At 42.4% G+C, this 72,089-nt stretch overlaps 1 protein-coding gene across 2 annotated transcripts; it reads right to left on the bottom strand.

Moving 5' to 3' along the window:
* Window positions 1-55,042: 55,042 nt before the first annotated feature.
* Window positions 55,043-69,642, bottom strand: CD83 (CD83 molecule). 2 transcript variants are annotated; one of them, XM_038129481.1, is made up of 5 exons: window positions 69,136-69,642; window positions 68,877-69,031; window positions 58,971-59,187; window positions 58,754-58,857; window positions 55,043-57,013 (listed from the first exon to the last, which is right to left on the bottom strand). In XM_038129481.1, the coding sequence occupies exons 1-5, from the start codon at window positions 69,176-69,178 to the stop codon at window positions 56,855-56,857; spliced, it is 678 nt and encodes a 225-aa protein (XP_037985409.1). In that variant the 5' UTR covers window positions 69,179-69,642; the 3' UTR covers window positions 55,043-56,854. The 2 variants fall into 2 exon arrangements, with proteins under 2 accessions (XP_037985409.1, XP_037985410.1); XM_038129482.1 differs by having other exon boundaries at window positions 68,877-69,007; window positions 69,136-69,627.
* Between the last annotated feature and the right edge of the window lie 2,447 nt (window positions 69,643-72,089).

Here is a 72,089-nt window from a genome sequence, read left to right as displayed (position 1 = left end):
GTGCTGGAGGCACCAGCCAAGCAGTGGGAGAAGAGAAGGAGAGGAGGGGTTGGAGAGGGTGAACGGGCTTCCCTGTGTGCTTAGGTGTTGTGTTGGGTCATCCCAATGAAGCCTGTGACATTAATGATTTATCACTGGAGAATCATTTGTGTCATTGAGCCTACCCACCAATGAAGTCGCTGTTGTGAAGTCAGTGTTACCACAGTGATGAAGAAAGTCCTTTTCCCACAGAGCTGACATCAGGAGATGAGAGGTGGCCACAGGCTCACCAACGGGTAGGAATCATCTATGGGAGAAGCAGCTGCCAAGGAATGCACTGTAACATGACTATGGTAGCCAGGAGGTGAAGGCACAGATCAAAAGAAAATGGAGAAATCCCTGTGAGGAAAGGGAAGGCTCAGGAGGGAAGGATGAATTATTTACATTAACAACAACCAAGTTGTATTCTAAGGGGCACTTTTATTTTGAGTAAGTAGTTTTCCAGTATATGACTCTGGCATGACTTCCTAGCCTTATTTTTCTAAATTGAATTTTAAAAAATCTATTCTCGATTTGCTTTCAGCAGCTTGGAGAGAATTCATATCTAGATGCAAACCTCATGGCTTAGTCCAGTCCTTTCTGCCTCTCTCTCCACTTATTTAGTTTCCAGTTTAGAGCTTTCAGATGTGGGTAAGGGATAAAGCAAAGTTGTTTTGTTAACCTAGGCCCATTGCAGCTGCCTTCTGGAAGAATAGTCTTCAAACACATATTTGAACATACTTGTGTGCCAGTACTGCTTTGGTTTAGAAACTTACAGAAATAGGTTATCAAATATGAATACATTAATGAATATAAGCTGTATTTCTCCACATACCTCTAGACCAGTCTCTTTGTACTGAGCAGAGATACAGTTTTTAGTTGCCTTGAGTTTTAACCCAGTGACATCAGAGAAGCAGAAAAGCAACAGTGATGGGCCCCAAGGTGTGTTTACTTAAAGTCTTTGGAGCTGCTACAAATCCATGCCTACTACTGTCTCCTGTAATTCAGAGGAGCTATGTGGAAAGGGAAAGCAAAAAATGCTGATCTCAGCAAATTTAATACAAATTTGGGCAAAGGATCAAAGATTCTGTTTTTATGGAAACCAGTTCATCAATCCTTATCTTTCACGCAGCAGATATTTTTCTCCTTTCTTCTTCTTCTTCTTTTTCTTTTTTGGTAATTCTTGTTTAAAACATGAAATTAAAAAAAAAAACCAAAAAACCCTTTATCACTAGCCAGAGACCGATTTCCACCAGCACATGCAGGTTTCTTTGCCTTGGTCTTTTCTAACAACCAGTAAATATCCAAACACATCGTTGTGCCAGATAAAAGAAGAAAGTAATAATGCTGTATAAAATCAGCCTGGGCAGCTAGCTAAGGAGTTAGCTTTAGTTTCTTTCAGAATTAAAGGAATCAAATCCAGTTCTGTACTGGTATTTACTGTCAAGTGGCCTACTTCAGATTTTAATGATCTCTTGAGACCCTGGCCTGACCCAAAATGTTGTTACAACTTGGCCCACCCCAGTATAATAAACTAAAATCCTGTCACATGGTGCCACTCATTCAGTAATTAGATATGTCCTAAGAACAGTATTAAGTACTGTGCCTAAAAACAGGCTGAGCAAATGCCAGTTTACAAGGGATTCATGGTCAAGGTGCTGAGTGAATTGCTGGCTGTAAAGGCATGCCTCAAACAAAAAGAAATTAAAAGAAACCTTGCTAAGCTCCCTTAGGGAAAATTGTAGCAGCCTCCCCCCTGCATAATCAACAGCTGCAGAAGCAAAAGTGTTGCTCATCTGTTTTCCTGCCAAGTGGAAAATATATACTATATGCATCATGGAGATGGAGAAGGGTTATAACAACATTATAGATAGAAAACATTTATAAATGGCTAGTTGGATGCTAGTTTTCAGGCAAAGAACCAGAGAAGTAAGAAATTGTTGCAGAAAATGCCAAAATATGCTTTATAAATGGAGGAGTAATGAATACACTTTCTTGTGTCTATACATTATGAATGCAGAATTAATTTATATTGCATTTCAGCAATGTTATCCTCTACTTCACACTTAATTATATTAGATAAATACCTGGAGTGAGGAACACATTGCTGACACTTGCAGCAAAGAAAGTCTTTTGTCATAAAAATAAGGGCTCCATTTTTGCAAGGTGGAGATAGCTTTAAGTATTTTCATAGTTAACCCAATTTCTACTGCTATTTCTAAGTAGGCTATTAACACCCTATGGTCCCGGAGGCTTTTCTACTTGAAGACCTTACACATCACCTCACATCAGTGAGATCAACAATTTGCTGCACCATTCTTACCCTGGGCAGCTAAGCCAGGTTCAGAATACTGAAATGCATCCTCATTTCAGTAGGTTTCTTGGTCTGCCAAGGTGGAGTGCCATCCCAGGTAATGTGAAACCTCCAATAACATCATCAATGGTGCAGCTCTTAAGTGAGAAATTGAGCAGATGCTTCCACAGGGCCCCTTGCAAGCCATCGTGTCCTCTGACAGTACAGACTTAACTGCATTTGCAGTATCATTAACCCCACTAATCGTCTAACAAAAAAAAGCCCCCATCCAAAGTGCCCTCATACAGCTCAAAAAGGACTGGTTCTAAATATATTTATTGAATCTTTACAACCGAGTGGATCAGGAACAAATCCTTTCATGCATCTTTATGCCTTATAAAGATGCACAAGGATCACGCATATGCAATTTATTATTTCTTTTTATGTCACCTCTTGGAGCAAGGGAGGTGGGTCCAGGCATGGTATTCCCTTGTGTTTGGTGTTATTGACATCCAAGAGGACTTGAGGTAGGCTCACAAGTGGGAGGGAAGGAAGCAATTGGAGGAGAAGGGCATTTTTTAGAAATTTCACCGTGTGCTGTCCCCCAGCTCGGTGAGTGACGTGATGCAGAGCAGAACTGTCACACCTTTCCATCATTCTGCCACTCTGCTTGAGGAGGGAGGAAAGAAGAAGCGTCTGCAAGGCTTGAGCCAGGAGGCCTGGTTGTGCATCTTTTGTCAAGGTGTGGTACACACAGCTGCTCCCAAACCCTGTTGGCATGCCTGGCCACACCACTGTTGTGAAAAACTTGGAAACTGCAGAGACTGTTTCTTTCACTGTCCTGGAAAATGGAGCCCATAGCAAGAGGCTGCTGTTTTCCAAAGTGACCCTATTAGGAGCAATTGCCAAAAATAGAAGATAAAATTAGCATGTGATAAGGTTCATGTGAATCTCACATGACTATTTGGGGATACAACAAAAGAGCTGACTTGATGCATTAATATTTTTTTTTCCATTAGTAGCAGCTAGATTATGGTTTGAATAAAAAATAAAATCATCCTGTGCAAGGCTTAAGTGTGCACTAAATAGAAACCAGCTTTCAAACCTGACATGGAAATAATTTTGTTGTTTTCTTGAGCTTGTTTTGCATCTCTGTCATTCCGGCATTGGTGGGAAGGGTTTGATCCCACAGACATGGGCTTAGACACCTGTTTTTCTGGGGTCTCTTGGTGACAATTTTCAGTGAAGAGTCTCACTAAAGAGCTCAGAAAGTGATACAGAGGTGAGCAGCTTGTTGCCTCTGGCAGGATTCTCTGCTGTAGAAATGCTTAGAGCTCAGTTTTGATGTGATTTGATATACAACATGCCACTTGATTTGGAACTGCTATCTTTTATATTTTTCTATGAACACTCTTTGAATTAATATCCATCAGATTAGTGACTGCCCAGGATAGTACTTAATCCACTTTTAATTTGAATGAGAGGATTAAAAATCTCTAAGTAAATTTTACACTACTGCCCTCTGGGTTTGGTCCCTTTCCCAAAGACATAATTTAGAGTGTTATCAGCAGCTAAATAGGTCACTGGTAGGACAGCTCTTGTCCATTGGATGACACTGAGTTGGCACATAGAGGTGCCAGGTTTTAAGTGACTAAAAAGAGGGCAGACACTGATGGAGAATGAATGAATGCATTGAAATCACCCCAACTCAATCTGCAGCTGCATCTCTTTGTAGCAGGCACCCTCAGGAGTTTGCTTGCAGCTTTATCCAGACATCCTGCTTGAGAAGTCAGCAAACTCAGTAGTCTCTTCATGGGGAAACAAGCTCAGATATCTTATTTTGGGATCACCAGAAGCCCAGCATGGCTGGAGGATAATCACACCAAGGGAACAGGTTTCCTGCCTTTCTCCATACTGCTTCTCTCTCCATTAGCTCCTTGAAAACAGCGATGTGTGTCTCCAAGTGTAACCACATGCCATCCTTCTCAGGGAGAAGTTGTTTGCACAGACACTATAGAAGTACTGGGTTATTGCTCGTGCTTGAATGCTCCAGATTTGGAAATAGATGCTTCACCATCAAGTGGGTCAGAGGTGTCCCCAGGTCATGGATCCAAATGATAAGGTGGATAGGAAAAGGAAACAGAGGCTTTCACAATACGTGATTTTAATGGATGTTTAGATTGGCTGTAAATCTGTAAGTGCCTGTTTGTTTAGAGTTACCAGGATATGAATCAAAGAAATAAAAATAGCAATGCATTAAGGCTTAGAGAACCACTTGGGAAGGAGCAAATTAATATTTCTAAATGTAAATATTTTGACCCAACCTATTAATCATGTTCTCATGCTACAGTGGGAGAGAATTGAGTTGGATGTGGAAACTTGTGTTCTGTTTTCTGCAGGAAGAGCACATTGTGCTTCATACACCAGCACCTTCTCTGACTGATTAAGCAGTGCTATTTTCTCCAAACTTTCCAGTATTATGCCACTGGGTTATTGGGTTTTTTTGTAACAACATAATTAAATCAAAACTTATTTTCCCCAGCTTTTCTGTTTGTCATGTGTGGCACAGCCAGCAAATTCCAAGTCTGGGCATTTCTTTTAATGCCTTTACTACTGTGAGAAATTGCTGGAGACCTTAAGAATACATCTTAATTAAATCAGTGAATTTCTTAATCCCTTTTTCTCTATTCCTTATCATTCCCATGGTCTTATGTAGCTCAGACTTTTGAACATGGATGATGATGTTTAGAATGTTTAATAGATGACTAGCAGATGTCAGGACATTACAGGCATAAGCAGCATGTTATATATTATTAAGACACATTGTCATTCAAAGATGTCAACATAGTCTTCTGTCAAGTTTTGAGATACTGTATCATGTTACAGCAGTTGATATCTTTCATTACAACATCCTCCTAAGACATTTGCAAATATAAACTTAATGCTAAATATGAAATGTATTTGCAATGATTTATCAAGTTGTTAGAACCAATAATAATTGGAACAATTATCTCTGCTAACAGATGTACAACGGATAACAGATATCAGCGACTTGGTTTGGCTACGTCTAGTTTTTCTCAAGAGTGCTGCTACGCCAGAGGAATCACCTAGAGTTTATGCAGGGATAGTCCCTAGCCATGGTATTCAAGCACTACAGTTCTGGGGAGAGTGCTTTTAGCAGTTCCGTGCCTGCCGCTGGTGCCCTAGGTAGAATTAAGGTCCAGTCTGAGGGTTGCTTTCTCCTGCTTCATCCTTCTTTTGTGAGTAATGATTTGTGATGTCTCCAGCTCCCTTTGGGTAGCACAAGCCTTGAAGCACATTCTTGTGTTTACTTTGTGCTGTTAATTAAAGAAAGTCTATAAAAGTAATGCATCAGTGTCTGCAGTGGATTCCTTATTTCTGTGGAGCAGTCCAGGCTGTGGGTGATGTCTCTGTGACCCATGCTGCTTTGGCAGTGCGTGATGGCAAGAGCTAGAAGTGTTTAGACCAAATCATTCTTATCAAATGCATTACAGCTTAGACTTAAAATCTGGGTTTGTAAAACAGGCATTACTGTAGTGTGGTGGACCCAGTTGCTGGAATTTCCTTTTTCCATTGGTCTGAATAAAGCACAAGCCCATGATACGGAACCTTTCCACTTCCTCCATTTCTGCCCTACAGAACAGCTATTGTGAGGAATGTAAAGAGTTTTCTTCCAAGGAAGTAGTCTAATGAGGTTTATAACACTTGTCGATTTACATTTTTATATGTCCCCAGAGATGCTGTAAAGAATACATTTTACAAATGCTAGAACAAATAATGGAATTGTGAAGAAAAAAAAAATTGCATGTCAGAGCTGCATACTTTGCCAACCTTTGAACCTTTGTCTTGAGGAGAAATTCTAGGAGAAAGGAAAAAAAAAATTCCTTTTCCTGGGCTCACTTCCAGCCATTTGGCTTTTTGACTACATATAAAACCAATGCTCTTTCTGAAAGTTTTGATTCTTACAGAATTTATAGTAAAGAAATAGCAGTAAAAAGGAGAGTAACAGTAGCTATATCTGACAATAAAGCATTACCAAATTTTTGCCCATTTAATGTCTTTAAGGTCTCTCTAATTTATTTATTTATTAAGTCTTTCTTGGGTGCTTGTCAATGTACAGAAAGAAGACAAATTTCTGCATTTACTGAATATCTTGATGGAGTATAAAAGATATTTTAATTTCCTTGCCTATATCTGACTGTTAGCTGACTGAGTAACAGTAGACACCTCTGCCTCCTTCTGCCTGTTTTTTACTCTTTATCAGAGATGTGCAAAAGTACTTATTTAACTTACTTTGTGCAACCTTAGCTTATCACCTAAGAGGTTAGTGAATTGTACAATAAAAGTACTGAGACTGAAAACTAGTAAGAGATTCCCATGGATAAATGATGAGATAGCTGGAGGTCAGGCCACATCAAATGAGAAGACAAGAAAAAACGAAGAAAGTTTTGAAATTGGGCTCCTACAGATCATTATCGACCAGTGCAGGTAGTAAAATATGTCACTTAGCTTCAGTCACTATATCAAATCACATTAATTTTACCACAGCTCTGAAATCTCCTTCCCAGATTGCCTTTCTCTTATACTGTCCCCTGAAGACTTCCCCTGACTTTGAGGTGACATGCTGATTTCCCATTGGAGTCATAATTCAAATGAAATCACGTCACGGTGACACCAGCACAATTAAATCATAAATAAAGGCCATGACATGTATTTCTAAAAGCTATTATGAAATATATATGGAGACATATAATCTGCATTAGATTGTTACTTAAAAGGGGTTTTTTAAAGCTCAATTTAAGTCAATGTAGATTGCACATATTTACTCCCATTCCTTTCTAATCTCAGGGTTTAGCAAACATGAGCCTGTGTTACATCCTCTATTATATAGATAGGAAGACTGAGATATTAAAGGTGACTTTCTCCTGGTCAGAAAGCTGGGGGCATGGGAATTTTTTGACTCTCAGGCTCCTTAACTCCTCTGTCCTTTCCATTGCGTTGATATGTTTCCATACTTCCATTTTTAGCTGTAGATTAGAAGTGATCCAGGCAATCCTTTATTAAATCTAGAATCCTACTACTTCTATTCCCACTAGGGCTGTTCTTCAGCTTTTACAAGCATCCTTACTGTCCACTGCCTTCCTAAAAGTAACTGGGCTAATTGAAGGTTTTACTGTATCTGAAGCAGATTCTATTATAATTAGACATGAAATTGAGTTTGTAGGAATGCAGTTACTGGCATTAATGGGCATTAATTCTGAGGGGCTAGAGGCAGCCAAACCACGCCCTGTTCCCAGCTCAGTGAAGAGCAGCATATGACAGAAAAAGAAGGGGAAAAGCACTTGCACAGTTCTTCCCTGGGGAATTAAGAGTCTGCAAGAGACATCAGCTGGTCCCAGATCCTCAGGAAATGGCTTGAGCACCACTTGTTGGCATGTAAATAGTGCAGAATAATCCTGTGCCAGATGCCATCTTTTCCCACTGCAACTCAAACAGGAACTGAGATGCATTAGTGCCATTTGAGGATGGATGCCTCTGAAGGAAAAGCCAGCATTTGCACCGCCACGCAGGCTAGAGGCACACAGCAAATGTGGCATCTTGTGATGGTGCGTATGACAACGACATGGAAGTGGAGCAGTAACTGATCTTTACATTGGAAAATTTGGCCCCCAGACTTACTGTTTTGAAGCTTGTTCTTTTTTTGGTAATCCATGTGACTACATTTTCAAGAGTATTTCATTTCCTAGGCAAACATTATTTCCTTTTTTCTCTATTTCTGAGCCGTGAACAGAAATCAACCAGATTGAAGTTACCATACAAATAAGAGAAAAAAATTACCCACGTGGTGATGACCTATTGATTCAGTTCCTAACTGGCAAAGGCCGAGAGGAATTGAGACTCTGTGTCTACAGGGTCTTAACAAGGGTGCAAGTGGGGATGTGGAGAACAGCATCTGAGACTGCACGGGCTCACATGAGCCTGGCACATGTTGTGTGTCAGCAACACTGACGGATGGCACAGGAATCCAGCGTGTTTTGGCTCCACTCCTGAAGGGTTTAGGCCCGCACTTCAGATGCACATAGGAAGAGTAATACAGCTTGGAGTATGCAAGCAACATTATGGAAGAGAGGCCTTTTCTCATCCAGAAACAGCCTTTGCTGCACAACATTTTGTGCCTCAGAATATCAAGCAGTGGCAGAGTTAAATGGAATCATACTAATAAGCATGGATAATCTCATCATCGCGGGCGGGCTGACAGCAAAGCAGCTACAAACACACACAGCTGAGTGAAATGTTCCTGCAATTAATTGGATTTGATTAAATTTCTCATTTAATGGCTGGAGGAAAAGAAACAGACCAAAGACAGTGAGCAACTTTCTTGCTAACCTGGAGCTTTGAGTAATGGCTGTGGAACACCAGGTTCCCCCGCTGCATCACATGGGGAAAGTGTTGCTGTGGACATAGGGGCACAAGAACCCAGTTTCTCACAACCTTTCTCTTTGTCCTGACCTTCTCCTTTTCTGAAAGAGAAGAAAATTTTGACTCCCAAATAGATGTTCTGATGCTGCTATATTTCCATTAAAAAAAAATTAACCATTTAATTTTTGTTCCCAGGAAGGGGGAATACTAATTTTAAGGCCTTGGAAGCTAAGGGGAAACAGAGCTCTCAATCTCCAGCAAGCTTTAGATTATGATCTGGGAACTTAGATGGAGGCACAGAGCTACTGATCCCATCTTTGTCCTTGCTTATATAGGGTTTGGCTCTACTCAGAAGCATTGAATCTTGATTAAAATCTCTTACAGCAAGATCCTCAAAAATCCAAAAGTAAAACAAGTAGTTGCATTTACCATCTTGCTAAAATTGTGCCTGACACATGGAGGCTTACATGGATAGAAATTGGGCCTGGTTTCAGCTTAATTTTTCACTGTATGATCAAATTATGTTACCTGTTGAAAACTTGATTGATTTTATACAAATTACTTGAGTCCTTTTTAGTGTGTCTTTGAATAAAGAACTAAAAAGGGTAAAGGAATTTTCCATGGAAACCCCACAGCATTTTACAAATATCCCAGCTGTGACATATAAAACAGCTTTTTCAAAACCCAGTGAAAGCCTTAGTGAGCTCTGGTTTGCATAATTTTCCATCATGGATAACACCAGTGACATAACAACAGTGGGAATTGACTACATCTGCTAGGTCACCTGGTTTAGGTAAGATTTGCACAGCATAGTGTTTAAGGTAAGCTTTCTGTCACAGGGGTCCTGCTGTCTGTCCAAGAAGCCTCTAGATGGCTACAGGGAGGCCAGGTCCCACGTGCACCTTCTGGTGTCTCAGGCATTATGAGGTCAGTACACTTACTTCCTAAAATATTGGAAAATTTGAACACACAAACTTAGTTTATGTTGGACTGATTTACAATACCTGAACAAATTAGAATTAAGACTGGATCAGTGGGCAGAGGCCACTTGTATGAGGCACAACAAGACTCAGTGCCAGGTCCTGTCCTAACATCACACCAACACCATGTAACACTACAGGACTGGGGAAGAGGTGCTGGAAAGCTGCCCAGTGAAAAAGGACCTGGTGGGGTGTTGGTCAACAGTGGCTTAACATGAGCCAGTGTGTGTCCAGGTGGCCAAGAAGGCCAATGGCATCCTGGCCAGTACGAGCAATAGTGTGGCCAGCAGGAGCAGGGCAGTGATTGTCCCGCTGTACTTGGCACTGGTGAGGCCACACCTCAAGTGCTGTGTTCAGTTTTGGGCTCCTCACTGCAACAAAGACATTGAGGGCCTGGAGGGTGTCCAAGAGCAGAGTTGGTGGGGGGTCTGGAGCACAAGTCTGATGAGGAGCAGCTGAGGAATCTGGGATGTTTAGCCTGGAGAAGCAAAGGACCTGAAGGGACCTTATCCATCTCTACAACAACCTGAAAGGAGGGTGTAGTGAGGTAAGGGTTGGTCTCTCCTCCCAAGCATCAGGAGACATGATGAGGAAACAGCCTCAAGTTGTGCTAGGGGAGGTTGAGATTGGATATTATGAAAAATTTCTTCAGAAAAAGGGTGGTCAAGCACTGGAACAGGCTGTGCAGGGAAGTGGTTCAGTCAGCATCACTGGAGGTATTTAAGAGACATGTGCATGTGGCATTTAGGGACATGGCAGTGCTGGATTAACAGTTGGAGTCAACAATCTGAAAGATTTTTTCCACCTAAAGAGGACCTAAATGGTCCTCTGAGTCAGAGAGAGAAGCAGCATCATAGCTCAGTCTCATGTGCACATATAAGCACATAGAGTCAAGTACATGTACACACATCTGCATATACATGCGTGAGCACACCCCACCACAGTTCCTTAACATCAATACAACTTTTTCTCTGATTTGTGTCACATGTACACGGATCATTTCTAAAACCATTGTAGGATAACAGAACTTGCAAATGACAAAAAAAAACCCCAAACAAAACCCATCTCTTCTTTCCCTCTTGGGTTCTTATGTGTGCCAATAAAGCAAGACCCAAACACCTACAAAGCTGGCTACCCTGTAACTTACAGTGGTGGTTGTTAAAACGCTGGTCTAAGTCAGCCCCCATAGCTGTACCTGAGTGAAACTCACAGGGGATTGAGCCGCCTGCTTTACCATTTGCCACGATAACTAATACTCCACTTGGGAAGGTTTCCAGGCCAAAAGGTGGTTTGCTCCTGCATTGGCTTAGTGGGGCACTGACAAGTACTCCAGGGATACCCTGGTTACTTCAGCTTCAATCCCCACCATCTCAGCAAGCTGCCCCCAGCTGAGGTTTCCAGAAGGACATGCTCATTCTGTAATCCTGCTAGGTCCCTGTATTATTATTTGTCTTTCCTCTCTGGCTGCTTTAATCATTGTCTCAGTGCTTTAAGGGTTCACCTTGTTACAACCACCCAGGATGGCAGGCAACATTCAGCCACATCCAGCTGCCTCTAGACCAAAATCTGGCAACATCTGCTGCCTGCCAGGTGCTGGCGCACTGGTGGGTCCTCCCCCTGAATTTGCAGTGAAAGAAATGCCTTCTCTGTCCCTCTTGGCAGTAGGTGGGGGCACTTCACCAGTATGGAGATAGATATTATTCTACCACTGAAATGCACCTAGACTGGAAAGAGCTATGCTGGCAAGGATGTGCCTTTTTTTCCCTATAACATTATGGGTAATGCCAGCCCATACAGGCAATATACTCTAAAAGCATAGTTTAGTGTTCGTCTGTTTGTTTAATTGCTGTGTAGCAGTTCCTAGTCCATTACAGAAGATACCATTATTCTTTCTTCACAGCCAGGGATTTACAATGCACGGATTTAGAGAGGAATCCAGGCCATGCTGAAATCCACAAATGAATTCCCAGGCCTGACCTTGGCGGGGCTGAGATTTCACCTAAAATGACTTGTGTTATGTATCATGCAGAAAGACTGTGGCATATTATGGGATTAAAGACTGGTTTGGGGAAAATAACCTGTTTAAATCATTTTTCTTTTTTAAAAAAATACATACTATGCAGAAATAAAAAGCTGTTTGGTCTCAATTTAGGTGGTGATTTGTCAACATATTTCTTCAAGAACAACTAACAATAAAGGGGCAGGGTTTTTTGTATTTTGCTATGAGATTGGTATTTTTTGTTTGAATAGGTTTTTCTGAAATCTATGACACATTGTTGCGAGAAACACCTGAACTCACTCTTGTTTTCCTGAGTGAATGTAAGGACAATTGAGTTGAAAAGGTCAGAACAAATATGTGTTACCTCAGCTTTTCAACATGTAATACCCAGCTTCAGTTGAGTATCCAAAGTGAAATAATTCAGACTTTCTGCACCACAAGAAATTATCAGCATTTCTGTGCTCCTAATTTGGAGGTGACAAAGTTCCCAATCATACTTTTTTCACCTTCTTCTCCCAAGAAAACATAATTTCTGTTTTTCAGACAGCTCTGGCAGTATGTGTCCCTATTTGGTGTTTGAAAGCTTTATCCTTGCTTTGGCACGGAAAGGATGCCCTCCCATGGCTACTGCGCCTATGGGGTTACTGGCTCTGGATTCATCCCTCAGCACCACACCTGACTGGTTCTCGCCCTTTGCAATGACGCACCCACCAAACAGGGTGACAGGGATGTGGGCTGGACTCCTTTGGGTCGCTGACAAGCACAGACAGGCTTAACTGGAAGTGAGGAAGGAAATGCAGCCGGCAGGCCATGTTTCTTGAGGAAGAGGTCTGACCATTTTTCCTTCAGGGATAAACCCAGGCTAACAACTTATTTCATATCAGTAATCTGGCATCTGAGGGGCTGTGAGAGCTCTGCTGCTGTGAGCCTGCATCAGATTCAGGCAGCTGACCTCGAGGTGAAAATCTCTCCATCCCATTATACACCCCCCAAGACACCCAGGCCCCATCTACTTTTTCTCTGCTCCCTGTCATTTATTTTCATCTCTTGTTTTAATCTCCTTAGCATATCATATGTGCCCATTAAAGGGATGCGTTCAGTGCAGTCTAGCAAGCACATTGATGGGGTTCCTTCCTCTCCACGTCCGGGTATCAGTGGTACTTTTTGGCCACTTGTCAAATATTTCCATAAATATTATCTTTCAGGGCTTCACATAATCCCATTAATAGGGCAGACATTAAATAGAAGTGGGGAAAAGGTGCTCAGAGGGAGTGGGGGAAGAGGAAATGGTTCTAGGAAATGGTTCGGTTCTTTCATTGCAAGGAAAAGGCGACTGGGGCAGAAGATGATTGCTGGATTTGTTTCCATACTAAGGCTGAGAAATAAATACACCAAGGTAAGGATGAGTGACTTTAGCCCTGTTAAAGCTGGGATGCAAATATTCTGCAGAAATGACTCAGAAATGTTATTTTGCAGATAAATGGGGGGGGGGGAAAGCCCTCAGGGTTATGCTACAAGAATGCAGAGCAGCCAAGAAGAATAAACCTTGTCATTATAAAAGGCTTTACTTATTAAGAAAAAATGACCTTCATTTTTGTAGGGCAGACCTTTGTTAAGTCTTTCTGGACTACTGTGGTCCCTAAGTGAGGGTTCTTTCCACATCTGGCTTTGCACAACATGGCCCTGCAGCATGCAAGGTGCTGCTGAGGCTATCAGTGGCAGAAGCCCATGGGGCTGGTTGCAAGGTTCAGCTAAAAGAGCCTTTTGTTTGTTTTTTTGTACCTGAAGGGATCAGTTTTATTCAAGGTGAGGAATGTCAGCACTTGATTCCACCTGAATCAATCTGTCCACAACTCATTAGCTTATATGTAAACTTTGGATTTTAAATAAACAGCAGTACACCCTGATTTTGTATCATAGAATGTATCTGAATATAGACATGTTTTTATTATGAACAAAACCTTCACAACATACTAAGGGCTGCTCTGGTTTTTGACACACATGCCTTCTATTTTTGGTAAGACACCAGATGTTTTATTCTCATGAAATAAGACGCATCTGGAACCACTGATTCTCCAGCTACCTACCTACTTAAATTCCTTATGCTAGGAATTAGCTTTGCAGCATCTTGCTGTTGTCTCCTGATGCTTTAAGAGGCAGTTCTATACTTTGATGCTTTATTCCAAATACTTTGTCCAGGTAGATGAATGCCAGTATATTCAACACTGTTGGCTGTTCTACTTGTTTGGTTGAGGAGAGGTGAATAAAACACAACCTCAGATAAAGAAAGTGGATGATTTAATATTTTTTGCTTGTGCTGTGCAATTTGTGGTGCTGGAAGTTGCTGATAGTACAAAATCTGTTCAATTCTTGGTTAAATATTAACATGGGGGGTGTCTGTAATTTCCATGGGACACTTGATACAACTTCTAAGTATTGTCTGAGGTCTTTTTGGCAACTTTTCTGCTCCACCAACTCTTGCATAAACATCTAACTGGAGAATTTACTTGCAGCGTATTTTATCCAGGTGTCTTCAGTGATGTAGGAAATTAGACAGCTCTTGTACTCTGATGCCTCTGTCTACCTGGGGATGCAAAGGGCTTTGACTTTTGGCCTGACTCTGCCCCACAGTGGCTCTGAATGCCTTTGCTACTTCCATGAGGTTTAAAGCAGCACTTCATATACCCCTGGCGTTCCACTGCTCATGGGTTATACCTAATGAGTACCTAATCTTAAGGTGACTTCCAAACTGCTCTTCTGCCATCTTTCTTCCCTATTTACAGTAGTTTCTGATTTGGGAAGAGTACTAACTGAGGAGGGGGGTAGGTGGGAATATTGGGGCGTGAGTTTGAGACGGGCAGGCACAAGAAAGATGGGGAGGGTTCTGTTACCAGAGGCCTGGTAGAAGCTGAACTTTGTGTCCTGGGGCACCAGAAACAAGAAGGCAGAGAAAAACACCTGAAAAGACAGGAAAAATATAAAATGCTAAAGGAAATTGATGCTGAAAAGGAGGGGAGGGCTGCAGTTGGGAGTTCTTCCAAATGACTGCAGTGCCAGTTGCATAACTGGTGTTTCTCTGAGACCACCAAGGACCCAGACACACTATGTGCATCCCATGCAGCCTGGAGCTGGTAGCCACACAACATGGAAACACTGCCACAGCTGCCAGAATTCAAATATTGCCCAGTTTGGCATTAATTTTTGTTGTGTGGGTAGATTTTTCTGTCTAGAAAATATGTTTTCTTAACTAAGCAAGTATTTTTTGGGTGTTGTCTGACCTGGTTCTTGATGCCAAAGATATCACAGGATGAATACACCTTTACATGTATCACAAATCAGGATAGAAGAAAGAAATCAAGGAAATACTGAATAGTCCTAATCCTGGTTGCTCTCCTGCATAATTTCCAAGTGGGAGGGCCAGGTTTGGCCCCGGCCTGAGTCTGTGACATCTAAATGAAAAATTTTATTATATAAATCTGAAAGATATTTTTCAGACTTTCTTAGTAATGAGGTGGTTTTTGCTGGCTGGGTTTTGGGGTTTTTTTGTTCTACTCCTTTTTTTTTAATGTGGCCCAGCATTGGAAATATTATAATTCTGAGCACAAAATCACACAAATCAAAGGTAGGATAATGATGAAAGCCACCCTTTCACCAAGCAAATGAGATAAAACAGTCAAAGGAGGAGCTTGTTAATACAGTCACAGGAATTTTGACTTGGATATCCCCTCAATCATCTGCACATAGCAAGTCTGAGTTTCATAACTCTGTCTGTGAAGACTAAACATTCTATTATGTGAAGAACCACAAAAGCCTTTTAACACAGGCTTAATTATGAAGCCCAGAAAAAATGGTTTAGCTCAAGAAAGAAAGTCATACACAGCACTTCAGTTGAAAGAGGTTGTTTCATAGGTGAGAAGAAGCATACACAAAAACTTTTTTATTATGTTAGGAAGAACATTAAAATAATGGATGCTGTTGTTTTTGTGTTGTGCTTTGTGATTAGTACTGGAGAAAGTACTTAGATAAGTTTAGGTCACTTGCAATAAAGAAAGCACTTATGCATATGATATAACTTTATACAGGTATTAAAAACATCTCTGGTCCCTAGAGAATCTACTGAATTGAATTCAGTATTTATGAGTAAATTGTATGAAAAGCTACTTCCATATACATTCAGCTTGAGTTCTCAAAACCAAATGTGAAATAGAAATATTTCCATGAGTCTTGCATTTAATTGCGTGATAGAGAAAAAAAAAGAACAGTTGTAAAGAGAATAAAAATAGTTTCCTGTAGCACAATTTTAGCTTTTGAGCCCAGATAAAGACCTCATAGGTAATAAATAGAACAGGACAGTACTTGCTACAACAAGAAGCAGAAAACCAACAAAAAAGGGTAAAAGGTGGGAGTTTTAAATGTTTGTCTTGGGAAGCTTTAGCTGATTATCCAGTTTGCTATCTGAAAAGTGTCTTAATACAGGCTTGTGTCCAACCTTCAATGCACCTTTGTGCATCTTGAAGGACTACTTGGAGTGCAGCAGTATGCTTTACAATAATAAAGGACCACTAAGCCTGGCACTTTAGAAACTCAGATTCCCCTTCCTCCCTCTTGAGCTGTTCTCCATCTTGAGTAAAAACCCTTTAAGTGTTATTTGTAATGAGAGTCAAGGCATTCCTACATTCACCTGGATTTCAATCTTTGCAGCTTCTACTTCAGTTTTCAAGGGAAAACATTAATGTATAAAGATGCCCTCTGACAGATTCAGGGCATGACTCTTCTACATCTCTTGAATCAAGCAGAATAGTACCTGTTATGGTGTTATTCTCAAGAATAGGAATGTCAATATCAGCACCAACCAGCCTGGAGGAAAGCAGAGACCTGGGAACATAGGAAGATATCTAAGCAAAAGCAAGTATATGGATTAAATGTTATTTACAAAGCAAAGAGCTCAGACAGCCCATGCTATAAAGCCACAATTTGGGGCAGTAGGTGCAAGCTTTCTTGATTGCCTCTAAATTTTTCTTCAGTTTTGGAAATGTGTCTGCATTCACATATCAATCTTTTAAATATCCTTGAAAAGGAGAAATTTTGAGTAAAATTTCAAACTTTTACTCAAAAAACAAAAACAGAACAAAACAAACTCCCACCAAAACTTAAGGTAAATAAAGAAGCAGGTTACCCTGTGTGTTTGTGTAGCACTGAGCGCAAGGGGTTCACAATTCAGAATGAGACAAGAGTAACACAAAGAACAGCCAGAAGAGAGTCAGTGATCAAACTTACACCTGCTTTGCCTGTATATTTATGAATTTGCTGCAAAATATACAGCCCAATTCTTCTCTTGTGCCTATATAGGCATGAGAAGTCTCCATAGTAAACAGAACAATACCAGAGGAAGCAAGGAAACAAACTGGTCTATTTATAATTGTTCTGTTACCAATATACTCCTTCAATGGCTTGCCAAGAGTAGACATAATTGTACATTTATACTCTCTGGGAGAGTGGTTCTGAATAATTTTGTCTCTTTTTAGAAGATGCTTTTATAAATTCTGTATTTGTAACTGGATTCTACACATCCTATTACATGGATACTTCAATATTAATTACTTTGACCTCTGTTTGACTACTGTGTAAAGGGAAAGGGGGCTTTTTCCAGGAACATAATCCTTTTAATTTTCTGGAGAAAATAATTTTTGTTTAATTTTATTTCTCTTTACCTACTGTAACATTTGTCTTGTTCCCAGGGTTCTTTTATAAGAGGAAATGATATTTCTGTGTGAGCTTTTTTTCCCTTAAAATCTTCTCTCAGACTTTCTACCAACAGACAGAATAGAAACTCTGGCATGCTGAAAAACAACAAAAAACTCAGGTTCCTGCAAATATCCTGCCAGTCTGTGGTCCGGTGCAGAACAGCACCACTGCCTGCCTTTTCCTTGGGGCAGGCAAGGGAAGGATGTTGCTTGGTGCTTCTTTCTGCAGAGGGAGGGTTTAACTGCTGCCAGTGTTTATGTGGAGCAGCACCCACGTTTAATTGTGACTGCAGATTTGGCAGAGGACGACAGTTCACACTGTGCCAGGAGACCCACTCTCTGCTTCTCCTGCAGCAGGTCAGAGGGGCAGCCACCTTGCTGTGATCCCAGGCCTTCCTGGCACTGCTATTCCCTTTCCCACCTTCCTTCTGCCTTGCCTAATTACAGTATGGGCTCTTCAGGGCAGTCTCTGCTACCATGTGCCCAGTGCAGTGGGGCTCTGATGTGGGTTAGGGCCCTGGGGCACTGAATGCAGTAGAAGTCATTAATAGGTCAAGAGAGAAAGTTTGAAGTACGTGGTGAGGATGGAGAATGCGCAAAACCCTGAAAATTCCCAAATGTTTATTAATCTGAGCTCAGAGCAAAGTGTTCTTTGAAATCTTTGAAAGATATTGGCTTAGTACTTTGATGTTTCTTCATTTTCCTGACTCAGGATCGTTGGGTTTGGCCAGTCTCTCTGCTTCCCTCTTCTCCTCCCTTCTCTCGTTATTCATTGACAAAAATCCTCTGGATGGTACAGGGGTTTGGCTGGCAGGGTAGAGTGTCATCTCCAGTAAAGGAACTGGGTTGTCCACTTCTCCACTGCCACCCTCTGGAGTCCACCACCCCAGAGGATTACAGTGGAGCAGACACTTTATTTTACAGTAAAGCAAACATATTGACAATGTCAGCAGTTCCCATATTGAATTCAACCATTTAAAAAAAAACAACAAAAAACCAAAACCAAAACAAAAAAAACCCCAAAAACAAAGCAAACCCCCCCCCCCAAAACATAGCAAACAAAACCCCCTGCAGCTAAAACCTTTACAAGGATGGCTTCAGAGGCTTCTCACACCTCACTGGAAGAGGGGACAGGGAAGGTGCTGCATTGCAATGAGTGTGTTACGTGCTGCAGAAGCAGGCACTCATCTGCTGGTACCCATGAGGGAACTAATGTTCCCTCATTTCCCCATCCCTCCAGCGCCAGCTAATCTGTGCCTGCCCGTCTAATTTCCTGGCAACTGTTCTAATGTACAGGCTAATAATGTTTGCAGCAATCCTGGGAGACGTCAGTGTGCAGGCTAACTATGAGGTTTTGGGTCCAAAGGAGGATTAATTAGGGGAAGTGTGGCATCTGGATAGGGGGAGCTTTTGAGAAGCCCTTCATCCAGGTGGTGTGAACAGTCCAGATAAGCACCCAAATATTTCTGTGAAGAACTGGGATGCCATCCCTAATTGAAGTTCAACCGCTACCAAGTCCCCTTGATGATTTCTCCTCCTTTCTCCCTCAGAGTATCTTTTTTGTTGTTGTTTCCAACTATAACTTAATGAAAACACATTTGAAAGTAAAATTAAGGATTTCTCAGGGACTCTGACCCTTAGGGGCAGCCATGGAGATACTGCAGAAGGAGCTGAGTACACAAGCTCCTGTTAATTAGAGCAGAGTGAATGATTCATAGGAAATAATTTATTCAATTAATTTAGCCTCTCTTTCTTTTGCAAATTATCTGTGAAAAGTTTGCAGTTTTATTGCATTCAGCTGCTAGACAGCAAATGATTTCTCTGCATGTAGTTGACCCCTATGTGGCTTGAAATGTAAGGTCTAGCTTTCAGTTTTTCAGTGGACGGGGGTACTGGAATTAGTGTTCTTCCTTGATTAAACAACTGACTTTTAGTATGTGCCTTGAAAAACTGATGTTCATTTTTACAAATGTAGAGGTGACCTTTATAACGAATGTTATTAACCGTGGCATAGAAACATCTCTCCCAGTGAACGCATTTAATAGAACAGTGATCTGGAAAGTCTGTCCAGCACTTACCCTCCAGTGTCCGACATGGTGTGTCTTTGTGAGCCTTCCCCTCTGGCAGGCTCGGGGAATTTTCACTCTTTCTCCTTCACCACTCCTGTGCAGAGTCCTTTGCTTAAGCTTCTCTCCACGTGGAGGCAACCTCTCTAGAATATCAATTATCTGATCAAAGCAGCCATGAAGCACATTTGTTAAAGTCAAAGTCATAAAATTCATTGCCAATAATCTGATGCCTCTTTGCTGACGTCCTTGTCAGCAAGGTGGGTATTTATTCACTGAAAGCATTCATGTTGCTTTCCATTTTCCACAATAAAGATTACATAATGCTTCACAAGCAGGAGAAAATCCTAAATAGCACCTGTAATAACCCTCCACCACCAAGAAAACAGCCCTGCTCCATAACCTTGCAGCATTTTCCTTTGCCTGACTTCCACACATAGGATAAACTAAATTGACACAGACCTCGGGTGTGGGCAACAGAATTTGCGGGTCTGTCTGTCCTGGTTCGGGGCAGGGCTGTTGTCTCCAACAGACTTCTGCTGCCCTGGGAAGAGGGACTTGCAGAGAGGCCGACCCATGGCAGGCAGGCTTTTCTCAAGATGCATCCAAGCATGGGGTTGTAACTCTGAGCTCAAGGTAATGTTAGTTTCAGTAACAGCTTTTCACACTCCATCAAAAAGCATTTTTAAAGAAGGACAATACTGCGTGGAAATTAATGCATGGGAGCATTCTTGTAACAGGTGCATAATATTTCAGTAATAGGCTTGTGGGATGTTTATTCACTAGCCAAATTCATTTATCAGGTATTGGATTCAAAGGATTTCCCAACAGGATATCTGCAGAGATTAGTGAACTAGGCAAATGTGCTTTGAACAAATACATCCTTTCATCAGGCAGTCATTTGGATAATTCCAGCATCAACATGCTCGCTGCTGGAATGGGTCTGCTGGTAATTGCATTAACTTTTTCCTGTGGTCATTTGTTATCTGTGCCTTTAGATCTTACAAGGGCAGAGTTTGGCCTGCACGCATGCAGTTTTGGCCAACCCAGTCTTGCCCAAAGTAACCTTTCTTGCCTGGAAAGACCTGCTGTATCAAAAAAACCCCTAAAAACCCAAACAACTTTGCCAGCGCAGGTTGACAATACTTTTTTTGGAAAAATAATTGAAGAAAAATGTCTTCCAAGGTGTAAGAACATTGTATTTCAAAGTATTTTATAATAAAGCACGCTTCATTTTCTTGGGTTTTAGTATATCTTTGATTTTGTTTTTGAAGCTGAAAGTAAAATTAAACTTGGTTTTACCAGGAGAAATTTCTCATCTGATTTTACTCTTGAAACTTCAAATAGATTGTCATTTTGATGGAGGACAGGAATCAATACTGAAATAAAAAGAATTACCATGGATTGAAAATTTCAGAAGTTCATCTTTAAGATGACAAGTCATTCAACAGTTATATTGGAACCCATGTTTTATTATCAGATTAATGAAGAAATAGCAAAAGTTTTGTTAGTCTTGTTCCAGCAACTAAGTGGCCCATTTCTTTTCTTATCTGCTGTATCCTATAGTATTTCTGGTTTTAAACACTGTAGTAACTAATTATGGAAAAACTAATCAGTTTGGCTTATTAAATGACCAATTACATTTCAATAAATTATTTTTTACTCTTTTTAGATGCCTGGTCTAATATAATGAGTCTCTATTTGAGACAGCTGAAGTAAAGAACCATAATTCTTCCATTGATTTTTGAAAATGTGGGTCACAATATATAATGTACCAAGCTTAAATCCTGTAATGATTTAAATGTGGTTATTCTGTAGAAGTAGAAACAAAACTGAGGATTTCAGGATTAGTATATGACTTTTCAATTCAATGTGTGCTTTTTTGTCATATTTTTTTGAGTCTTTTAAATAGCGGAGGGCTGAAATAATAGTCAATAAATTTATTTTTGAGTATACCAGTGCTTCCCTGCCTTATGAAACAAAATCTTATCAAGCCTTCAGCGTGAAGAGAACCAGGGCCATGGAGACAGCACAAAAGCAAGAAGGACTCTGAGAAACAGAAAAGGGGAACAAGCAGGTTGAAAGTGTTTGGAGATTTGGGAAGGTGGTCTAACATGCTTGTGGTTTTCTTTCTTTTTAAGTGTTTTTTTTTTCTAATTGTTTTTTTTGGGGGGATTTTTCTTTTGTTGTTGTTGTTATTTGTAAAGCAGAATATTTTGCTGTGAAAGAAAGCAATGGTACTCTCCCAGCAATCCCCTTCCCTTGTTTGCATCCTTTGGAGGTCACTGCTGCTCACGCACTCTGCTAAGCAGACTCTTTCTTGTGTTCATTTTAACAACACAAGAGCAGATGTCCCAGGCTGTGAACCTCGAGCTGAGTTCTACTGGCCCCAGGAATGGTGAGATATGATACACATCTGTTTTTTTGGGCTTGGCCTGCTCCAAGGATGTGTGTCAGTTGTGTTCTCCACATCTGACTTCAAGTGCACATTCCCCTGAAATCTCTGCTGGGAGCTCAGGGTTGTTCCCGACCGCAGGCATTGCATGTGCCCACCTCAGCACATTAGAAATGGCATGGGAGGGGGTGAGAGTCTTTCACACACAGTTTTGCCCTGGTGATTGCACAAAGAGGTAGGGCATCACCTCCTCATCTTCCCCTGCCATGATGCCACTGAAGGCATCAGCCAGACAGCAGTATGGGCCATAATGGGCCCATAGTAGTAGGGCCATGATTTCTTGGCTCATGCCACCATGATTTGTCCCAGTGTCCCCAGGCCGGGCTGTCCTGGGAGACCAGGACATTGTGTCCCACATGCCCAACGAGGGCAACTGGTAGGAGGCAGCAGGGGAGGATGCTGGTAGCTGTCACTCTCTCCATCGTGAGCAGGCTCCTCTGGATGTCTTTGGCATGGAAGCAAGTGCATGCAGGAGCCCTTCAGCAGTGAGGAAAGGAAAGCCAGAGTGCACTGCTGCTTTCTGTCATGGAGAGGTTAAAAGCAACTTGCCAACTGACAAGCAGCAGCTGCAAGAAAATTTCCCCATCACTACCACCACCCTTGCTTCTCTCTCTCTCTCTCTCTCTCTCTCTCTCTCTCTCTTTTTTTCTTTTTTTTTTTTTTTAATGACAGCAACATTTTAATCAACTTGGGCTGAGCATAAAAGTCTGAGTGGGAGGTGGGAGGAATATCTAGGGAGGGGAGGAGGAGCAGAAGAATGGCTGGCTGCTGGCATATGTCTGAGCTGAGGGACGCTCTCTGCCTAGGAGGATAGTTAACCTACACAAAATGTTCTGGCTTCTTGCCTGTATCAGCCACATCATGCTGCTCCAGCCTTTCGTGCCAGATCCCTGAGATGGTGACTGTCACTCTGACAGCGGGAGAAAGAAGGAGAAAATATAGAAGGGATGAGGGGGGGAAAAAAGCAAAACAAACCCACAAACCCACCAAACCTGACACCACAACCCAGTAATAAGCTTGCTGTCAAGGCCAGGTAGAGCAGCTGTATTTTTCAGAAATTTGCAGCAGTGGAAAAGTAGCAAGCCAGCTGTGTGCTTCTGCAGAATAAATCAAGGTTGGATGGAAGGCCTTGGAGAGTAAAGTCAGCAAAGCTCCATAGAAATGGCTATGAACATATAGAATTTAATAGGGAACCTGAACTCTAGCTGCGAGCAAACCACAACTCAGGCTGAGATCTTTTATTTCCCCATTAAATCCAGGTGGAAGAAACTTACTGATTTCTAGAAGAGAAAAATTCCTTGTCAGAAATGTTCTGATAACACCTTTGTTTATACCCACAGACTTTCTTATACAAGGGATACTATACTATGATAGCCTATTGACCAAAACCGCCCCTGGTCTTTGGTCAAATTCCCTGATTTCCTTAAGCCAGGACTTCTGTCACCTCCTCCCTTACCCACTTCTTAAAATCTTCTATAGAAGGCTGCTGTCTACCACAGATAAGAAGCTGGCTCTTCAAATTATTCCAGAAAGCCAAGTGGCTGCTCTCCACTGCAACACTTTGCGTGTGGGAGTTGACAGACCCATGCCATTACCCAGTCCACAAAAAATCTTTTATTATTAGCAACACAAATGCCGTTCCCAGGTTACACCACAGCTCTCACAGGCTGCTCCAGCTCCAGTGAATTAGCCGGACATTGCCAGTGCAGAGCAAAAATGTTCTCCTTTGTCCTCAGATATCTCCTCAGCCTTGTGACTTCAGTTTGAAGCTGGCAGCTCCCTTGGCAAAGCCCAGAGGAAGGTCTGCCTGTACCCACTGAATGCTGGGGTGGGAGCAAGGGGGCAGAGAGTTTTTTGAAGCATTGGGGAGAGTTACAGCTGATCCAAAAGCGAGTGTTCAGAAGGGAAGAGACTGCTGGAAAGTGCATCTTAATAGCTAAAAGCTGTGTGTGACTTTACTTTGAGAGCTGGCTGCTGATCTCATAGCTTGCACTCAAGTTGTGTTTTCAAGCTGTTCGACAAAAGCACTTATCCACTTCAAAAATATTTTCGATGGAGCCCAAGATTCTCCAGCAGTTTGAGTTCTTAGGGAAAACACCAAATACAAGATGACTCATGTCAGACTAGCACATTAGTCCAGGATATTTTAAGATGAAGGAAGATACCCAAGGTCATTCAAATGAAAGGATGTGAGGTGGGGAGGCTTGAGCATAATTTCATTTATTTTACTTAGACTCATCACAGAAAAGAAGAAAAGCATCGAGGGACCCTTTATGAGACTTTTAAAATCTGCATAAGCCACAAATCAAGAAATTTGTTGGAAACAAGTAGACAAACAGTTGGTTTAGAGTACACATTAGGTGCATATGGACCCACAGCTGCTCTTACTCCAACTGCCATCCAAAGTACAGGTCTCTCCAAGATCCAGACTGTCACACAAGGACTGTGCCAGATGCCATGCAAAAACCCTCTCAGCACCTCTCTCTCCAGTGCTGGCAGCTTCTGAAGGGCAGAAAGAGAGAGAGTGGACAGGGGGTTACAGCAAACACCTTCCAGCTGGTAGAAAACTTTCATTAGCCCCAAATGGATGGCAAGGCTGCTTAAATAAGCTGTGTATTTATGTCACATCTCCTCAGAGAGTTATAGAAGTGACACTGCTATATCTCAGTGGAAAGGCAGCAGAAGTTGCAAAATTAAACAGAAAAGCCTAGTGGATGGACTAATAGAAGGTTCAGACCTCACTGCTTTCTCACTAAAGATCCGCGATATCTTGCTGCAGGTAAGTGATGCAGTTGTTTTGGTGCCAGCTTAACACCATGCATTGTATGGGATGTAAAAGTTGTAGGGGAAAAAAATAATTTCTGTGTTTTTTGCCACTTGCTTAGGGTTGATGTGTAAAGAATCATGAAAGATGTTGTTTTCAGGGCACTATTTTCTTCCCACCTCTCTACTTCTGGCAATATTATCTGTGTCAATTTTGTTGTTCAGCTACCTCTGGTGGAAAACTTCTTGCAGGCATCAACATCAAAGGTCCTTCAGGACTTAACTGGATGTCTTAGCTCTTGAGCAAAGGCTCCTTTCTCTTGTATCTGTTAAGAAAAAACACAAGCCCCTGGAGCTTTCAATAACTGTATAGATATTAGGATAAGTGAAAGATGTTTACAGAAGCAGGGGGGATGCTTGTTGCTGCATCTTTCACTGTGAGAATGTTACAGGCATCTCACCCAGCAGTCCTCTGTGCCCACCTATACTGAAAAAGTCTTCAGCAGGCTGGGGTTCCTTGGGTTGTAGTGCACAGATGTGCTGTGACAGTGGCCTCCACCTCTGAAAGCAAAGGTAGAGGGGAGAGTTCTGTAGAAAGATGTTAGCAGTTGGGAGTGGCATTTACTGCACCCACTCAAACCATCAAACTCAATCCATGAGTCAGGCATCAAGACCAAAACAGTGACCATCAGGTCCCTGGAGAGAAGCTGCTCATCCTGATGTAGACACAAGTTCTTCTTGTGTTAAATACCCACCTTAAAGTGCCGTGTCCCACTCCCCATAGGTTTCCCTCACACTGGGCATTTTCCCAGCCTAACCAGCGAACTCCGACTTAAAACTACACTTTTAGGGTAAATAAAGTTTTAGACAGTAGGATAAATGCCATCTCTGGTTTCTGAATAACTAAAGCAACAATCAGTTTTTAAATAATGAGTGCTTTGTCACACTGGCCTTCTAGCAAGTCCTGTGGTCAAAACAGACTCCAGAAATTAGATTTTTGCCATCTCCCTGACAGAAAAACAGAGTCTATCATGTCGTTTAATGGATAACACTGGACATCCAGTAAGAGGTACTGATGTGAGATGAGCTTTGGTTGAATCATGATAATTGGGTTCAGCACTTACTGAGTTAATGTTAGACATTGGAATAATCTGCATTTTGAGCAGGATGAATTTAAGTGTGGCATAAGTGTGAATATTCCATAAGGTGGTGCACCTCATTCAGCTGATGAGGGATATAAAATCAGAATTGCCCTCAAAAGTATATGTAGCCATCCACAGAGCAGCTTTTAGACAAACATCATTTGAGAATGTGTTTCATTGAGACACTAGATGTGTCTGAAGGAGGATACATGGTACTTGTAAAGCAGAGCAGAGCATAACACTGCCCTCTTTTGTGTGAGACCTGGCATCCTCAACAGAATTCCTGGGAAATGCTGCTTTTATGCAGCAAATAATATCAGTCTTACATAGAGATCCTTTCTGCTCTCGGGAAGAGGGAATGATGTATGCACTTTTCAGCCTGAATAAAGGAAGAATATTTGAGAATCAGATTACACAGGTAGACTCACTGGCATTGGGAGGACAAGATTATCCTTTTCCTGTAACCCTAAAGAATTAAAGTGCTTTCATGAAGAAGGACTCCAAAAAACACGAATGTTTGTCTGCTGACCACATGGGACTCAAGTTCATGTCAAGCAGAGCTCTCTGTCAGAGAGTGGATTTGGACCACGTTCAGGGGCTTTGGAGAAGGCAGGAGTTTCTATTACAAAATAAGGGTTTCTGCTGCTTGTTAGAGAAGTGTCAGCTATGACGTTCCATGTGTGTTTTCATGGTCATATTAAAGGCCTCCTTCTTGGCAGTCGTTACAAAGTGAGCTGAAGTCTGAGTCAGCTTCTGAGCCCTGAACACCACCAGTGACCAGATCAGTAACATCCTGTCAGCTCTCGCTGTTTGTGAGGAGAGAGGAGGGATATTTTCATGATCCCTGGTTCAGTCTTCAGCAAGAATGAACAAAATAATTATCAAGATCTTTGGCTTATCCCTTCCAGGTCCACATTGTGGATGCACCAGGAATGTTCTTCAGAGGGTCACGTGTTTCCTTTGGATGCTCAATATGCAGCGACAGGCAAGAGAAATGTTTGCAAGGCAAATGTTTTCTGATGGGCCTCCCCCTGAACTCACCAGTCACAAGCCATTTGTATGGAAATGACACTAAAATTGCTATCCTAGAGCTGCATCCAACCTCAGCTTCTGCCAGCAGAAGATACAGGGTACCAGATGGCAGAAATCCTACCCGAGCACCAAGTGGTTTAAACTGCTCTTTTTGCTAGGAATTTAAATAGTCCATATGCTGAAAGTAAAATGCTCAGCTGCACCCTGGCTGCCTAGTGGAGGCCTCTGCTGCCTGAGCTGAAGGGGATGAGCAATTAGCTGGTGGCAGTTTGGAGCTTGTATCTCCTGTACATCCCAATGTCAGGCTGTGCTACAGTCACACACACATCAACATGTCTGATCATGCATCTGGAGGAAGATGGTGGTGTCTGATTGTCAAACTGGGGCTGTCGTGCCAAAGACTTGAGAGAAAAGCAGACTGAGCATGGTCTGGGTATCTGGTCTCCTCTTTTTCTCAGCTTCTGGGATCACCTGATGAACCCCAAGCTGAGGTATTCCAGGGGCATAGTTTGTTATGGATTTCAGACACAAACAGCACAAACAGTGCTCTCTGGAGGATTTGCAGCCTCAGATTTCCAGGTCCTGGTGAGACACCAAAGCTGCTTTGCAGCATGATGCACAGTGCCTGAAGCAGAAGGTCCTCAGCTCTGGTCACAGGTTGTGCTTGCCATTGTGCAGCTAGGACAGCTCTGCTCTTTGATCATTTAGTGATTTCATTTAGTTGCTGGAAAGCGCTTGCTTCTCCCCTACTTCATAGGTCATCTTCCAAAAATCTGCCATCGGTTTGGCTGGCTGAGGCTGTACCTGTTTCAGGGCAGTAATGTCCTTTTTTTGTGTTGAAAAGCTGACCAAGCAGAGTGTTTCAAATGAAGAAGTGCCCTACCTCATGCAGAAATGTTATCCCTTCTCCTGGTTTATAGTCTTTTCTCTGATTCCTCCAGTTTCCCATTGCCTATTGTGCTGGAGTTGAACTCCAGATGGATGGCTCCAAGGGCCTCGCTAAAGTATTCCCTGGAGAAAATTCCTTTCCTGGCCAGATCACTCTGAATTACTCCTCTGCTTAAAATGTACTCTCACTGCCTCTAGATTTATCATGTAACATTTTTCTAATTTAAATTGTTTTCTATTTACTGGCACAGTTGCCTGAAGATCTGCCTCATCCCGAACCCTGTTACATTGGTCATTATTCAGCTTTTCTCTCTCCAGTTCTGTCACTATCAACAGACATTGGTATCTCACATCTGACGTCCTTATCTAAATCATCCACGTACATTCATTTAAAGGATAGGGAGGTCAAATGTTTCAAAATCTTGCAAGGTCACTGAAAATAAAGCAAAGATGTCATTTGTTTTTCTGCTTGTCCTTTTTATGTGGAAAATTGTATTTTGGTATTCATAAGGAGAATTTTATTAGCAAATGTAAGAGCGCCTTGAAATGGATATTTTAATTATGTATGTAATTTTTTATGATTATGACTATTAGTATTTAGCATGCTTGTTATCCTTGATTCTTTTTTTTTCATTCCTAGAGGGTCTCTAGATGAACAAAACAGCACATATTTTAGAAAATTATTCTGTTTGTATCTGCGATTACTGACCTTTTTAAAAACATTTTTGCACATATATATATATATATATATATATATATAATATATATATTTATAAATAAAATAATGCTGTGTTATTTCTAATAAAAACAGGTATCAAGAATTTCCCAATGTAAATGACACTCTGGCTGCTCCTTGTAGCCCTGTGCCAGAGCTAGATAACTTCCAAGGGGCTCCAAATCTTGAACTTCAGGAAGTTCCAGAACTTCAGCCCCTCATATTATGTAGGAACTTGTCTGCAGTGTTTTACTGGGCTCCAGGGCAAGTTTGTTCATTTCAACAAAAATTGTCTCTTTCCAAAAGCAGCAAATTGTAAGCAATCCTTCATAGCAGACATGAGTCCATTTTCGCAGGTATCAGGTCTTGCATCTCAGCAAGTAGACTCCATTTTCACAGAATATGTAGATAAAGGGGTTGAGGTTTGGAAACCTCCAAGGAAAGAATCACATGATGGGGTGATGAAAAACTTTCTCACATACAGCATGCACTGAGCTGGTGTCTCCACAGCTTGCTTTACTGCACATCTCCTCATACTAATTATGTCTCTGAAGTGAGAAAGCACTGTTATTGTTACTGAATACATGGGTTTGTTTGATGATGGACAGATGGGAAATCTGTAAGAAAGCTAGAAAAAAAAAAGAAATCTAGATTTTACAAATTCTGGACTAGGAAAAGCAAGTAAGGGGGTTAAAAAGTGCTGTGGAGAATAAGAATAAGTCCCCTGAATAGAAAAGTGGAATGTGTTCCATCAGGGATTTATTGCATTTACTCTTTTTGAGCTTACAGTGGTGAAATAAAAATGTCAACAATTGACTAAGAAATTAAACTGATCCAATATCTATTAATGTATTATACTCCTCAGGTGGCACTAGTCACAAAATAACCCTTGATTAATGTCTGTGCTAAATACCAACAATAAGTTTCAGTATTTGGTATCAAATGAGCTTTAATACTGAAGCTACACATGCACAGAAAAGTAAAAGAGAAAGTAATGCTTGCACACAGCAAGAAGACTAGAGGTGCCATACTAAATACAAAAACAGCCCTTCAGAAAGCCACTCTGGTTACCAGTAAAAGAGAACTATTAGACACCAAAAAAAAAGCATTAAAATGAGAAAACTAAAAAAGATAAATTTTTGCATGTTAAATGCTAACTGTAAAATTAAATTAAGCAGGAATAATAGATTTTCAGGAGATCTTTTACAAAAAGGTAGAAGATACCGGTGATAAAAATGGCAGTAGAATCAGCAATAACAAAAGCAACCACCTTTGAAACAGAAAATGAGTCAATAAAACCAGCAGATTAACAAGAAGCAAAAAAAGGATTTAAATGAGACAAGGTCACTATGGCAAGAAGAAATTAATTATTGGTCTCACTTCTTACTACCTGTGAGACAGATTCTCACACCAGAACTCTATTTGGTGTTGAGTAGCCTAAGAAACTATCTTAAACAGGAGTGTGAACGGAACAGATTGCTGGACAAATTGCAACAACAAGGTCACTGAACAGTTATAAAAGAAGTCAGATATGAAATTGTTCAACAGTTAATTGTCATGTGTAACCTACCATTTTTTCTGCAGAATAACGTACAGTGACAAATGTGTCCACAGCCTTTAGTAATGGCTGCAGACTTCACTGGGAACTACAGATCAATAAAACCACAGTCAAACTTGTAGAAACAATCATGAACAGAATTCTTAGCCACAGAAATACATACATATTGTTCAGAAAGAACTGTGCAGATTTTGTAGTCTTATTTGGAGACTTGGAGGAGCTGGCAATTACCTGAAAAAATGTGATCCAGCTGATAAGTATTGAACTTATGTTTGACAATGCTTTTGAAAGACCTCTCACCACAAGACTTTCAGGAAAGCAGGTTCTTATGGAGGCCACAAGGCCAAGGACATCGCAGGGAGGGGACTTACCTGGCAGCAAAGTTCTTGCTCTTGCTCTATTTGTGTATTTGTGTCACCAGCAAAGCTGGTGAATCTTGAAGTGACAAACTTTGCAGAAAAGATAAAATTACTCAGAATAATAAAATAGGAGACAACTTCTGGGGGAGACCCTCAAAAAAGTCTACAGATTGGGGAGTCAGGTGTAGCAAGCAAATGGGAAATGGTGATTCATTATTTTGGCCAGTTCCAGACCCATGAGGTACCCAATGAAAACTATGAAGTAGCAAAACTGAAATAAACTAAAATGGGTTTTGTCACGATACGTATAAACTCTTAAACTGCAGTACTCATTACTACTGAACATTGCAGGTGCCAAGTAAAAGCAGGTTCAAAACCAGATCAGGCAACTCAGAGCTATCAGTGAATACATTTTAGGTCAGACCTAGTATGGCAGTTTCAATAACCTGGGGAAAAAAAGTTGTGTTGCTGATGGTATAAAATGGTACTTGCATTAAAGAATTCCTACATTTAAAATGTGTCCTTAGATGGTGAAGTGAGCTGTCAGTGTTTGGTTCTTGGCACAGCTGGTCAGAAAAATTGCAGAAAGTCTGTATTGCCATCAGAAATCAAAACAGTTTGCAAAAGAGGATTGCTTTCAGTAGCTTTCTGGAAGAAAATCACTAAAAAAAGTGCTAACAGTGTAAGGCTGAAACATCCCAACCTATTTTTTACTTTTAAACAAATATCTGCCTTGATTATCCTTTTTGTTACTTTGTATTAGCTTTTTTGCTATAACATAATATTAACTTTAAAAAGTCAAAACAGGATGTTTCAGTTTCCATTACAAACAAATCTGTCAATCAACTTGAAATGCCTTGAAGTTTGTTGATTTTTTTTTAAATTCCCCTTCCAGAGAATTTCAGACTCTGGGTGTTTCATTGCAATTCAGAATAAAGTCAGCTTTTGAAACCTGAAAGATCTGTGAAAATCAGAATTCTTGTTCTTTAAAACTTGGCCAAAATCACTCTATTTTCTTTCTCTTTCAGTTTGCTTATCTGAAAGGTGGCAAGTATGTTGCAGATCCATTTTTGCAAAGCCCTTTAAGACTGACCATCCAAGAATTCCACATTTCTGTGTCTGATACTAAAATTGTGTGCTTCCCAAGCACCATCTCAATTCCATGACCTTCAGCTGAGTCTGTCTCTCCCTCAGTCATACATTCACAAATTTCAATGGTACTTCTTCTTCCCCTCTCCTTTTCTTCCTGTCCCCATCTAATGATTTTGGTTTGCCTTCTTATTTGTGCAAATTGGGAACTGTTCCCTTCTGGGATGGGGGGAGGAGTTACTTTCCAGAAGGCTGTTGCATTTGCCCTTGTCCAAGATCTTTTCATGATTAGTGGCTTATTGAGTGGTGCATGCGAACTCCTGACAGCCCAAGCAGAGCTGAATCAACTTTGGCAGGACAGTATGAGGAAGTTCACAGTGCCGCCACTTGTGCTATAAATACAAAAATAAAAGGAAGAGCTCATCCTCTAAACTATGCACATTAGATCCTCAGACTGGGGACTCAAGCATGTTTGTGCTGTCCATTGGCCATCTGCACCGGAGGGAATGTCTTCCTTGTTCTGTTCCCAGGACAGATGCATCAGGATTGCTACAAGATAGCGTGAGGCAGGGAGAGTTTTCTGGATCCTGGAATGCCAATAAGCACTTCAAACATCTTTCTTGGCTTCTGGAGTCCCTGCATCCAGCACCCTGGAGCGTGATTTCTTTTTATAAAAAGAAAGCCTGTGCTATTTTTCATACCAATCACATGCTGTTCTAAATGGCTTAAAAGTTTCAAGGACTCCAAATGCTGAAAAACAGCTGTACGCTGATGTGAGCAGCATGTGTAAGGATGATTTAAATCTAGTTTTTATCCTATTTAACTCCCAGTGGCTTTTATGTTTTCCATAAATGGATGAGAAAAGTTCTTGGCTGAAAAGAGTCATAAAAACATGCAATAAATTCTTTGTAGTCTCAACATGAGCAATTCATCATATTTTTGTTTGTTTGTTTTCTGGGATTTTGTTTGCTTTCTGTGACTTTGACATGTCTTGGATCTCTGATGAGTCTCTTGTTCCTCACTACATGCTAATCCACAGTGATAAACTGTTCTTCATGTTTTGGTTACAAAGTGGTGACCTACCAGAACAGAACATCCACTGCCTGGGATGGCCACAAGGACCACTTCTGTACTGCTAAAATGTGAGTCTTCCTAAAAATCCCTCCTGTTGGCTAGTTATCTCTCCATTAAGGCAGAAGGATTTTAGCTCATGAACTGGTGGAGCTCATTGAGAGGCTTTAAACTGGGTTTGAAGGGGGAAGGGGATGCAGCTGGGCTGTCTGGAAGCAGGCCCAGGGGTGGTAAGCCTGAGTTAGGGGTGAGGTCAGTAGTCCAGCTGAGGTGCACCTATACTATTGCACGCAGCATGGATAACAAACAAGAAGAGCTGGAGGCCATGGTGCAGCAACAAAGCTATGATGTAGTCACCATCACTAGCATGAAACATGGTGGGATGACTCGCATGGCTGGAGCGCTACGCTGGATGACTACAAGCTCTTCAGGAGAGACAGGAAAGGGAGAAGAGGTGGAGGGGTGGTCCTTTATATTAAGGAGGCTTTTGATCCCATGGGTATTGAAACTAATGACGACGAAGTTGAATGACTATGGGTAAGAATTAAGGGGAAGGCCAGCAAGGCTGACATACTACTGGGAGTCTGTTATCGTCCACCCAACCAGGAAGAAGAGGTGGACAACTTATTCTATGAGCAGCTGAGTATGTTTCGGGATCACCAGCCATTGTTCTTGTGACTTCAGCCTACCACACATCTGCTGGGAACTTAATACAGCAGAAAAGAAGCAGTCCAGGAAATTTTCAGAGTTTGTGGAGGACAACTTTTTGTCGCAGCTGATGAGTGAGCCCACTAGGGGAGGGACTCTGTTAGACTTGTTGTTTGCAAACAGAGATGGGCTGGTGGGAGATGTGGTGGTTGGAGATCATTTGGGGCATAGTGATCATGAAATTACAGAGTTCTCCATATTTGGTGAAATCAGGAGGAACATCAATAAGGCTTTTACATTGGACTTCCAGAGGACAGACTTTGGCCTGTTTAGGAGGCTTATTCAGAGAGTTCCTTGAGAAGCAACCCTTAAAAACAAAGAAGTTCAGGAAAGGTGGGCGTGCTTCAAAACAGAGATCTTGAAGGCTCAGACTGTCCCCGTGTGCCCAAAGATGAGTCAGCAAGGCAAAGATCCAGCCTGGATGGGCAACGAGGTTTTGAAGGAACTTAGGAATAAAAAGAGGATGTAGCATCTTTGGAAGGAGGGTCAGGTCTCTCAGGAAATATTTAAGGGGGTTGCTAGGACATGTAGGAAAAAAATTAGGGAGGCCAAAGCTCAGTTCGAACTTAATTTGGCAACTTTTGTAAAGGATAATAAAACATGTTTTTACAAATATATTAATGAAAAAAGGAAGGGTAAGACCAACCTTTGTTGTCTACTGGATGTGGGAGGGGACTTAGTAACTGCAGATGAAGAGAAGGCGGAGGAGCTTAACAGCTTTATTGCCTTAGTCTTTAGTGGGAAGATGGCTTGTCCTCAGGACAGCTGTCCTCCTGGGTTGGTAGATGGCGTCAGGGAGCACAGTGGTTCCCCTGTTATGCAGGAGGAGGCAGTCAGAGAACTGCTGAGCCATTTGGATGTTCATAAAGCTATAGGACCAGATGGGATCCACCTCAGGGTGATGAAGGAGCTGGCAGATGAGCTTGCGAAGCTCCTCTCCATCATCTACCAACAGTTCAGGCTCACTGGTGAGGTTCCAGACGACTGGGCCAGTGTGATGCCCATTTACAAAAAGAGTGGGAAGGAGGATCCTGGTAATTATAGGCCAGTTAGCCTGACCTCAGTACCTGGTAAGGTCATGGAACAGTTTATATTGAATGTCACCACACATAACTGACAGGATGGCCAGGGTATCAAACCCAGCCAGCATGGGTTTAGGAGGGGTAGGCTGTGTTTGACCAACCTTTTACGACCAGGTGACCCACCTGGTGGATGCAGGAAAGGCTGTGGATATTGTCTATTTGGACTTCTGCAAGGCCTTTGACACTGTCTCCCACATCATACTCCTGGAAAAGCTGGCAGCCCACGGCTTGGACAGGAGTGCTCTTTGCTGGATTAAGAACTGACTGGATGGCCAGGCCCAGAGAGTGGTGGTGAATGGAGCTGCATCTGGCTGGCAGCCAGTCAGCTGCGGGGTCTGTGCTGGGGCCAGTTCTGTTCAATGTTTTTATTGATGACATGGATGAGGGTATTGTGTCTTTTGTTAGTAAATTTGCAGGCGACACTAAGCTGGGAGCGTGTGTCGATCTGTTGGAAGGTAGGAGGGCTCTGCAGAGAGACCTGGAACGGTTGGATGTATGGGCAGAGTCCAATAAGATGAAGTTTAATAAGTCCAAGTGCCAAGTCCTGCATTTTGGCCACAATAACCCCCTGCAGCATTATAGGCTGGGGACGGTGTGGCTGGACAGTGCCCAGGCAGAAAGGAACCTGGGAGTGCTGGTCGACAGCTGGCTGAACAATAGCCAGCAGTGTGCCCTGGTGGCCAAGAAGGCCAACAGCATTGTGGCCTGTCAGAAATGGTGTGACCAGCAGGAGCAGGGGGGTCATTTTTCCCCTGTACTTGGCACTGGTGAGGCCACACCTTGAGTCCTCTGTCCAATTCTGGGCCCCTCAGGTTAGTAAGGATGTTGAGACACTTGAGCGCGTCCAGAGGAGGGCAACGAGGCTGGTGAGGGGCTTGGAACACAAGCCCTGTGCGGAACAACTGAGGGAGCTGGGGGTGTTTAGCCTGGAGAAAAGGAGACTCAGAGGTGACCTTATTGCTCTCTACAACTCCCTGAAAGGTGGCTGTAGTCAGGTGGGGGTTGGTCTCTTTCTCCAGGCAGCACCTGACAGAAGAGGACACAGTCTTAGGCTGTGCCAAGACAAATATAGGTTGGATATTAGGAAAAAGCTTTTTACGGAAAGAGTCATAAAGACTGGAATGGTCTGCCCGGGGAGGTGGTGGAGTCACCATCCCTGGATGTGTTTAAAAAAAGACTGGATGTGGCACTCGGTGCCATGGTTTAGTTGAGGTGTTAGGGCATGGGTTGGACTCAATGATCTTGAAGGTCTCTTCCAACCTAGTAATTCTGTGAATTCTGTGATACTCTCTGCATCCCAGAGAGCACAAGAGGCAGTAGGACTCCTTCGCAAGAGCTTGGCAGGTTAAAGCAGAAGTTTGGGGGTTTGACTATCCCCTGCAGCTGATTTGAGAAAGCACTTTGTGGCACCCAACCCAGCCCAGCAGAACTGCTGACAGAGGATTCCAGGCCCTCCCGAACAGATCCTAGTGAGTGTATTCTCATCACATCTCCAGGGTCAGATTTAGTGATAATTTGACTCAAACTAATATCTACATAAGGGGATTTTGCAAATTTATAATTTCCAAAGGGCACATCTGCTAATATTCTATTATAATTTCTGAACTCCATTTCTTTCATTAAGGAGCTAATTTTGTTCCCAAGAGGATCATTAGCTTTTACCCATTTTGATTAATTTAATTCATATTACCAATAGCTACCTAAGGCTTTATGAACTGGATGGGAACTTTTAGCTTTTGCTTTAACACAGTCTCTCACCATGAGAAATCTTGTCACCTCTAATTGCATTTAGAGGAATTTAAATTAATTTCCTTTGACATTTTTTTTCAGATCTATACTAAGTGCATGTTACACTCTTCACAATGTTCTTATTCTGCCTTCATAAAAATGTTAAGCATGGAGGGCTTTTTGTCCAGGATTATCCCAAAATCACTCTCAGGAGACTTGTTCCCAAGAGGTACGGGATTTTCTCAACTCCTAGTGAGTTATGGAGCTGACATACAGATTTTCTTTTCCTCATATCTCTTTCAAGGGAGTTTAGCCTTGGGCTCTTCTCCTCCACAAGTCTCCCTGGGGTTCTTACACCCAACTTTACAGCTGTCTTGGAAGATTTGTGCCCGGGAGAGAGAACGTGGACAAGGGAATTACCTTTCACCCATGATGGACATGGGGATGAGGTAATAACAGCAAAGAGAGGACCAAAGGGTGCTTGGTGTATGGCACTTGGGACAATATACCAGATGTAGGCTTTTACACACGTGGGAACCGATGCTGTTAGTGAATGGGCCAAACAGGGCTTCTCAGACATCTCTGGTGGCTACCGCTCTCTCTGCAGCTCCTGTCAAGCAAAAGCCAGCATGCTTCCTCTTTCCCCACACATCCAGGCGATGCCTGGAGAGGCTGAACCTGGAACAGAGACTAGACAGAGCTAAAGGAATAAAGTAGGTATCTATTGAAAGACCTGAAAGGATACACCTTGGGCAGTACAAGGCCAGGGCTACACCCAAGATAGACCCAAAATGGCAACAAAATGGATGACAGGTCTCAAGGTCTCACACTTTTATAAGTTTTGGTCCATTTGCATATTGGAGTTAATTGTCCAATTACAGCTTCAGGTTATGAAGTCTCATCCTCTTTGTTTGCTCTTCTTCAGTTCCCCCTTGTTTATACCTTTTGGCCTGAAACTTGTAACAGTTGTCCTTGGTCTCAAGCTGGAAAAGGATTGTTTTGTCTACCTACCTTGTGAAGAGAATCTACTAACACTTAATAGGAAGCTCAGAGCTACAACCCTAGGCAGCATGAAATCTGAAAAATATGAAAGCTAAAACTTAAAGCATCACAGGCCATGGCTACAATCATATATTTCACCATTATCAGCAATTTCTTCTCAAATCATGATGGCAACTTGATAGCAGAATGTAAGTGCATGTCCCTGTGATCTGCATTTCTTTCCATTTCTACCTGGATTTGCAAAGGCTACAGTGTTGCTCAATTTTCCTTTCTATTGACTGTAAATGGAAATTCACCCTAGCTGGATGAAAAAAAATCACCGTCCTCAGGCCTAAAATGCCACTTTGCATGTTCCTAATAGCTTGTTATTTTTGGATGCTTATCTTCAGCCATGGGCATTGTAGTTGTTTCTTCAATTCCCTGATATTACCATTAAAACTGGTGAGCTGTAATCACAGGTAAAACCACGTGATATATAAAGCAGGCCTTCCAAGCCCATTACAGTGGCAGCTATAAATGGCAGAAATGCGGTAAATGCTCTGCATGGGCAAAGTACAAGCAGAGTCTGCATTCTCCAAATGGCACATCCTTGGAGACCACACAGTTGCTATTTAGAGACCTTGAGCATCTACTAGATCCAGCAGGAGCTGTGGGCACTATAAATAGTCCATGCTGAGGCTGAGGAACAGTGTTGCAAAACCTCTGGGATAAAGGCAGCTATGTAAAAAAATAGGTGTCTGTATGCAGAGTCTGGCCCATACCTTTGAAGCTAAGGTAGCTATACCCACCACTCACATGAATTTCCTTGCTGTGTGTGTGTTTTGGAGTGCAAAAACAGGATGTAGCCTGCAAAACCTTACCTTGCTGAGTGCTGATTGTAGGCTGAAGACAATCCTGAGCAGAAGCCCAGGCAGGAGAGACCTCCCGAAATGGCCAGCTACCCTGTGCATGCAGCACAAAGGCAATAAATTCCTTATCTCACCAGCATATAAATCTTTGTTGACCATCTCTGTGCATGTCTCTAGAAGAACATTTGATCTAATAGCCTTTTAAAAAATTTCTCTTAATTTTCCAGCATAACCCCCCAGTGAATCATTAATGTAACAAGATAAAGATCTCCAGCTAAGGAATTATTCTTATTACAAAGTTCCCAAGTTCTAGTAGCAAACCTCTCCAGGGTATATATTAAGCCAAAAAGGTCCCACACAATCATTTAAATCTACAAAATTCAATTCATTTCTGACTCCCTCCAGGCACTTGTTTTATAGTGATCTAATAAAGGAGAGTTGTGGCTGTTAAATGATAAAGTCTCCAAAGGGGACATGGGAACTCTGCACACTAGTCCCCAGCATTTGCTGGGAAGCTTTATTCCTCCAGCTCACCTACATCCCTTTTGACAAGGAAACCTTTCAAAGTCTTGCAAAATGAGTAGATGATTCTGTTTTAAAAGGAAAGCCAAGTAAAAAAAAAAATTCCTTACATAAATGTACTGCCCAAGGATATAGGTTACAAAAAGATTAAGCACTTAATTGTTCCAGAAATTACAAGTGTGTCTTCACCGAATCACTGAAACTAAAGATGGAGCAGATGCACATCTGTTCTATTTCCTTGCGGGTGCATCCCTGAGATGCTTTTTCTGCTCCTTTCTCCAGCCTAGTTCTAAATTACCTGTGAAATTATCATTGGAGCAATTCTGTTGTGTGATAATGCACAGAGATTCCCTGCAAGATAGTGTCTGATGATTTGGGGATTTTTTCACATAGTCTTGAGAATAGAGAGGTAGGGATAATACAATACTAGTTCTCCTAATTGTATCAAAAGCATAACTGCAGGTATATCAGTATCATCCACTAAACTGCACTCCAGAGGCATTAGATACTTTTTTTTACAGTTGGAAAATATTTTTACATGAAGTTTTGTGTTAGAAAAATGAGCCTCTTACCTGATGTTAAACACAACCTCTTACCTAATGCAGACACAGGGCTAGGTTAAACTTGATACTACAACAGCTAGTTACAGTCCACCTGAGAATCCCCAGGGTTAATCACCATCAGGTAATACAGGTTGTGCAGTATCCATTTTTGTCCATGCAATAAGAGATTATTTATGTTCATTTTTAAATATGTGGTAACCACCGTATTTTGCAATACACAGTATTTTCCTTGCAAAGATAAGGCATAAAAGAGAAAATTGGAGCATCCTTCCAAATAGCAAAAAGTAACAATTCTGAGGTGGATTCACAAAGACCAGGAGAGAGTCAGCTTTATTTTCAAGGAAGCCAATTCAATTTGTCCTCTGTGCCCATACCTGAATGCATTAAGTGTTTTTGGGGTTTCCCACTGGGACTGAATGTATTTTTTCAGCCAGATACAGGCTTTGTGAGAATGTTCAAAGAAATCAATATGTGAGGTTTGTCTAAGGTTACATATTTGTTAATGTTTTATTGATTACGCTATTGGTTGTGAATTATGTAACTTAATAAAGCTGTGGACTCTTTCTAATAAAGACAAAGACATTATTCCATTAGCTGGCAACTTAAGGCAAAGAAACTTAATAATATAGCACATTATAAGACCACAGCCCAGAGACTGACAAATCCAATTCACTATGGAAGTGGCTGTGATGTAGCAGACTGGGCCGTGTCCTCACACAATTAGGCTGTGCAGGTCAAGTTTAAAAGAGGGTGAGGTCTGCTCTCTGAAGCTGTGATGTGGCCATAAAAAGCAGATGAGAACAATGAAGTGGACTGAAAGGACACACAGAGTAGTTCTGGAGTCTCAGGCACACACACAGTTGAGATGGCACATGTGCCATTGCAGCCTTCTGTCACATGTTCATGTTTTTAGCTGAGACTTCTGTTCAGCGTTAGTTTTCCCCAAAACTGCTTCTCACATCTCCTTGGAGATGAACCTGTTTTATTTTATTTTACTTTAAAGAACGCTCTCAATACCCAGGGGGAAAAAAAAAAAAAACCCTGAAAATGCTTTAAAAGGAAATGAAATTGTGAATTTTCGAGTGACAAAAGATTGCCTCTCCACAATCCAATTGCATTTCCACAGCTGTGGAGAACAGATACTGCAGCTCCACTTGGGGTAGGTGGGATTGACAAGCAGTTGCTTGCAGAAGTGGGTCTAATATTTGGCTTGATTGCAGTTGCCAGACACCAGAGTTGTCTTGAGAGCAGAAAAAAAAAGCACACCATGTCACTGAGTATGGAGCACCTCCTCTAGCTGCCTTCACAACCTGATGCTTTTTATTTAGCTGGGAACAAAAGCTCCAAATCCAGTCTCCAGAATGATTCCCAGCCCTGGTAGCCTCCCATCCCCACCCAGCATTCTCTCAGATCCAGAGTCAGTAATTAAGCACAGGCATCAGCAAGGCCACCTGGACCACTCTTGGAGTGCTTGAAGCACCATCAGTCAACAGGGTACATGGCAAGCACACAGATTTCATAGAAACATAGAATCATGAAATGATTTGGGTTGGAAGAGACATCTGTTGAAGAACATCTGTTCCAGCCTCTTGCCCAAGGCAAGGACACCATCCACTAGACCAGGTTACTCAAAGCCCCATCCAGGGGCATCCCACTTCCAGGGATGGGACAGCCACAGCTTCTCTGGGCAACCGGTTCAGTGCCTCACCACCCTCACAGTCAATAGTTTCATCCTAGTATGAAAAAAATATCAAAATCCTTCTCCATCTCTTTTGGTAACCCCCATTTAGGCACTGGAAGGCTTCTCTAAGCAGCCAGCCCTCCCTGGAGCTTTCTCTTCTCCAGGCTGCACAACCCCTACTATCTCAGCCTGTCTTCATAGGAGAGATCCTTCTGTCCCTGATCATCTTCACGGCCTCCTTGGCACTCACTCCTGCAAGTCCACATCCTTCTTATGCTGGGGGCTCCAGAGCTGGACACAGTTAATTTCTAATTAATGCAAGCTATGGACTGAAGGAGTGGGTCTACTGCTAGCCAGAGTGCACCTCTCCAGGACAGGCAAACCTCCTTTTTCCTGCCAGTCTATCAGCACAACCATTACCTGCTAACATGGAAACTGTCTGTCAGAACACATGGGTCTCCCCTGCTGGGAAGCACTGGGTGTTGTTGGGTGAAAACACCCGAAATCTGTCTCTCAGGTCAATGAATTCAGCCACCTAAAATGGACATGCTCAGGGTCACTTGGTACATTTTGCAAATGAAAGGTCTTTCAGCTGCTGCCATTAGAAGCTTTTCAGTGTCTCATCTAGGTAATTAAACCCCTTAATTTCACAAGAAATTCAGAGGCTGACTGGTTCTGCTTGTGGTTACATCTGTGTCAAATCAAGGCAGTTACCAGGTGCTGCATGCACGGAACAGGCTCAGTGGATTTGGAACTGTGAATTAATCCCAGAGCTTCCCATTGGAAGACAGATTTGCTTCATTGGGAATTTAAGGGGAATGGCATAACAAAACTGACTCTGTGTATATAGGCTTTTTAAGTGACAGAGATGTCTTGCCCTGCAATATCTGTTGTTACAAACCCACTAACCTTGTAACCAGCATCCTAAACAGAAGTCCATCTCCACAATTAAAACCTTTCCTTTCACTTAAATCACTGACATCTCAACCCTGGAAGAGTAACAAAAACCTCACAGCCCAAATATTAACTCAGAAAAAACCCTAAAGTTTAAAGAAAATATCAAAATACCTAAAAAAGAAAAAAAAAACAAACAAAAACCTTAAGGACAATGATTCACTTTCATAGAGCCCTGTAGGAAAGGAAGAGACCAGGCCACTCTAGTAGAAGACCATGCAGTGTGTTTGGAAAGAGGCAGATCTCCCAGAATGAGCCTGTGTGCCAGCAGTAACAGAGGTGGTGGTGCACCCTCACCATCACCACCAGGTTTTGTTTTTAAAATGGAGCAGTGAATGAAATGGGCTGCTAGTGCTCTGCAGGGCACAAAATTAGCTCCAAACATACGACCCACATAACAGCAAATTATTCTGACTTGACCATGAGCCACTGGTAATGAAGATAATGAGCTAACAAGGTGCTGCCAGCCCAGCCTTGGTCTTGAGTGGGAGATGTTGGCCTGAACTCATTCCCACTGCAGCAATGACAAGTTTCTGATCTGCTAGCAAAAGAGCAGCTTCAAATCCTTCATTTGTCTGGTTGGGAGTTCAGTTTTGTGGGGGGTAAAAGTAGTGGTGCAAAGCAATGATTAAACAGCTTAAGTAAGGTGATATAGGTCATCATTGCAAGCTGAATTTCCGCTGTAAGTGAATCTCCCATCTGATGGTGGTATTAGCCACACTGCCATTACTCCATGCTGCTGCCAGTTTAACACTGATACCCCACCCTACTGTTCCTGGCTCTCTCTGGGCCTCTGGTTTTTGATTCCAAGCAAGCTGGAAAGAACAAAAAAATGGAAACCAGAAAAGTTGCTATAGCATCTAGGTGAGCTGTACTCAATCATTGCATTTTTTCACCTTTCTTTTGTCTTGCAATGTGTCATGTTCACATCTAATTATGGTCTGACAGTGCCAATATTTGGTATTATTTTAATATTTATGCCTGTGAATAACCCCTCTAAAATGAAAGGATTAGTGCTTGTATGATCAAAGCCACTGTAAACTCTGTGTTCTCTGTGGTGGCAAGTGTGTTTTATATTTGCTTGCTAAGCTGCTTTGAACACTGTGGCCAGTGCAAAAATAGTGCATAACAATGAGTTTTCAAGAGCAATACTTCACAATTCTTCAGCTGGTGAGAAGGGAAAATGTCCGATTCAATCATAATTGTGTTACGGTGCTGGTGGGTTTTTTCTTTACGAGATCGTTAAATAAGCATGAATGAGGTACAGTATCCTGGGTTTTATTGGAGGCATAAGCATCAGAGTCATTCACAAAATGTTCCCCATTATCACATGTAATTGAAAAACAAAAGAAAATAGTCTCTTTGGGAGTTTAACGTATATGATTTCTTTTAAAGACCTAATGCTGTGGGAGATAGGCAGCATTAACTCTGTACATGCTCTTTCATACTTGCATTATTTTTTTATTCCTTCAAATAACTCAAGACCGAATGTTCCTAGTAAAATGTGCTCTTGTTTTTTTCCTCCTTTTTAATTAATGCTTACAGTTCAATGTCAGTTCGCTTTCTCTACGCTTGACGTAGATACTTAACTTTATTGCTCATTGATTTATGTTATGGGGACCCCGCACTGCCAATCATTGAGACTTCAGACAAAGATGCTGATCAAATCTACATGATCAGAAACAACATTTGGGCAAAAGCAATAATCAGCAGCTCCTGAGCAGGGGGAGAGTGGGGGCATGTGGGAGGGAAGACAAGGCAAGGCAAGAGAACAAGTTCAGATGTTATTGTGGAATTGTACAGAAACCGCTACCCCACTTTCCCAAATTGCCTTCTCCTTGTCTGTTGCATGCAACTTCTTAAAAATACAAATCACTAAAAAGAAATAGAGAAATAAATCTAACACCAGAGAAGGTGGTGAAGTACAAAGCAGGATCTTGATGGGAATTGTATTGCATTATATGGCCTGTGGAAGGAAAACATTTGGAAATTAGTCTTGAGACTTATGTTCTGCTTCAGTATTTTTGTCTCTGGGAAAGGTTGTCTCTCTGCCCTTCCTCATCATATTGTCTCAAAGGAGAAATATGTGCTGAGATAGCAACCGGGCACAGAATGATGGCTGAGGCACAGGGAGACTGTAGTGCAAGGGGTCAATGCAAATGTACAGAGAAGGTCTTTCCCATATCCACAGGGGGTGCTGATGGTGACATTTCTTCCACATCTCAGGATAGAATAGTTCTCATCCCCAGCACCAAGAAGCCAGGGAAGTTTCTCACTGCCAGCCTCACGGCATCTGGGTATGGCACAGAGCAGCAAAAAGCTGGGAGGAGAGTAAAGATGTTATTGAAGATCATAGATCAGGTACTGGGAAACTCTCTAAACTTACCCTAATTTTGTCTACTTAGCATTTCATCAAAATGCATCTGTGTTTTAAACAAATCTCCAAAGCCTATCTCTCCAGTGAAGCCCATTACATTTTGTGCTGCACAACTTTGATCTCACAGAACAGTCTCTTTATATTAAGTAATAAGGCATCATTTGGTTTGCATTTCATCCATTCTTTATCACATCTACATTCAGGTAATTGCTTCCACATGCTCTTTAGTAAAAGAAAAACTCAACTGCAGTTCAAGCGTGTTTACGTTTATGGATGGATTGCGTATGTCAAGTGTCGACACTATTTTTTTTTCTCCAAGACAACCAATCCTCACAGACCATTTAAAGGGAGGAGGAGAAAAAAAGTCAGTAATTCATGTTTCAAAAATTTCCAAAATTGCTCCCAACTGAGATGTTTTTCAAAGCTCTAATTTACCATACACAAAGTTTTAACGCTTGCCATGCCGTTGTGTTTATGTCAGGGTAGGCCTCCCATGTGTTTGGTTATGTTGCTATTTAATGTGGTAAAAGCTCTGACTCTTTCTATGCTACAAGATGTTAATAAGGTAACCTGTGACTATTTCTTCAAAGTGGAACAAAGCTGTATTTTGTCTTTCCTAGGAATTTGTAGCGAGTAGCTCCACTTACCCCTTGTGCTGCTAGCAGAAATAGTTTTCCAACTACAGCATGAATTGTGAAGCCTGAGAGAATAGCAGTGTGAACATAGCAATGCTAAAATACAGTGATTTTAATTTTAATTCTTTTTTTTGCATGAAGGCTGTTGTTGAGAAGGAGTAGAAAGAAAGTACAGGCTGTTCTGGAAGATGTAGAACAGATCCATGTTCGGCATGCTATATAAAGATTAATCTTCATACACTGATAGTTGTTGTCAGCTGAGCTGGCTTTTTTTCTCTTTTGCTAAATGTTAATAGAAATGTACTAGCACAATTTACCAGAGACACTTACAGCTGTTAAGATGGAGTGAAATGGAAAGAGGCTGTGTGAAGAGAAACCCAGGAGATTTGACACCTGCTTAGGTGACAAGAAGCATGAGCTGAGGGGAGAATCTGTTATTCTAGGGTCATTGCTAACATCGCCAAATTTGGTTGTTTAGGAGCTGCAGGAGTGTCACTTGTCTTGTTTTGCTGATGTTGGGTGCATTTTGGGGGGAGTAGCATGGGAGAGTAGTTTCTTTTTCTTTCCCAAGGGAAGGAGCACTTTAAATAGTTCTTTTAAGTAGAAAGCAGTGAACCAGTGACAATGGCCTGGATCTTAATTCACTTGACTGTATTTATGTAGTAAGTAGAACAGAGGGCCTGGCAACCTGATTTGCTTGTAGATACCGCACTATGCACTTTACAAAAGAGCTCCTACTGTATACAAATCTCTCATTTCTTCTTGGCCACCAGGTGTCCTCCCAAAAGTCCCACACAGATCATCTGTTTATTCTGGGCACTTACTGTAATATATATACTGCACTTCATAGTCCTTAAAATAGGCTTGCTACTATCCCTAGGAAATAAGGCAGCAATAAGGAGTTTCAGGAGTTTCTCAGGACCTAAGGTAACTTAGGTCCTGAGAAATGCATGTTTAAAAGAGCTTAGCTAAAAGATGTAGCCGCAGGACCAGTGTTTTCCATCCTAGCACAAAGGTCCCAACATGTGATCTGGGATCTCAGCTTTTGGCAAATTAAGGGCACAGTTGCAAGCCCGAGGATGGAATCTGAGTGAGACAGTAGGAAGAAGGGGAAGCTGCTTCCCCCAGCCAGGAAAGTGGACTTGCAGCTCCCTCGGCAGTGAACCCCCTGCTGAATTGCTCCACAAGGCAGCAGTTCCCAAGACCTGATGTCTGCAATGATAAAGGCTGTGTAAACACGAGGCTGGCTCTTTTTCTACAGTGTGACATAGGTTAGGAATTTATTTTAGTTGTTTTTATCCACATGTAAAACCCAGTATGGTTAAGTGCTACACGGAGCAAAAAAACTATGAGGCCATGTGCTTGGTTCCTTGAGCCCTGGTGTGTGCATGTGCTGTCACAGAGACTCATCCCTGAGACTCAGGGATGTAATGAAGACAAAAACTGTCTCTATTAAATGTCACATTTTACGAACACTGAAAATTCAAATACAAGATGTATTGGAGACTGTGAATTCCTACAAGGGTCACCATCTATTTCATATTGAGATCTATTTCATATTGAGAATGGCCAGAACACAGAGAAATTTCTTTCATAGCATCCCATGTATCCTTGCACGTTTGCCCTTGGGTGAAGAAGTAAAGTTTAAATAATCAAGTTTGTAGCCTTTTTATTTGCATTTTTATTTTTTGAGGCACAATTGTCCATTGTTTATTTTTTATTTTATCCTTCAGCTACTTTTCATACTGTGTTCTAAAATTTTTGTCAGAGATACTTTTGGTTATTACTGGCAGAGAGTAGATGTCTTGGAGTGGTCCATTCACAGTGCAATGAACTTGAAGAGTAGTAATAAATAAACGTTCTCTGACATAAAAAGTGTAGATTTTATAGGATAATTGAGGTGTGAAGGGACCTCAGGAAGTCTCTACTCCAACCTCCTGCTCAAAGCAAGGTAACCTTTGGGATCAGACCAAGTTGCTTTGTTCAGTTAGGTCTTGAAAACCTTTTAGGATGCAGACACAACAGCCTCTGTGAAAACCTGTTTCACTGCTTGGCTGTCCTCTAAGGGAAAACAATATTCCTCCCTGAACGACTCTTGTTCAATTTATGCTCATTCCCTTTCATCTTCCCACCATGCACCACTGTAAAAGGCCTGGCTCTTTCTTCTTGATACCTGCCTCATATTTACTGGGGCACTGCTTTTAAGGCCGCCCCAAACCCATCTCTTCTCCAGCCTAAGCAAGCCCTAGTTGCTCAGCCTCTCCTCACAGGACTAGCACTGTAGCCCTGACTGCCTTGGGGGCAGTTTTGGGGGTCTGGAACTGGATGTCAGAGCTAGGTGTGGTCTGAGAGGCTGAGCTGAGGAGGTGTTCCTGCTTGATGTGCTGGCTGTGCTCCTGTTCACAAAGCCCCAGATGCTGCTGCACCTCCAGACCTCTCGTAACCAGTGTGTACCAGCCAGGCTCTTTTGGCAGTGATGTGCTCAGCACACTCTCCACTTGGGGAGGTGACCCCCCCACTGACCCTGCTGCCCACCCAAACACCAGCAGCTACCTGTCAAGAGAGGTGTGCTAGTTGGTGCTAATGAAAAGAAGGGGTTAATTTGTCCTGACTTCTACATAGCCCTACGCTTCCAGCTCAGTAGATGGAAGGAATGTGATTAAGTCGGTGTTGATACCAAGTCTGAGAACAGATGTGAGAATGAATTGGCAGAGCTGGAATTCAGATGGGACAAAAATAGCAAAAGGGAGTGGGTGGGAACAGTCACACATTTGTGTTACAGGTGCTTGGTCTAGACCCCAACATTTACAGAGACTCCTGAATTTTTATTCATACTAATTCTTATTAATCTGATTTCTCTTGTCAGCAGGGCCTATTTCCCTGTTTTTCCCTGTTTTTCCCCAACAGTAATGTCCAGCAGCTCAAACCTGCTGTTCTCTACCCTGAAGGACAACTTGGGCAAAAAGTTCTTTTCAGCTTCAAGCAGAAAAGTTGCAAACATTGCCAGTTTCCCTGCCTCTCACACAGGGCAACACTTGAATCAAATTGCTCCCATTTATAGATATGGAAACTAAGGCTCACAGTGCAAATATTTTTTAAAGCAAACACATAGCAAACTCCAACCACTAAGGTTGTTCTTATTCCCTTCACAGAAGCAACTGAAAGACTCTGCAGGGAGCAAAACCCGTGTTTGTGCTGGACTTTTGCAAGCTGCTTTCCCCCCCAGGATGTCTCTTCTCTCAGTTGTTGCCCCTTGCCTTCAATCTGTCCATGGGGTTGGTTTGTGGCTTTGTTAGGGTTTTTTTGTTTGTTTGTTTGTTTGTTTTTTTGTCTTGTAACAGAGCACTTAGAGTCAGCTCAGGCTGTCCATTGGCAGTGTAACAGATGCACTTGAAACTCAGCCACAAGGACAATAGCATGCTTTTCCATCAAAGGGTTTGAAGACTCATCAAAGGGTGGGACATAAGATGAAGCCTTCAAAGGACACACCACTCCTTGCAGCAATCTGTTGGTCTTGCCACCGCCCATTCCCTTGGTGGATTTTTCAGGATTTGCGTCACTGCTCCAGAGAGTTAACAGCACTTCTCGCTGCTTGATGCAGAAGTAACATCAGCTGTAGCCAGTGAGAAGCAAAGTACTGCAGACACAGGTCTTGGCAGCAAAGTGAAGAGAGAACAGACTATCAACCAAAAACTTTTATATTGCTTTTACTTGTAACTTTTTAATCCCCCCAGCAATTTGTTCCACAAAAGACTACGAACCAGAGTTTCACTAACATTTACTTAAAGGAGAGCTGTGGGGAAAGCACTTATAATTTACCTATATGTGTAGCTGTAACATAGTGTAGAAGCATTGTCTTCACATGGAGAAATGAAGAAAAATCAATTACAATTCCCAAAAGGCAGATGTATGGTTGAGAAGGTCACAAAATACTTGCAGTTGCTCTGTAGACTTGGAACAGATCCCCTCTGCACTACATTGCTGCTCAGCTTCACATGAAAAGAGGGAAGAAAGGGGACTCATGCTCTAGGGAAAAGCTCTTTATGCTCCTCAAATGGGTCTTATCAAGGGCAGAAGAAAGAAGGGAGGGAGGCATTTGTCATGCCCAAAGAGCTGTATTCTGTTTGTATCATTGGCAGGCACATAACCGAGGATTACTTTGGTCCACGATGCTGCACACAAGCACGCTTGTAGCTCCCACTCAGGAGAAATGGGCCAAAGGCTGTGCAGCCTTTACAGAAAATATTACTGTTGCAGTGCTGCCAAGGTCACTGTCAGTCTGGGTTATCTGCTGTGTAAGTACCAGCCTCACAAATCAGGCTTAGCTAAGGGCTATAATTCATACACTCAGCATTTTGTGGATTATGTCCTTTAGCTTTCCCTCATTGCCATTTTGGATATTCGTTTAGCTCCAGTGTGTGACTCCTGCGATTTCTCTTTGGGGTAATTTCCCCATGTGATGCAGCGTTTCCCTGTATATTTCTTAATCACAAGTGTACAAACCCACTCTGTATGAGTAATTTTATATACCATGCTTATTATTATCTTCGAACACAGATAGTTCACTGTTAGATAAAACAGTAGAAAAATGCAGGCCACAGCAGGGAAAAAATCAATGGAAAAGGTACAAAACCCACAAGAAATAATAACAAGAAAGTTCCTGTAATTAAGGCACCCACGGGAGAGTCAGGAAAACTCATCTCCCTCATTCTGATCTAAACTTTTGCAGGAGATTTCTGTTTTCCAGATGTCCAGCTTTTATTCATAAAAGAAAGATTATGTGTTTTCCCACCTCATGGATTTATCAACATGAACTGAATTGGTTAGTCTCAAAAGTATTGTAAGAAAGTACCATCAAGAGCAGTTCAGGCACACACTTATGCTGTTAACTATTTTAGAAAACTGGGACTTAGATAATAAGAAGAGTGGTAGAAAATAAAACAAATCTTTTTGTCCAACAGAGCAATTATCCTGTGCAATCAAAACAGGCCTTAGATTGTGCAACACAGAAGCATGTTCCCTTCAACAACGGAGTGTTAAAGTCTAAAGAATGTGTGTATGTGCTCATCTCCTCTATGCTGGGCTAGCTGTAGCATTTTTTTTGAGCCAGGTTACTTAGATCCACAGATCCATATTGCAAGGAAAGCACTCTCTTTGGAGATACTATGCTAAAAAACCACGTGTATCTCATTCTGCAAGATTGTCAGACAATATATGATTTTTTTAAATTTTTGTTCCTGCTAGTGCTGGAGTCATTGTAGTAGATATACTTATACTCTTCTTTCTGATTCATAGTAATTCTAGGTAATGTTAGTTTTTGTCCTATAATGCCACAAAAGTTTCTTCATGTCCTTGACACCCCAGATGTTCGGGCACCTTCATTGCTTTAGGAAGTTGCCTGTTTCTCTCCAGTTTTGTGATTCAGTGAAGCATCTTGGCATAAGACTTTCTCTCTGCTTTACTTCTTCTAAACAATTTAACACGTTTATGTGGCCTTGAACATGATCACTTCTACTGTACAGTTGGGCCTACAGCAAATCCCCAGAATCAACCAGCCTGAAACTTCTAAGCCTGAAATTTGACTCACAGTGTTGATGCCTCAGGCCCAATCTTCTGTATTGCAGACAGTTTGGCTCAGGAAAAAAATAATGGGCATCATTTTTTGCACAAAGTCCCATTTTTTCCATTCTGTTCTATCTGATTTGATCCTATTTATCCTTTTGAAGAAATAATTTTGAAAGCATTTCAGCCTTTGCTGCTGACTAATTATCAACTTCTTTCAAGTGCATTTTCCCATCCTTCCTCTTCTCTATGCTCCTAAAAACATGATAAAAATATTTTAAAAATATGAAAAGATAATGCAGAGGCATCCCAGATACTCCAGCCAGCAAGCTGGAGTCCTTATCCAGGGCCTAGCTCAAATGCCTCTACACAAACACACGGAGTATGGGGAGCAAATAGAAAAACTAGAGATAAGCACACACCTGCTTGGGGATGACAACATCGACACCACAGGGATATGGTGGGATGGCTCCTTGACTAGAGCTTCGGAATGGAAAGTTTCAGGCTTTTTAGGAAGGACATTCTAGGGACATGATGACGGAGTGTAGCCCTGATGTCAATGACCAGCTGGAGAGTCTGGAACTCTGGCTGGGAAAGGATGAGGAGCCCACTGAGGGGTGAAGGATTAAAGACAGCAGGGACAGGGGATGTTATAGCGGGAGTTTGCTACAGGCCACTCAGTCAGGAGAATGGTGTGGATGAAGCCCTCTGTAGGCAGATGGGTGCCTGAATACTCTTAATCCCTGGTTTTAATCCCTGGTTCTTGTGGCAGGTTTCAACCTCCTCTATGTCTGTCGGAGGGACAACATGGCAGGGCAAAAGAAATCCCAGAGGTTCCTCAAATGTGTCAAAGCAACTTCCTTACACAAGTGACTGAGGAGCCAACAAGGAGAGGTGCCATGCTGGACCTTGTGCTCACCAACAAAGAGGAGCTGGCAGGGAATGCAGTGCTCTAAGGCACTGTAAGTGAAAACAGCATGGTGGAGATAAAGATCCTCAGGGCAGTGAGAAGGGCACACAGCAAAATCACTGCCCCAGACATCAGGAGAGCAGACCTTTGGCCTCTTCAAGGACCTGCTCCATAGAGTCCTGGAAAGCAGAGGGGCCCAAGGATGCTGGCTGAATTTCAAGGATCACTTCCTCCAAGCTCAGGATCAATGGATTCCAGCAAGAGGGAAATCAGGAAAAAAATGCTAAGAGACCTTCATGGATGGACAAGGAGCTGCTGAGCAAGCTCAGAGAGGAAAACAAAGCTTTCAGGAAGGGGAAACAAGAACAGGTGATCCAGGAGGAATACAAGGAAATTGTATGGCAAGCTAGGGACAAGGCCCAGTTAGAATTGACTTTGTCCAGGGATATCAAGGATAACAGAAAGGGCTTCTATAGATATGTTGCAAGCAAAAGAAAACCAGGGATAATGTGAGCTCTCTCCAAAAGGAAACAGGAGACCTGGCTACACTGGTCTAAGAGAAGACTAAGGTTTGAAATGACTTCTGTGCCTCATTCTTCAACAGCAAGTGTTCCAGCAACACCAACCAAATCAAGAAAGACAGACACAGGGACTGGGAAAATGAAGATCCTGAGCCCTTTCAGGTTTTAGGCCATCTAACAATCATCCGCAGGTCCTGAGGGAGCTGGCAAAGTTTCTAAGCCACCATTTTTGAGAAATTGTGGCAGTCAGGCAAAGCCTTCAATGACTAGAAAAAGTGAGATATAACCCCCATTTTTAAAAAGAGTGTCAGAGTTTGACACTCGCCCAATAGCAGGCACCAACAAGTCACTCGCTCACCCTCCCCTGTTAGGCAGCAGAGAGGGGTAAAAGTAAACAAATGCTTCATAAGTGAGATGAGGACTGGGAGAAACACTTCAAGGGCAAAACCGACTCAACTTATATTGCAAAGTGAATTTTATTTCTAACAGAATCAGAGGAGGATAATGAGAAATAAAGTAAGTTTGTAAAACACAATTTCACCCCCAGCCCCTCCCTCCTTCCCACCGACAGTTCAGGGAGACAGGGCATGGGGGTTTTGGTGAGTTCATCACTGAGATTTTCTTCCACTGCCCCAGAAGAGGAGTCCTTCCCCTGTGAGACTGTGGGGTCCCTCCCACGGGAAACAGCTCTCTTGGACTCCAGCATGGGTCCACTCACAATCAGCAGCCCAACCACACCTGCTGCAAACGTGAGTCTCTCCCACAGGCAGACAATCCTCCCAAAACTGCTGCAACACGGCTCTCTCTTTCCATGGGCTGCAGTCCTCCAAGGACAGGCTGCTCCAGCCTGGGAGCAGGGACTCCCTCTCTCCACTGTGTCTCCCACTGGATCACAGCCTCCTCCTGGCATCCACCTGCTCTGGCATGGGCTCCTCCCCCACAGGCTGCAGGTGGATCTCTGCATCCCCTGTGGATCCCCATGGGCTGCAGGGGCACAGCTGCTTCACCATGGTCCTCACCACGGTGTGCATAGGAATCTCAGCCCTGGCGCCTGGAGCACCTCCTGCCCTCCTTCTCCACTGACCTTGGTGTCTCCATGTTGTTTCCCTCACGTACTCTCACCTCCTCCTCTTCTCTGACTAGGAGCAAAACCCATGACTTTGTTTTGACTTCTTTCTTAAATATGTCATCATAGAGGCATTATCAAAATCTCTCATTGGCCCAGTTTTGGCCAGCAGTATGTCTGTCTTCAGTGCCATCAAGGATTGGCTCTGCTGGACATGGTGGAAGCTTCCAGCAGCTTCCCACAGGAGCCATCTTTGTGGGCCCCCCTCCCCCCACTACCAAAAACCAGGCCATGCAAAATCCACACAAAAGGGAAAGCATAACACCCAGAGAAGTACAGACCAGTCAGTCTTACCTCTGTGCCAGGCAAGATCATGGAGCAGATTCTCCAGGAAAATATGCTAAGGCACATGGAAAACAAAGAAGTGATTGATAACAGCCAACATGGCTTTACAAAGGGGAAATTGTACCTGACAAATTTGGTGACCTTCTGTGATGGGGCTACAGTGTTGGTGGACAGGGGCAGAGCGACTGACATTGTCTTCCTCGACTGCAGCAAGGCATTTGACACTGTCCCACACAACATCCTCATCTCCAAACTGGAGAGGCGTGGATTTGATGGATGAACACTCAGTGGATAAAAAACTGCCTGGATGGCCACACACAAAGAGTTGTGGCCAGCTGTTCATTGTCCAGTGACAAGTGATGTCCCTCAGGGGTCAGTACTGGGCTGATGATGTTCAGCATCTTTGTTGGTGACACAGCCAGTGGAATAGAGCATGAACCTTCAGAAAGTTTGCTGACAACACCAAGCAGTGTGGTACATTAGACATGCTGGAGGGAAGGGATGCCATCCAGAGGGACATGGACAGGCTTGAGAGGTGGACCTGTGCAAACGTCGTGAAGTTCAGCAAAGCAGAGTGCAAGGCCCTGCACCTGGATCCTGGAAATCTCAGACACACCCACAGGATGGGCAGAGAAATGATTGAAAGCGGCCCTGCAGAGAAAGACTTGAGGGTGATACTCAATGAAAAAACTCACATGAGCGCTGTGTGTGCTTGCAGCCCAGAAACCCAATGGAATCCTGGGCTGCATCCAAAGGAGAGTGGCCAGCAGGGTGAGGGAGGGGATTCTGCCCCTCCACTCTGCTCTGGTGAGGACCCCACCTGGATCCACCTGGAGTGCTGCATCCAGCTCTGGGGTCCCAAGAAGGACATGAAACCACCGGAGCAAGTCCAGAGGAGGGCCACGAAGTTGACAAGAGGACTGGAGCTCCTCCCCTACAAAGACAGGCTAAGAAAATTAGGGGTGTTCAGCCTGGAGAAGAGAAGGTTTTGTGGACACCTCATAGCAACCCTCCAGTATCTGAGGGGGTCCTTCAGGGAAGCCAAAGAGGGACTCTTTATCAGGAGCTGTAGGACAGGACTAATGGGTACAAATGGAAAGAGGGGAAAATTAGGCTAGAGATTAAGAAAAAATATTTTACTGGGAGGGTGGTGAGACCCTGGAACAGGTTGTCCAGGGAAGTTGTGGATGCCCCATCCTTGGCAGTGTTCAAAGCAAGGCTGCATAAGGCCTTGGGCAACCTGGTGAAGTGGGAGGTGCCCCTGCCCATGCCAGGGGGACTGGGACTAGATGATCTTTAAGACCCATTCCAACCTCTTAGCATTCTATGATAAACCCCAACAAACTATGACTGTCGGGGATTAAATCTTTCTGACCAAATGGAGAAACACATACGCCTTCATTTCATCTTTTTTGCCTCCTAAACATACAGGTCACCCAGTATGATGGGCCATGTTTAAAAGTAACTGTGGGCAGACTGAAACACCTTTGTATTTTCCCTAATGACTTGTCTTTTGTAGGGAATAGGTGTTTTATAATGTACTTTGGGCAGAAAGTAAAAATTTGATGAAAATTTAAATGGTGCTAAGTCCTTAGAAGTACATAAAATTATCCATTGCTTAATCAGTTATACACACATACATGTTTTTTCCTGCAGAAGAGGCTGAATCACATCTCTACCTTATTTGATGTAATTATGCTAGTTGTAATATAAAATGCAATTGATACGGAGTTTTTCTGAGTTTATTTCCCAAATGTAGCACACAAAACCAAATGGCAGGTTATCTCTGAATTTTTATTTCAAGTATCCTACACACATTTAAATGTAAAAATTACAGAAAATAAAATTTAAAAAAGCAATGTGGTATTACTGTACTTACTATGTTCTAAGTAATTTGCATATCCCTTAACTATATGTCATAACTATAAGTCATTCTGGTCAGGAGCCTATTGGACTCCAGCAATGCAGACATCTACCCTGCTCCCAGAGCCAATGCTGAGTGATGTACAGCTTTCTTCCCATCAACACTTCAAAATTAGTCAAAGGATTACAGAAAGATCTTTTTGTCAGCAGTCTGGAATTCCAAACTGCATTTAAAATTCTAATGTTGCTGGTCAGTTCTTGAAGTATTTTTTTAAACTGGGCTATTTGGGGTATGCAAGTTCTGAAGTTTGGGCTCAAATTCTGACATGGCATAAGCACTTTAGAGTCCTCTTCCTTCACCTTCTGCACTAGCAATCCAATAGAAGAAGGTTCCTTGGATTCAGAGCCTAGGATCTCTTGCTGTTTGATCCAAAAGGACAAATCTTCTCTCCCCTTTATGGTGTGCCTGAGTTCAGCTTTTCTCATGTCCTTTTTTCACATACATACACTGCCAACACCAAATGTCCTATCTTCCCTTCCTGTATCTCATAGCTATCTTAGTACATCCCAAAGACATGGTTGGTTGATTTCTTCCAAGCCAGGGCTCTGGTCCTCACTCGAGTAACTTGACTGACATAAGTGTTTCATATGTTTGGCTCCATGTTTTGTAAACTACACAATAAGGCATCTTTACATGTCCTTAATATCACAGTCTTCTTCATTCTTATTTGAGATTAACAGTCTCATTGAAGCTTCCTACAGATTAATCTGGAAAATATGTCCCTATTTTTCCTGCTGAGATAAAAAGTTCATTCAGTCCAGAAAGATTTTGAGAAAATCATCTTCCTTCTCAGCCTGTCTGTCACTCTAAGATTTAAGAGTGAATGTTGCTTTGATCCTTCCAGTGCAAGAGCATGAAGTTACCTCTTCAGCCTGCTTGAACATCACATGATGGATTACATCTCATTTGCAGTAAAGGAACTCTGTTACCACATTTCTCCTCATGGAGAAAAGCAAGGCACAGCTTTTCCCAGGAATATAGCTGGGACTCACGTTCTCTGAACATCAGAGAAAGAAAAACACAATTTTTATCACTTGCTGTGCCTGTGTTGTGCCAAAGTAGAATGGAATGTGGAGATTGTTTACCCAAAGTGAGGATGTCTTCTTCCCTTGGCCAATCAAGGCCAAGAGTGTGTCTGTGTTGAGATTGTCTGCTGGCAATCTCGAGACAGTCAGCGAGAGTCATGGATGAGTGCAGTTGAGCTTGTGAGTGCATGGCAGATTCAATTGTAGATTTATAGAATAAAGTATTTCATCAGCCTTCTGAAGATGGAGTCGGATGCCGCGTCATTTTTCTCTCCCATCATTGAGGGGGTCGCCTTGTTTGCAATAGAACTCCATCCAGGATCAGGCTCAGATCAGAGACAGCCCTGCACACATTTCTTTTCATACTACAGCACCTGCTGTGTTTGCTTCCAAAAGGTGGGAGATATCAGTCCAGTGAAGAGCTTCATCTGCTGGCTTTGCACAGGCATGGCCTCCCTACAACTCAGTCTTCATGTTAGAAGCATATTCTTGCTCAGAAAAGGAGGGCTTCACAGCAGAGTGAAATAAAGTTGATACCAACCTCATAACAGCATTGTAACATGTTGTGTAGCAGTAAAGGTATTTTTTAGCTGACTAACTCTCAAAAGTTACAGTAGTGCATAACAGTGCTTGTCGACGGCTTGTCCAGCACAAGCAGACCACTGACAAGGCACCTGTACTTTCAGGCTGTTCTGAAGAGACCATATATTATAATTTATTTCCTCTCCATACCACTCAGCCATCCAGCTTGTGTTTACTGATGAGTCCACAGTGCCATCAACGTCAACTTAGACAGAACTTGAAGTAAGCTCATTTTTGCAAGTGCTGTCACTGTTTAAATGCTGCAAAGTTGTTATTTCACATACATTGATGAGGGTAAGCATGTGCTTCATATCTGGTCTGGTTTTTTGGTAATTGGGAGACATACTCTCTTTTCTTAGACATGTCTAAAAGAGAAAACACAAAGGAAAGCTTAAAACTGAGAATTCCTATGAAAGACAATTTAAAAAAAACTTTTGAAGTTTTTATTTTTTCTCTTTGCTAACCCTAGCTCAAAACACCTTTCCCATTTGTTTGTCACTGGAAGCACTCAGCACCAATAAAAGCTGCTGTTTCTTGCTAAATCAATTAACTTTATAGGACAAAAGCCTCAGTCAAAAAAGAAAATTTATATTTGAGTCACATTTTCATCTCAACAGGCCTTGCATCAAGCTATTGCAAGTGTGCTTCCACCTGCCTTCAATGCAAGCCAATGCCTGAAATATTTTCATCAAATTCTCAAAGTAAAGCCCCAGTCCTGCCAACCAGCTCTAAAGTGAATATTGCTGTTGAGTTTAGTGGAGATAAGGCACAATCTTCATTAAAGAAGAGGACAAGGCAACCTGTAAGAACTTAACAGGCATTTTAAATAATGAACCTCACTTGTGAGATCAGGTTGCTATTAAATTTTGATGAAAGCTAGGTTGATATCTGAGACAGGGCCTCACCCAAAAGTAAGATACACGTAATTCCACCACAGCGATTATCTTCACTACACAGCTCTGCTTTTTATAACTGCACCACTAAAACCGAGACCTTTTTTTGTAAGGGGAGGAGAGATTTCTGTAGAGATCTGAAATTCTTTCAGGACACTGAGAAGAATGTGGGGCATCTGTCTCTTCTGAGTGATATCCTTGCTTTCATGCTTCCATCCTAACAAATTCCTACAAGATTTATCTCATCAAACTTTTGTCTGAATGGCACAAATTACTGGCAGAATTGTCAATCTAAAAAAGAGACAGGCATAAATTTAATTGCTCCCTGAAGATACATGGAAAGCTACATTTAGCACAGCTAATTAGATACACTCTGATCAACAGTTATGATTCATCTGCTGAGGAGCAAAACAAGAAGGCAAATACGAAACAGGCAGCAAAAGTTAAATCTGACCTCCCAAAATGTTGGGGCTGGTTCTGGTTTTATTTTTATTATAAATGCAGCCAGCGATGTACTGTACTGGTACCCAAGATTCCTGCTACCTCTGAGCAAGGTGACTTCACTGCCACTGCACCCAAAGCATAGCTTTTCTTCTGTGGAGTGAGCTTCCCAAGTACCTCCTCTCCCTTCCTTTCCCAGAACTACCATCCAGCAGTAAAGGTATGGATAAACTCCCCAATGAGATTTTTCTCCATGTATTTTAAAATGTCCGTTCAACAAGAAAGACAGGACTTCACAAAAATGCTCATCTGAAATGGGGTTGACACCAATTTACCAGTGTGGAAACTGAGGCAAAAAGCAGGTGGACTTGGACATGTCCACCATGCCACCGCACGAAGTAATTCCACAGGCAGGGAAGGGCTCCCAAAGGTCTGTGCCTCCATCTTGGACAAATGCTGTTCCCAGGTACTAAACCAGAAGACCTGTTGCCATGCCCTTAAACTGGTAAGTAGTTTACACAGAGTAACTGGAAGCAGAAATGAGCAGTGAGAGTGCAGGAAAATAACTGATAGTTTGAATTAGATCCGAGTTAGATCAGGGCGCAGTTCGCTCTATTTGGAACTCCATCCTCATGTACCCAAGTTTAATCATAAATTAAGTATGGACACCAACTTCAGACCAGCTGTGTTAAAGCAGTGCTAGCAGAGAAAATGAGTGGGGGTATTTTGGTTGGTATTGTTGCTTTGCTTATGAGAAAGAGAATTACTTACACAAGTAAAAAAGATGAGCAGCAAATAAAAAATCCCAAGGCAAGTCAGCATGAAGAGCTCGCCTTTGTATTTTTTTAGTTTGTCCTCTTCTATTCCAGGGCAACCTAAAATGTAAAGCACAGTGTTATATTGCTCTGGTGTTTGTACAATATTTTAAAACTGTTACCTTCCTGACATGCCACGTGGAGCATGGGACAGTCAAAGCTCTCCACTGTACCTGTTACTTTTAATGTGACTGTGCTGCTCAGATTGCGTTCTCCGTTCTGCTCCCCCAGAGTGCACTTGTACGTCCCGCTGTTTTGGCCAGTCGCATTTTTGATCCTCAGTGAAAAAGAGGTGTCATTGGATAGCTCCAAGGACCCCCCAACTTCTCGTGGAAAATGAGATTCCAGATCAAGGACTTCCCATGTTATTCCTTCGCTGTCTCCAGCCATCTGGAAAACACAAGTACATTTCTCTTCTTGGGCAACAGTGTCATCCTCAGCTTTAGGGTAAAGAACATTTTAAAGCTGGTTTATGGCTGAAAATGCAGAGCCTGAAGAGAGGCAGGAGGGAGCACAACCTCAAATCCATTTAATATGTTCAGGATTGCAACCCAAAAGTATATAGGGTTTTGCTTAAATGGACTCTATCTATAAATAGGAATGACAGAACTATTCTGTAATAACTTCTTAAGCTGCCTCACCTGGACCGCAACATGACAGAAGGCAGGTGTAGAGTGTGCTCTCAGTGCACCTATGCAGAGGCCCCAGAAGAGTTCAAACCGAGAGACACAATCCATGGGGATGGAGCAGAGGCAGTAAGAGGCAGCCCTACCCAGGTGCTTAGCGGTGACCCTGGGGACCAGAGGTGCCCAGGAGAGCATGGCAGCAGGCAGCGGGGCTTCACTGCTGCCTGTGCTTGCCCTGCCAGCACACCTTCTGCCATGCAGTGGTGACAATTAAACCTGCTTACCCAGCAAGTGTGCCCCTGCACGAGGGCTCTGCCAAGCACAGGCTGGCACCCTCCCAGCGGCTCCACAGCCCAGAGTTCCCTGTGGGAATGCAGCGCTGGAAACTGCACTTTCCAGTGCCAGTTTCTATGTAGCTGACCCCTGAAACCATGCTGCCTCTCTGGAGGAATGGAGGTTCCCCCCCACCCCACTTCCCTCCCTTCCTCTCATGACTGGAACCAAAGAATAAAAAATTGCTTTGACTCCTTCAGATTCAGTTGTGTGAAGGTCACAAGCAGGTTCTGGTGCACTTGGGGAGCATTTGTATGTTGAATTTCTTAATTGTAACCAGAAGAGCTACATTCCTTGGTGTTGCTGAGAGGCTGCTGGAGGAATGAAGTGTATTCCCAGAACAGTTCATACTGCAGGGCGATAGGATGCACTGAAAATGACAATTGGCTGAGAACCACAAAGAAGAGAGAAATCACTAAGTTGATTTGAAAGATGGAAGAAGGGTTTGAATTAGCCTGTGTCCATTCTTATTCATCGAAGTTGCTCCCTGGGATTCAAGGCAGCATGCCCTCTATAAAGGTTTCCCAAGTAATGAATTCAATCTTTCTGTGGACCAGCAGAGCCAGAGCCAGCTCATAAGTCCAAGGCTCAGCATTTCAGCCAAACGTATAACTAATGTAAGCCAAGGCTTTTTATTATTATTATTTTATTTTAATAGACACATTTTTGGGTCATATGTTGGTGCTTACTTTCTATCAGCATAGCTACTGCATCAGGGTATAACAGTTACACTGCAAGTTATTAAAATTAACACAACTTTCTCATACTGAGGCTAGGAGTATCTGGTTTCCCTTTCCTGCGTTTGCAGGAGGAAAGCACACTCAAAATTCTGGAGAGAAGTAAGAAGTATGTGTCTGATGCTCCCTTCAACATTGCTATTTTTGCAGCCTAAAATGGTGTAAAACAAGCTGCAAATTGGGGAACTTTTCAGGAACTGAGGAATGAGACTAAAGCAAAAAATTTCCTTAATTGTAAAGATTCTTTCTCAGAAAGGTTTTGGGGTTTTCAGTGCATCAACTGAATACAGAGCAGTAATTTCCTGGGGCTTTCCACACTTTACTCAGAAAGAGGGAAGAATCTTCCCCTTAATCCCCCAGTAAATTTACCCCAGCTTCTCTTTCTTACTGCACTCCACCCTAAGCAGTACAAGACAAGCAGGATGTATGGTGGTTTTCAGGCTGCAGGGACTTCACTGTGCTACAGGGATTTAGGTATTTTCAGGCCTTGCACATTGTCAGAGATGGGGCCAGAGGAATTCCAATATCCAGGCTGGGCTCAGCTCTGATTACAACTAGGTCAATAGCAGCTAAGTGGATATAGTTGACCTCCCTCAGATCTAATTTTTGCCACTTTCCCTTCCCTTACCACCCCCTTCCTCAGTGAAATTTAAAACTGCCCACAGGGCAACAAAAGGAACCAGCCTGGCTGCCCTTTGCATTACCCTAAATTGCAGATAGGAGGTCTGAGCTACACACAAAAAAAAATTAGATTTGTTTAGGGATTTTTGGTTTTGTTTTTTCCTTTCATTTACTGGCAGCATAAATAATTGGTGTCCTGGGTGGTAAATGGTGGTGTGATTCTTGTGGCTGAGATCTGGGAATGAGGCAACACTTTGATCTTTCTGTATGCAATTGCAATCAGCGCTGCTCCTAAAAGGGAGAACTCAATTAAGTCCATGCATCCCATGCCTGACCATGCACTTATTCCAAGTGAGATTTTGGGTAAATGATTGAACTTCCCTATTTCATGGGAACAGTGAGAGATAGGATTTATTATTGCCTCCAAAGCTTTTTAAGGTGCTTGGCTGCCATTGCAAGCACAATGACGGTGACCCTGCAGACAAGACTGTCAGAATTTTGCCTTAGACACGCTCTGTGTCAGGCAAAGCAGTGTCGTGAAACTGCACTAAGGACATGCTTTTCCCATAAACAAGAAGAAAAAGTTACTTTGTGGCCTAATCTGGCTCCCTCACTTGCTGAGAAACCACTGGTGACCCGGATGGGGGTTGTGAACCTTGAGTGTGGCGAGGAGGAGGAGGAGGAAGGGGTCATGTGTGGGTTTAATTCGGGGTTTGCACGCCTTTCTTCCTCCATTAAATCTCCTCTTTACTGAAGGGCAGGGACAGGCAAGGCAATCTGCAGGCGTGCTGTGTGCCCAGCAGCATCTCAACATTTTTTAGGCTGCAGAGACATCTGGTGGCATTTTTCCAGCCTCTGCAGGCATTGCATCCATCCCTACTCAGAGGTCACAGCAACCTTTTCTCTGATGCCTGAACCAAGCCTTTTTCCACAGCAATCTTATCTCCTGTTATCTTATTAGGAAAAAAAAAAACCAACAAACCCACCAAAGAAAAAAAACAAAAAACAAACAAACAAAAAAAAACAAAAACAAAAAACCAAACCAACAAAAATACACCCCTTCCTTTTAAAATTCTCTACATAGCAAGAAGACATCTGAGCAAATTTGCAGAGCACATCCTCACATCTCAGCTGTATAAAAGGAAGACCATGAGATGTTCAGTAAGGTCATCGTTCTGCCTCTTGCTCTATTTGAGACAAACTCTTTCCCACCCCAAACCTAATTAAAATTACAAAAATGCCACTTTGCTTGCCACCTCCTGTGAATTACTTGGCAGACTCTCTCGCTGGACAGATCATTTTGCAGCTCAAGCTTCTGTGATAAACCAGCTCTAATTCATGCCAAGTGTCCTCCAGGTGATACCCCAGCCCAAGGTAAATGCTGGAGTTTTACCTAATTAATTCCACACAAGCTTAGCGGGATCAAAGCAAGCACTGCCAGAGACAGCAATCCACTTGTGTAGGGACCATCCTCTTCTTTAATCACTGACAAAAATCTTTTCTTCTCACGTTTCATTTGTGTTTCATGTCCCTTACACCTCACTGCTGAACAAAATGCAGCATGCCAGCTTCCCCTGCTCCCTACCTCCAAATGGAGGAGAAAAGGAGCATATTCCTGCTCCCGTTCCCGTGTTTGCTGCTATTTTTTAAATTTTTTTAATGTTTGCTTTACTGAAAGTCAAAAGGCAAATGGTGACTTGTGTGGGGACAGGTAGAAAATTCTACTAAATCTTTTTTCATAAAAAGGGCCTTGTTAGCATGCAATCTGCTGGGGGTTAATTCCAGCCATTAAGAAAAACTAGCCATTAAGAAAATTTTAAAAAAGAAGAAATGTGAGTTTATGTTTAATGTCACACATATACTGCCCTCAGCAACGTCTGTGACAGACTTTCAGAAATCACCTGGCAGAATATCTTCAGCAGAGCCTGAAGTGAGGTGGATCCTTCACCTCTGTTCAGTCCCTGCTGAGACACACCCTGGAGTGCTGGGCTCCCAGGGCAAGACAGACATGGTCATATCTGAGGGAGTCCAGTGAAAGGGCACAAAGATGGATAATATCTTGGAGAACCTGACATGAGCAGAAGCTGGCAGAGATAGTTCAGCCTGGAAGAGACCAGGCTCAGGATCATCTAATCAGTATTGATTCAACCTGATTAACAGGGGGATAGAGAAACCAAAGGTGGACTCTTCTCAGTGGCCTTCAGAGGCAAGAAAAGAGGTAATGTGCATGGGCTGAAATTCAGGAAATTCCACTGAAGCAAAAGAAAACCCCTTTTTACTGTAGGGGTGGTTGAACACTGGAATGGGCTGCCCAGAGAGGGTGTGGAATCTCCACCCTTTGAGATATTCAGGACTGAACTGGACACAGCCTTGAGGAGACAGCTCTAGTTGTCAGTTTTTAGTGTGTTTAATTGAAAATTATTTAGTTCCCAAAATCTTGGAAACATGTGGTCTAAAGAGGTTGTGATTTGCCCACATATATTCTCTAGTCAACTGACTAATTCCTATTAAGTTTCTCCTAGCCTGGAGCTTTTTGGTAAGAACAGTGGATATTAAAATGGGATATGTTTGATTGAAAATACAACTGAGCTGATATATTTCTGTTCTCTGAATGTATGAATTATGATAAATAGGTAGAATAATTAGGCCCCCAAAATTTAAGTGCTCTTCAGCAAATGTTTCTTTTTCAGAGAACTAAAAACAAGGTGGTGGAATGAGGAGGAACATTTTGCTCAGTTCTAGCTGGCTAGGTTTTAGCTATTGTTTTGAAAACTGCTTCAGCATTACATGGCAGTAGCCTAAAAAGGGCAATTCACCCATGCTGTAGTGCTTGCACCCAACTAATCAATTAATATTTAATTTTATCATGAACATATGCAAGTGGGCAGTTCTCACAATAACTCACATAAACTGCTCTCATTAAATAACTTTTCTCATCAAACTTTTCCCACACTAAAGTGGTACACTGTCTTCCAGATAAATCAAAGTGCCGCTATAAACCACTTTTCCCATAAAAGAAAATTTTTATTTCAGCAAAAATTTTTGAGGTCCAAAACTGATGTCAGTTTAAAGGTGGAACATATTAACATCAGATTACTTTCTAGTGAGGGTGAGATAATTGTAAAAATGGTTTTGTTTAAAATCATACCAGGCATAATGGCCAAGTTGAAATTTCTGACTGTTATAGAGAGCTAAAAATCTACATATGGCCAGAAGGAATTTTTTTTCTGAACAAAATATATAGAATTCAATGCCCAATAGCCAACATATAATGAAACACAACTGAGCTGAAACTGCTTAATAGGTGTATTTTTCAGCACGAAAAAACACTTCCACATTCGATTAGTGCTAATGGTGCATCCATATGGTTTCTATACACTGTCATGTAGAGACACCAAAGTTAAATTTGAAAATAACAGAATAACAGACATAAATTGTGGGCACATGTGAGTGAACTCTGAGTGTGCTGTAAAAAAGGGGGGATGGGGAGGGGACGGTGGGGGGAAATGAGGAAAGAAAATCCAAAAACCAAGCCCAAAACAACAGTGAAGGAACTATGTGTGACACATGAGCCAGCTGGAAAAGCCCTTTGACTCACTCACACAGACTAAACAACTAAACTATTGTTTAGTTGATTTGGCTTAGTTTGATTTTTATTTTTTAGCTAAGGGCATCCAGCCTTAGCTCATGTCAGACAAAAGAATTGTTTTGGTCATGAAATCATTTCCACTGGTCCCTTCCTGTCTAAATCATTAATGTGATGAAGCTGCTTGGGGATGAATAGATGTCTGAGAAACGTTGGGCTGCATTTCTTTGCATAGGTTAGAAATTCGGCTGAAGTAATTTAGCAAACATTTACCTATGCTAATATATCACAGCTATGCACTTTTAGCAAAAGTAGTTTCCTTTGAAGGAAGGTGCAGTCAATATTATGTGTCTAAACTGCTTATTCTTATTTTGTAATATGACTTCCCCCTCTTATTCAGCCATAATTTTATATTTTTCAAGGAAGTGCTATAAAGTTAAGAGATTTCTCTCCACTGAAGCACAGCTCTCTTTCCTCTTCCTCAAGATTTATTTTAGATTAAGACTCTTCTGGCTGTCACATGAAGAAAATAGTGTAGTATCTACTGGGACTTCATTTGTGTGTGTTTAAACTTTATTTTCAAACTGGATATAAAGTGATAATTATGAGGGTCTATGAAGTGGTTCTCATTTTCAATGTACTTCACAAAGAGAAACTGTTCAGTTTTCAATAGCCCTACAAGGCAGAAAGGTAAGTAAAAGTTTCATTACTCAGATTCTTGTCTAGTAGGTGGGCTGCAGAGATTCAAACCAGCATTTCCATAGACAATTCCCAGTGCCTGGGTGCTTAGGCAAAAAAGACCTAGTTTTCAGTTCTCAGCTGGTAAACTTCCACGCTGCTCATATGTGGGTTTATGGCATGCAGGCTGCCCAGCACTCCTAAAAAGTACTACACTTTAGGACTAGCATAATTATGAATTCTTTTCCATGGCCTCATAGTCAATGGAAGGAGAGCTGCGCCAGGCTGGAAGAGGACTTGGTGGTCTACCTTCTCCCCAGTGTGCTTAGCCAGCCTACTTCATATATTTTTAAGTAAAAATCATTTTGTCTGAGCTGACTGACTGTGGTCCTGATTCTGCACAGATCTACTTGCACAGGTGACTTCCTGCATGAGGATAATTAGCTGCAATAATCCTTGATGCACAGCAAGTCAAACACATCCATGCCTTTTTTTTTTCAGTATGAGACATTAGCAAAAGCAAAGGAATTGAATGCAAACCTTTTTTTACACCCAGTTGGATTTTGACACCAGAATATTAACTCCACTATACAATTACTTCTCTATACAGCAAATACTTTTATATTACAACCTTATTTTTTTTTAAAGCAGATTGTAACAAACTGGCCCTTACTTGGTCTGAGCACACAGAGGTGCCCATGGGAAGGAGTGGTTTGCTCACAGAACATTCACCCTGTGCAAACAGCTGCACAACCAGCACCATAACGTTGCCACCATCATTTTTTTTTAAAGCAGCGGAAGCAAAGGTTAATTGCTTGCATTTACTTCACAGTTCAAAGTGACCTCATACAGAAGATTTCACCTAACAGCTGCTTGAACTTTACAGCCTGAAATTTCATACAATTTGTTGGAATTACCTTTTAATTAGTCCTTTGGGGTTATATGTGGTGTTTATTGATTAATCCTTCAGTAGTTATTTTTAAATAACAGAGTAATTACCTGTGTTGGGTAGCCCAGTCACACTCTACCATTCCCTCACCCGCCTTTGCAGTGTTGAGTGGGGGCAGCAGCACAGAGCCAAAGTGTAGAGAGGGGAGCAGAAAGATCTTCAAGCTGCTGCCTATTTAGCTAGCCCCATAAGTAGAAGTATTGCTTGTTCAGCACAACACACTGAGCCTAGATTGCTTTTCCCCATGGAGAGTCAGGCTTTTTAGATTTGGTGCTCTGCTTTTCCTAATATGGCTGCAACTGTGCCTTGGGCTGGCGTCACCGCCTGCCTGTCCCCACTTCCCACCTCTCTCTTGGGACAAGCAAATAGAAGACTGCAGTACCATGGTTGGTGCCATCAGCCCCTTAGGACTGTGGCAAGAGCTGACAATAGCTGAACTTTTGTTACTTTTTGTGTCAGCAGAGAAAATAAGTGCAAGGTTTTGTCATGCTGGACACTGGAAAACCAGTCTTCCTGAGCAAAGCAGTTGAAGCAGGAAGAGCAAGGAGACCATGGAGGGAGTGAGGTTTATAGGGACAGGGCAGGGGACATGCAGTCGCAGTCTAGACTGTGACAGCATGACTGCTGCAAGGGGGAGCAGCACCAGAGAGGGCCCCCACAAAAGGCACCATCAAATACCACCCTCCTGTGCATGTGCAGTCATTTTGTGCCCAGATGGAACTGCAAAGAGCTACAAGGCAACACAGAATTGAGTTTATAGGCTTTCCTTATATTTCTTCATCAGGGAATGGCTTTTGTCTGCTGCTTGCTGTCTCCCAGCTCCCACTGAACTTGGAGAAGCACATGTTTCTCGAGTATCCCCACACTTCAGCCTGTTTTTGTTTTTGTTGACTTCCAACACTGCTGTGGAGGAGACTATTCTGGGATCCAGTCAGCCTGTTTATTCCTCCCAACCCCCTACCACATCTCCTCAACTCCTCCAGGTCCACCAGACAGCATGGTTTGCCTTCCATGAGCTCTCTGCCCTTCCCAGACACTGGGAGAAAGGGAGCCTTCAATAATTAGCACATATCTGGATGGAAAATACAGATCCTTATCCAGTTTTTGAGGCAGAAAACAAAAAAGAATAAGTTGACTCATATTCCAAATCCCATAGTAAAATTCAACCAAAATCATTATTCTCTCCTCCCTGTTTACCACCTGTGCTTTGTTCAACAGTTTGGGAAAAGATGCTGCACTTGGTGGGTTGGCAGTCAGATGTTCACAACAGCTCTTTTGAGGTGCAGTTGTCATCTGGTCTGTAGGCAGATGCTCATTGTTGTACCAGCAATGAAAATCAGATGCACTGCAAGTTTCAACCTCAGAAGCCGTATCTAATAGCAAACACTCTTGGTTGGTTTACTGTAGGAAATGAGTTTAAAACTGTATCTGACCAAACTGCTGAGAAGCCAAGGCTGTGGCTTTAGGTTCTGGCAGAGATAAATTAACGGTTTTCAACACCCATAAATAAGGTCTTTTTCCTCTTCCCTTCCATTGCTCTACCATCACGTGAAGAAGTAATTCAACTCTGTAACCCACAAAATGTTTATTCACAGTTTGATTTTCCACTATTATAACAATCAACAGAGTGTTGACTTAACAGGTTACAAGAGGACCACCAGGAGTGGCCCATGATAAGCAGCAGGAGTGTGCGGCTGGGAGTGGGGAATGGAGGAGAACAAAACCTTCCCTTTTTTTCCCATTAATTTGGTTTACACCATAAGCTGAAGTTCTGCACTGAGGTGCAAATTTACAGTGCCTACAGTCAACAGCTGCCTCTTCCGCCACTGGGCAATTCTACCTCTCTTAGAAATTTCATCTTGGTAATGTCGAGTGGGACTTTTCTACCCACTAGCTGATTGATTCCTGTAACCCCTCCTGTACACAAGTGGTCAGCAGGGCTCTCCTACTCTGGAGAGAGAAACTCTGAATCAGAGCAGTCAAGATGCAATTTTAACTTCATGACTGCAAAGAGATAACTCAGAATTTCTATCTCTCCATCTGCCTTCTGCTCACACTCTGCCCTTATGCCCACCCCACTAGTCAAATCTTCCTAAAGAATAGCAAGTACTTTTTCAGTTCTTCTATTTCAAAGAAAAAATAATCTCCTGTTTTCAGAGGATTAAACAAGAGCAACATCATTGATGTTGCGAGGCTTAAATACCCTTTTTTTCCTTGAAGAAAATCCCGGAAGACTCCTCTTTGGAGGAGTATTTGGCAGGTTGTACATGGGGCATCACCTGAATTTTGATCCACAGAAGCCAGCAATAATTAGATAGAGAAAAGCAGGCCAAGAGCAATTCAGGGAATCATGCTCAAATAGCCTATCTCCAATGACACAGAAAAGGCCTGTTCTCCTTGGTCACCTCCAAGGTTTGCAGTGCTGCCTTCTCTCTGCTGCACTAATGGGAGGATTCCTCTGCAGAAAACAACCCATTTTGTACAAGACAAGCCAGTATCAGGTAGGAAAGCAAAACAGACTGCTCGAGTAACTTAGACTTTTTTCTTACTTTGTACCAAGACGCTGTCTGGTAGGAGATTGAGGAGTCCTGAAGAGCTTTACAGGGCAGCACCACTTCCTCAGCACACCTCACAGCAACATCTGGGATCATCACAGAAGTCCCACGGATCAAGCACCAAACTGCGAAGCACAGGTACACATCACCTTTAAAAGAGATTGCTTACAAAATCCTTCCTGCCTTCCCAAAACATATCCCCACAAAACAAACATGAAAGACCAGAAGGAAAATTGCAGGGCTGCCCACTTACCATTGCACAGGATGATGAGCAGAGCGTAGACTCCCAAAGACATGGCTTTTACTGCTTCAGATGACAGAGCAGCAACAGTGTGCCTCTCTGCAGGATGGACTGTGAGAGCAGAATGAAGCTGTGACTGCTTCTAGAATGATATTTCTGAAGGCAGACTGGGGAATCCCCCAGACTTATCGTGAGGATTTCGTCATAGGGAAAATCCCTTCATGTATGAACCAAGGCTCCTCCCCTTAAATCTGTGAGGTCACTCCCATGTCTGCAAGCACTTGCAGTGGTAGAAACTCATCTCCCTTTTTTCATTTTTTCTCCCCCTCTGTACTGATCTGAACAGAGTTAGGTTTAACCAAGGAGCACTGTGGGCTGGTGTGAAGGCCATCAAAACCAGCACTCAGTGAATCTCTCTTGAGTGACAAAATGTCAGGGGAAAGGGCTTGCCAGCTCAAAATCCCCTGTCAGCCTTCTCTCTGCAGTCCTAACAGCACAGTGCCTGTGCAAAGTTTGGCCTTGTGATGTGACATTTCTGAAACCACATTTAAGACCTTTCATTTCTGAAACCACATTTAAGGTCACAGCACCATGGAAACACTTTGACTTGGGGCTAAGGGCGAAACAGAAATTATCAGCATGGCTGAGCCAAACAAACTTTTGCAGTAGAGTTACACATTTAATTCTGCAGGTAGGCACACATGAGGTAGAACATTATCTCTTCTTAGCATATTTTGTTATTTTCAAGGCAAAAAAAAAGGCATCTGGAGTAACATAACTTTACAAATTATACGCTGGAAAATTTCATCATGGAAAAAAAATCAAGGGAGCTCCCAGAAGAGGAACCATTTGGACATCCCCTCTAGATATCTGGAGGGGGAGGGGAATCCTTTCCCTATGATCTGTGAGAGCTGTTTACCCCTGGAGAATTTTTGAGGAAGTCCAAGTTCAATTACAGAAGCATTTACAAATCCTGAAACTGAAAGTTGCTGATATTATTTTTGGAAAATGCTTGTGGCTGCTGTCTTTAGGCTACTGAGATCATGATGGAGAGAAGCTATTTGGGGGTGGGGTGGGGGGGGGTGGTGTTAAGATTTGGTGGGTGGAGAATGTATGGTCAGCCCCTTTTGAAAACCAGGGTTCTGGAAGCTGCTCCAGTCTGGGCATCCTAAATTCAAATTACCTCTAGAAAACTTTGTGAGGAGAAGTCAGTTTGACAAGTCCTCACCATGCTAAAGTCCTACTCAGATGAGTAAATGCTGTGGGTGGGTAACACTTTTGGAAACTCCAGTTTGTTCTGTGAAGAAAGTCAAACAGCAATTTCACTGGGGGCCTCACTGTTGAAATAGCCCACTTATTTTTAAAGCTTTTTGCTTCTATCTTCATTGACCATAATGGTAAATATAACAGGCTCTAAGCTTTATTTTTCTCTTTAAGTTTTCTGGTTTCAAGGACCAGGACCTCAATCAATTACTTAGAAAGTAAAAGTGAAATGTAAAACCCAGTGGATCTCTTGAGAGTGAGAGAAAATCACTTTTTCCTGTGTGAAATAATAGAGTCCTTGAGAAGATAGAAGGGAGGGGGGGGCTGATGAAGGAGATCTTAGAGAGAAGAGGGCTCCAGTTAATATATTTCACATCTGTTCTTCACTAAAATGATGACTTTTCTGCCCCCATGAGTCAGTCACACATCAAGCCCATCTCCAAGAAGGGCACTCAGCTTTCACCCAGGGGCCTCTTTCTGTGAGTCTTGTAGAGCTGTGTTTACCCTTCATAAACCCATCAAGCGGCACAACCTTTCTCTGTCTCCCTTTTCATCATGAGGAAACCCTCATGAGCAAACCACAGCGAGCTCCTGCCCCTGCTGTGGGTCAGCCCACAGCAGTCCTTCCCCTGGTGGCCTGGCCAGCAGCAGCCAGGGTGGCTGTGGCAAGCCTGAGGCTGGGGTCACAAGTTTGCCCACACAGAAGTGCACTGAAGGCAAGTGCAAAGGGCCAGGCTTCAGCACTGTACATGCCACACGCACACTTGCCAAGGTGATGTTAAACAACATTCTTCCTCAGTCAGTTAAAATACTGGACTCTTAAAAACACATGAGTTTTCCCTCCAGGACAGGCATAACTTCAAGCAAAACAGCCTTTTTCCTCCAGAAGTATTTGCAAGCTCAGCTGCTGTTCCACGGCACACTGCGTGAAGCAGGAGAGCAAGATATAAAAAACAAAAGCTGAAACTCCCTTTGCTAAGGAAGGAGAAATAATTTGGTTTCTAAATTTTCCCTGGCAGGGATTTTTTCTTTAGGGAAACTTTGAACTGGGCTGTACTTTCCATCCTAACTTTTAATATCCTTTCTATGGTTTCAAAGATCAAGCCTATTGTCTCCAGAGCCCTGGAACCTGCTTTGAGTTTCACTGAGCTGTGGAAGCAATGGGAGCTCTGCGGTACGGGTCCAGGTGTGGGAGTGCAGAGGTAGTGATTGCCTGTCAGCCTTCTCCATGAGAAACAGATCTACATCTTTGAGGGCCCTCAGCAGCTGCAGGAGCTGTGCAGTTACGTGGATAAGTGGAAGTTTATCATGAAATGCATTGTTCTGTGCACCTAGTGAGACCTGCCTTTGTGCAGTGTGTCCTGTTGCCTTTTGCTCTCCTTCTCTCGCCTGCACCACTCACTACAGCAGCCGTGAGCCCTTGATCTCACTGAGGAAGAAGCAGCATCTGCTCTGCTGGGTCCAGAGCCGCACACGTGATGACTGACATTAGCAAGCAGTGTGTAAAACTGCTGCGTTCTGCCCACCTTTCCCTTAGCAAGGGCGCTCATTTGGATCCTCATCTTTGACCCAGCTGCTGATTTTCATGAATTTCATAGGCACTTAATTCTCTTTGAGCCTCCATCCCTCTGTCAGTTTGATAGAAAGCAGGTTCAGAACATACTGGCTGATAGACAGCCAGATGGCATGATCACAGAAATTTC

Source organism: Motacilla alba, chromosome 2 (assembly GCF_015832195.1).
Source record: "Motacilla alba alba isolate MOTALB_02 chromosome 2, Motacilla_alba_V1.0_pri, whole genome shotgun sequence".
NCBI lineage: Eukaryota > Metazoa > Chordata > Aves > Passeriformes > Motacillidae > Motacilla > Motacilla alba.
Note: the sequence above shows the minus strand (reverse complement) of the source record. Positions and strands in the feature narration are given on the sequence as shown.

Coding starts and splice junctions, on each gene's coding strand:
- CD83 (XM_038129481.1), bottom strand. CDS start 69,178: ATGTCTTTGGGAGTCTACGCTCTGCTCATCATCCTGTGCAATG. Junction 58,858..58,970: donor AGTCACATTAAAAGTAACAG/GTACAGTGGAGA, acceptor TTTACATTTTAG/GTTGCCCTGGAATAGAAGAG. Junction 57,014..58,753: donor TGCTCATCTTTTTTACTTGT/GTAAGTAATTCT, acceptor TTTCTCTTTTAG/ACATGTCTAAGAAAAGAGAG.